Raw genomic sequence first — 72089 nt, forward strand, 5'->3', positions numbered from 1 at the left:
GAAGAATCTAAAATAGTTAACTTTTTAACACTCGAATTTCAATCATCAAAGAGTTATTGTCTTTCATTGTTAATTCTTTGGCAGCAAGATGCCTCCTCGCAGATCTGGCAGACGCGTCAACAATGCAACACCAACACCACCGCCACCGCCTCCACAATATGACCCCGTCATGGTATAGGCTGCTATCACTGCAGCAATAGCAGCTGCTCTTATGAAAATAAACTCTAACGGCGCTGGCAGAACTGGAAGCAGTATCAACCACATGAATCATGGCACTGACCATGGTCTTACCATGGAATGCACATACAAAGAATTTTTAAATTCGAAGCCAAAGACTTTGCAACGGAGTAGGAGGAGTCAATGCACTTATTCAATGGTTCGAGAAGACCGAAACAGTCTTCGAGATCTAGGCATACATGGAAACAAGCAAAGTCAAGTTCGCTACTTACACTTTCTCCGATCGAGCCCTCACCTGGTGGAAGGACAATGTGAAAGCCTTATCTCCCCCAGTTGCTAATTTTATGATCTGGGAGGATCTCAAAATCTTGATGCTGGAAGAATACTGCCCGAGGGGTGAAATCCAAAAGTTAGAACATGAGTTATGGAACCTAAGAATTACTGGATCAGACCTAGCCACTTACACGACCAGATTCAGTGATTTGTCAGCCTTATGCCCAAGTATGGTAAACCTGGAACCGAAGAATGTGGAGGGGTACATTTGGGGATTGTCAACCTAGATCCAAGGGCATTTCCTGGCTTCTAACCCAATCACATTTGATAGTGCGAAGCACTTGGCTCAACGATTGATGTATCATGGTGTTAAACAGGGTACTATTACCGCTGCTTTTGAGCCACTGAAGGAGATAGAGGACTGAAGGAAACCCTGGAACAAGAGAAAGGGGCAAACCATGCAAGAGAACCCTAAGAGGAAACAGTTAGTGACAGCTCACATTGTTACTGTCCCCACCACCCCAACACTAACAAAGTCGTACATCGGCAACCTGTCGAAGTGCAATAGATGTAACTTCCATCACCATGGACCCTGCCATGAAATGCAATGCACTAGGTGCAATAGGAAGGGACACACTGTCCGCTTTTGCAAGGAACCAACCCAACCGGCCGCTCCAGCCACCAATGTCGGAGTCGGCCGTACTTGTTATGAATGTAGAGCAACGGGACACTTCCGAAGGGACTGTCCGAAAGCAAACAACATAAATGCTGGTGGAGGAAGCCATTGCAGATCCGATGGTGGTTACAGGTACGTTTCTCCTCGATAACTCTTATGCATGAATTCTATTTGATAGTGGAACGAAGAGGAGTTTCATGAGCCATGATATTAAAAAAAACTACTCAAACAAACACCCCAGTCATTAAGCGAAACATTCATAGTAGAAATGGCTAACGGAAAGACAGAAGGCGCTAAAGAAATATACTTAAATTGTACCCTCGCACTAAATAACAATTCTTTTCCAATCAACCTCATGCCGGTTTCGATAAAAAGTTTCAACGTTATCATAGACATGGATTGGCTGAGTTCTCATCGTGCAGACATTTTATATTACAAAAAGGTCGTTCGCCTAATCTGCCAAATGGCAAAATCCTCGTTATTTATGGCGATAAACCTAGTACAAATATTTGTATCATCTCTTGCTTCAAAGCTGAAAAATATTTACACAAGGAATGCCACACATTCTTGGCACACATCATGGATGTAAAACGAGGAGTAGAAGACATCAAGGGTGTGCCTGACGTCTGTGACTTTCCCGATGTCTTTCTAGAAGATCTTCCATGGGTACCTCCTGCAAGAAAAGACGAATTCAGAATCGACTTAATTCCTGGAGCCACCCTATATCCAAAGCACCGTATCGTTTAGCCCCAGTAGAGATGCAAGAATTATCTAGTCAACTGAACAAACGGCTCAGCAAAGGATTCATCAGACCAAGCTTCTCACCTTGGGGAGCACCAGTGCTATTTGGAAAGAACAAAGATGGATCATTCAGAATGTGCATCGACCACCGAGAGATAAATAAACTCACCATTAAGAACCGGTATCCCCTTACACGAATAGACGATCTGTTCGATCAACTCCAAGGAGCAAATTACTTTTAAAAGATCGATCTGAGATCGGGATATCACTAGCTACGAGTCCTGGAAAGTGATATTCCTAAGACGGCTTTCCAAACAAGATACGATCACTACAAATTTGTAGTGATGCCTTACGGACTAACCAATGCACACGTCGTGTTCATGGACTTAATGAATCAGGTATGTCGTTCATTCCTGGAAAAATTTGTGATCGTATTCATAGATGGCATACTCATTTATTCAACGAGTAAAGAAGAACATGGTAAACACCTGAGACAAGTCTTGGAGAAACTATGAGCAGAGAAGCTTTCCGCAAAGTTCTCGAAGTGTGAGTTTTGGATTAGGAAAGTAGATTTCCTAGGTCACGTGGTTAGTGAATAAGGGATTCACATGGACCCTTCCAAAATCAAAGCAATCAAGAATTGGTCAGCACCAAAGACGCCAACCGAAATTCGCCAATTTCTAGGCCTTGCTGGCTATTATCGTAGATTCATACAGAACTTATCTAGTATCGCAAAACCACTCACCTTCTTGACTCAGAAGGGTGTAACCTTCAACTGGGGAGAAAAGCAAGATGTTGCATTTTAGACCTTAAAGCAAGTCTTGTGCAGTGCACCCATTTTTTCTCTTCCAGAAGGGACAGAAGACTTGGTAATATACTACGATGCATCCAATCAGGGACTGTGTTGTATGCTGATGAAACGAGGAAAGGTTATTGCTTACGCCTCACGCTTACTACAGAAACCCGAAATACCGAAATGGATGTGGGAGCAGATTGCCATGGATTTCATAACCAAACTACCAAAAATGCAAGGTGGTCACGATACCATCTAGGTGATCGTTGACAGGTTAAAAAAGTCTGCTCACTTCTTGCCAATCTAGGAGAGCGATAAGATGGAAAAACTGACAAGGACTTACATCTGGGAAATCATGCGACTTCATGGAGTGCTGATATCTATTATCTCGGATAGACACATCCGATTCACTTCACGATTCTGGCAATCACTACAGAAGTCCTTGGGAACAAGGCTACATATGAGTACAACCTATCACCCACAAACTGTCGGAAAGAGCGAGAGAACTATACAAACCCTAGAATACATGTTGTGGGCTTGTGTAATAGAATTTGGTAAATCATGGGACATCCACTTACCGTTAGTTGAGTTCTCATATAATAACGGTTATCACACTAGCATCAAGACTGCTCCATCTGAAGCCCTTTACGGCCGTAAGTGCAGATCACCTCTATGGTGGGCGGAAGTGGGTGACATGCAGTTGGCGAGAGGTCTAGTCCCTAATAGCACTCTCATTGGCCCGAAAATCATTAGAGAGATGACTGAAAAGATCGTTCAAATTCGTGAATGAATGAAAGCCTCACGAGACAGGAAAAAGAGTTACGCCGAAAAGAGACAAAAACCCAAGGTACATTAGACCCTTTGAAGTTATTGCAATGATTAGTCCGGTAGCTAATAGACTTCAACTAACACTCGAACTTAACAACGTACATCCTGTGTTTCACGTGCCTAATCTGAAAAAGTGTCTATCTGATGAAACTCTTGTAATTCCACACGAGGAGATCAAATTGAACGAAAATCTTAACTTTATGGAAGAAGCCGTCGAAATCATGGGTAGGGAAATCAAGCAAATAAAGCATAGTCGCATACCAATAGTGAAGGTTTGTTGGAATGCTAAACGGGGACCTGGATTCACTTGGGAGCGAGAAGATCAGATGCAACAAAAGTACCCATATCTCTTCCCTAGTCCATAAACACTTAACTTGTAAATAATTTCAGGACGAAATTCCCTCTAACGGGGGGATAACGTAACAACCCAATATTTCAAGTCAATGTAACTATCTGAAGTCAATCATTGTAACATATTTTTGGAGATAATAAAAATAGCATCAAAAATGAAATGTTCAAAAATCTCAATTTGGATGTATTAAGTGGTAGATATCGTAACAAGTTTTTCAAAAATATAAAGCACACAAAAATCCAAGTTATAACGAAGAAGTTATGACCAATCGAAGATCCGCAACAAAACCGGTAAAACACTATTAAGCATAAAACACGAAAATTCAATAAAATGCTTTTTAGCCTTCCTTAGGTATCTAAATGAAATCCGTAGATATCATTAGACCGTAAACGTACATAAAAAGAACTTTCAAATCTGACTTCGTATGAGGAAGTTACGATTTTTTTCTAAGTTTTAGATATAACATAGGCAGCTAAAATCTCAAAATAGAGATCGAGCGACTGTTAGCCGACGCAACGTAAACGAGAATCGAAGATCACGACAATAGTAGTACAATGGTAAAAAGACAGACAAAAACAGATGTTCGATGAAGAGATGTTATGAATTTTTAACGGACTTTTCCTTTCCCGGCATGTTAAAAATATAATATTAAAAATAAAGTAAAAATTAGCCGACTAAGTCTAAAGGAATGTTGTAGATCATAATCTCACGTACGCGTGGATATAAAGAACATCAAAATTGGAACTCGTATGCGAGAGATATGAATTTCTGAAGTTCGGAACACGAAACCCAACACTGTTAGGAAACTCAAGACGTAAGTCAGAAGCTCACGACGTGAGCTAGTGACTGATGTGTGCCAGAGTCGGGCTATCATACGTTGAGTCTACGGAAGGGATAAGATCGAACTCACGACGTGATCCATTCCATTCTCATGACGTGAGCACCAAAAATCCACCCTATAACTAGAAATCGAAGATCTCAGGTTTAGGTTGCTCAGTTCTACTCTCCTTTCTACTTTTACTCTGTGTTAAGCATCCTGAGACTATCCCGATGCCCCGGTTACGTGTCCAAGCCCTAACAGAAGCCCAAAGTCCCTAAGTTCCCGAGAAACTTGCTTCTTTCCAATCGGAGTGCTGCCCGAATTAAACATCGTCTTCATCAAACTGTCACTCTTACCAAGTGAGTTCATACCCCTATCACTACACTTTCAAATACTTTTAAATGCTTTTAAACACTTTTAAGGGGAGGAATATAGGTAAACACACGGTTAAACTCGTGTGAACACATCAATCTTTTGCCATACTTTTTATACTGTTGTTATAACTATCATACGAAAATGTTGGCATGCAAAACATCATACGACATCACCTTACCCTCTCGGGATGAAATGTTTTTACAAATAATAACATGCTTTATTTATCTATTTGCATCACATACCATGACAAGGGTAACCATTTCAACTATAACATTACGTATAGATAAGAAAATACATATCATTATTAAGCCTTTACCAACGTTGTAAAAAGGGTAATCATTTCGGACATAAACATATACATTTCAAAAATATGTGATTTAATTGAGAATATGTGACTCATTCGTCTTCATTGTACCTATCAAGGTATACACAAAAGCCCTATTTTATAACCAGAGTCTCTGTCTGGAGAACATGATAAGTGTGTATAGATCTATATGGGATTGCTGATGCTGCACCCTGGCTGTTAGCTACAACCGGACCGGCAGGTTAACGGTGACAAGTGTCATAACATTTCGACGCCGAAAGAACGTCGCTACAGGCAAATCCACCATAGTACGGTTATGAAAACTCGTAGGATAGACAATTATTATGGTATTATGTTTTTTAAGCAAAAAGTTATACTATAGTTATTTTTACATGAAAATACAAGCATCCTATAGTTTTGTTCACTAATAAAACTATACATCATCGTTTTAAGCATGACATATTTACATACAAGTTACAGTCTTGCACATTTAGGTCTGCTTCTCACTTTTAGGAAAATATAGGATTTTCCTGGTTCAGTACAGTCATTTCATACAAACAACGATTTATAACTCATTTTATAAGAAATATATCGGATTTTATGGAAAACAAACGTGAACTTTCGAATGGCATCCATTTACACAAATATCTACTTATGAACTCACCAACTTAATTGTTGACACTTTTTCTTTGAAGTAACTTTAATTCTCAAGGGAATCGCTAAACACCAGGTTAGCAACTACTTTTGGGGACTAATGCTCTGGTGTTAGTAACATCTTTTGGAACATGATATTGTATTTGACTTTTGAAACATCTAATACGACAATCATATAAAATTTTCAAATATATATTATGGTGGTGTGTACATTCTTTACTATTCAATTGTTATGATACTATATATGACGTCATTCGCCCCCGAATGTTTCCGCTGTTCAGATTTGGGGGTGTGACATGGGTGGTTTTGTTGCTAAAGCTACAATTGCGCACCCTAATTTGATAAAGTCATCAGTTAAGTTCTCACTTTATAAACTCTATACCAGTAAGTTTCTTGGACTTCCTGATTATCATTATATCCATAATTGTGATGTAATTTTCTTTACTCTTGCTTCAGGTCACCCCTCATTGCATTTCATCCTTCATTGATCCAAAAAGAGTTGAATGGTATAATTTCCATATCATAATGTACAACCTCTGCACATCCACGATTTTTTCTAGATTTGAACTAATATATTTTTCCTTCATCGATCTAATCGATGTGAATATAGTGCACAACATGTGGGCATTCACTCAGCTTTGATGGACCTTATAAGCTCGTTTGATGACACTGTTAGGGCTTAGGATACTTGTTGTTACCAACAGGTTTCTTCTTTCATGTGTCTCTAACAATTTGATTCTTGATTTTGATGTTTTGAAATACAATTTTACTGTTTGATATAATCTTTTTTTTCTATATGCTAGTAATATTGGTTCTTATTTGATTTTGAAGGTGATTTATTGTATATATCTAGGTTTGATTTGGATCTTTAGCCTTGATTTTGTCCTGTATTTGTTAAAGTTTCTTTTAGAACCATTTAATATTATTTGATTTGATACTAATCCTAGAAATCTGTTACAAATGACATTTCAGCATCTGAACTTTTATCAACAGTGGCAATATGTATATAGTAATATTTAATTTGTTTTTGATTATTTGTTTGAAAAATATTTTTTCAAAATAACATTGTTTTATGGTAGGCTCTAGAAATAGAAATCACCCCAGCTCTAAATGCAATACTATCTCCAGAACCAATAAACAACTTGGAATGTGTAGGCATATATGTACTAACTTGGTATTTATACATGTACATATTTTTTTCACATAGTTGTTTACTAACTTGGTATCACTACAAGTACATATTTGTTCACATACTAACTTGGTGATTCACTTGTGATTCACATATGAATTACATGTAATTCATATGTGAATTACATATGAATTACATGTAATTCACATGTAAATCACATATGAATCACATGTATCACACATGTAAATCACATATGAATTACATGTGATTCACATGTAAATCACATATAAATTACATGTGATCTACATGAAATTCACATATGAATTACATGTGATTCACATGTAAATCACATATGAATTACATGTGATTCACATGTGATGCACATGTAAATCACATGTAATTCACATATGAATTACATGTAATTCATATGTGAATTACATATGAATTACATGTAATTCACATGTAAATCACATATGAATCACATGTATCACACATGTAAATCACATATGAATTACATGTGATTCACATGTAAATCACATATAAATTACATGTGATCTACATGAAATTCACATATGAATTACATGTGATTCACATGTAAATCACATATGAATTACATGTGATTCACATGTGATGAACATGTAAATCACATGTAATTCACATATGAATTAATGTAAATCACATATAAATTACATGTGATTCACATGTAAATCACATATGAATTACATGTGATTCACATATGAATTATATGTGATTCACATGTAAATCACATATGTATTTTTGTGAGCGTTTTTGCATGAATGAGATTCTTTTTAATTTTCTCGTAGATTTTGAAGAAATTGTGGTTAATATTGAAGAAGTGGAAAATGATAAATTGAAGAAAATATAGAAATTTGGACATGAAGACATGAAAATGTTTTGAAAATATGTAGCATTTTTATGTTTTTTATATTTTATATTGTATTGAATAAAATACTTATTGTATTGTATTTATAAATTAGTAAGTAAATTGAGTTTTCTTATGATTTTCTTACAAGTATTATAGTATATGAAATATGCATATATGCATTTGTAAAAATATCCTTAAATGTTTGATTTTTTTGGTTAAAAAATATAGTATTTTCAGTTTACTTTTTGAAAAATTCATGTTTTCTATAAAAAAAAAAAAAAAAAAAAAAAAAAAAGAATATGCACTTTTTGATTAAAAAAACTGGAAAATACTATTTAAAAAAAAACAGAAAAATATTATTTTTTTTAGAATCTGCAAAAAACAGAATTTTTTTTTTCAAAAATTCATTTTTTCTTTATAAATTAAAAAAATGTACACTAAAAAAAAAACTTAAAAAAATATTTTTTTAAAAAATCTGAAAATTTGATTTATTATGTAATTTTTTAGACATTTCTATTAATATGTAGAATAACACAAAAAATTAAACATTAAATGAAATCGATAAGATTACGATCAGGCCCTTAATAAAAATTAGTTTTGATCTAACGTTACACTTTTAGTTTTCATGAAACTATAGCTTCTCAACCGATCTCAACAATATATATATATATATATATATATATATATATATATATATATATATATAAATATATATATATATATATATATATATATATATATATATTGTTGAGATCGGTATATATATATATATATATATATATATATATATATATATATATATATATATATATATATATATATAAGTTCAAATAGAAACAATAAATAGTGTGAGAATGTAAAAGCATTATGCTTATGTTATTATTCTCTAATGAATGTTGTATATGTGTATTGTTGAAGTGATTTTAATATGAATATTAGCGTTTGATTATTCATATGTTTATTAGAATATTATTATTATGTTATAAATTTATGTATGTGTATTTTTGTGGTAAATTCTAATATTAGTTTTAACATGTGAGTATTCATTTATTAATTGCTCAATAATAACATAAAACTATGAATACACAATTAATTGCAGAATAATAACATAAAAATAGTGTTTTTATGTTCTCACATTATTTACTGTTTTTATTTGAACTATATATATATATATATATATATATATATATATATATAGGTTCAGGTTCATTTGAGACCATTCTAATTTTGTGAGACCATGAGACCAAATCTAAAAATAATTTTAAAATGCAAAATAAATATAAAAATCCAAAAATTCTTTTTTTAAATATTATTTTCGGAAATTAACTAAAAAAATAAAAAGAAATAAAAAAATAAAAAAAAAATTCCGTTTTTTTTGAAAAATACGTGAAATATTCTAATAGAATATTACACTGGCATATTCTAAAAAATAATTTTCAAATGCAGAATAAATTGAAAAATCTAAAAATTCTTTTTTTTTGAATATTATTTTCGGAACATTAATTAACTAAAAAAAATAAAAATAAAATAAAAAATAAAATAAAAAAATTCCATTTTGTTTGAAAAATACGTGAAGTATTCTAATAGAATATTACAATGATGTATTCTAAAAAATAATTTTAAAATGCAGAATAAATGAAAAAATCTAAAAACTCTTTTTTAATTATTATTTTCGGAACATGAATTTTCTAAAAAAAATAAAAATAAATTCCATTTTTTTTAAAAACACGTGAAATATTCTAATAGAATATTACAGTGTACATATTCTAAAAAGTAATTTTAAAATGCAAAATAAATAGAAAAATCCAAAAATACTTTTTTTGAATATTACTTTCGGAACTTGAATTAACTAAAAAAAATTAAAAAAATTAAAAAAATGTGTCTCACGGTCTCACAAAATATAGATGGTCTCAAATGAACCTAACCCTATATATATATATATAGGTTCAGGTCCATTTGAGACCATTCTAATTTTGTGAGACCGTGAGAACAAATCTAAAAATAATTTTAAAATGCAAAATAAATGGAAAAATCCAAATATTCTTTTTGTAAATATTATTATCGGAAATTGAATTAACTAAAAAAATTAAAAAAATATAAAAAAGAAAATTAAAAAAAAATCCTTTTTTTTTTTGAAAAATACGTGAAATATTCTAATAGAATATTACACTGACATATTCCAAAAAATATTTTTAAAATGCAGAATAAATGGAAAAATCTAAGAACTCTTTTTTTAAATATTATTTTTTGAACTTGAATTAACTAAAAAAATAAAAATAAATAAAAATAAATTCCATTTTTATTGAAAAATACGTGAAATATTCTAAAAAAATATTAGACTGACATATTCTAAAAAATAATTTTAAAATGCAGAATAAATGGAAAAATCTAAAAAAAAAATTTTAATATTATTTTCGGAACTTGATTTAACTAAAAAAAATCAAAAAAAATTAAAAATAAATTCAATTTTTTTTAAAAATACATGAAATATTCTAATAGAATATTACACTGTACATATTCTAAAAAATAATTTTCAAATACAGATTAAATGGAAAAATCTAAAAATTCTGTTTTTAAATATTATTTTCGGAACATGAATTAACTAAAAAAAATAAAATAAATAAAAAATAAAATAAAAAAAATTCCATTTTTTTGAAAAATACGTGAAATATGCTAATACAATATTAGAATGACATATTCTAAAAAATAATTTTAAAATACAGAATAAATGGAAAAATCTAAAAACTCTTTTGTAATATTATTTTCGGAACATTAATTTTCTAAAAAAAATAAAAATAAATTCTATTTTTTTTTAAAAAAATACGTGAAATATTCTAATAGAATATTACGGTGTACATATTCTAAAAAATAGTTTTAAAATGCAAAATAAATAGAAAAATCCAAAAATACTGTTTTTAAATATTATTTTCGGAACTTGAATTAACTAAACAAAATTAAAAAAATGCGTCTCACGGTCTCACAAAATATAGATGGTCTCAAATTAAGCTAACCCTATATATATATATATATATATATATATATATATATATATATATATATATATATATATATATATATATATATATATATATATATATATATATATATATATATATATATATATATAGGTTCAGGTTTATTTGAGACCATTTTAATTTTGTGAGACCGTAACACCAAATCTAAAAATAATTTTAAAATGCAAAATAAATGGAAAAATCCAAAAATTCTTTTTTTAAATATTATTTTCGGAAATTAACTAAAAAAATAAAAAAAAATAAAAAAAAATAAAAAAGAATTCCGTTTTTTTTAAAAAATACGTGAAATATTCTAATACAATATTACACTGACATATTATAAAAAATAATTTATAAATGCAGAATAAATGGAAAAATGTAAAAACTATTTTTTTAAATATTATTTTCGGAACATGAATTAACTAAAAAAATAAAAAAATAAAAAATAAAATAAAAAAAATTCCATTTTGTTTTGAAAAATACGTGAAATATTCTAATAGAATATTACAATGACATATTCTAAAAAAAAAATTTAAAATGCAGAATAAATGGAAAAATCTAAAAACTCCTTTTTTTAATATTATTTTCGGAACATGAATTTTCTGAAAAAAAATAAAAATAAAAAAAATAAAAATAAATTCCATTTTTTTTAAAATACGTGAAATATTCTAATAGAATATTACAGTGTACATATTTTAAAAAATAATTTTAAAATGCAAAATAAATTGAAAAATCCAAAAATACTTTTTTTAAATATTATTTTCGAAACTTGAATTAACTAAAAAAATTAAAAAAATGCGTCTCACGGTCTTACAAAATATAGATGGTCTCAAATGAACCTAACCCTATATATATATATATATATATATATATATATATATATATATATATATATATATATATATATATATATATATATATATAGGTTCAGGTTCATTTGAGAACATTCTAATTTTGTGAGACCGTGAGAGCAAATCTAAAAATAATTTTAAAATGCAAAATAAATGGAAAAATCCAAATATTCTTTTTGTAAATATTATTATCGGAAATTGAATTAATTAAAAAAATTAAAAAAATATAAAAAAGAAAACTAAAAAAAAAATTCCATTTTTTTTTTAAATACGTGAAATTTTCTAATAGAATATTACACTGACATATTCTAAAAAATAATTTTAAAATGCAGAATAAATGGAAAAATCTAAGACTTCTTTTTTTAAATATTATTTTTTGAACTTGAATTAACTAAAAAAATAAAAATAAATAAAAATAAATTCCATATTTTCTGAAAAATACGTGAAATATTCTAAAAAAATATTAGACTGACATATTCTAAAAAATAATTTTAAAATGCAGAATAAATGGAAAAATCTAAAAAAAAAAATTAAATACTATTTTCGGAACTTGATTTAACTAAAAAAAATCAAAAAAAATTAAAAATAAATTCAATTTTTTTTAAAAATATATGAAATATTCTAATAGAATATTACACTGTACATATTCTAAAAAATAATTTTCAAATACAGATTAAATGGAAAAATCTAAAAATTCTTTTTTTAAATATTATTTTCGGAACATGAATTAACTAACAAAAATAAAATAAATAAAAAATAAAATAAAATAAATTCCATTTTTTTGAAAAATACGTGAAATATTCTAATACAATATTACAATGATATATTCTAAAAAATAATTTTAAAATGCAGAATAAATGGAAAATCTAAAAACTCATTTTTTTAATATTATTTTCGGAACATGAATTTTCTAAAAAAAATAAAAATCAAAAAATCAAAAATAAATTCCATTTTTTTTAAAAAATACGTGAAATATTCTAATAGAATATTACGGTGTACATATTCTAAAAAATAATTTTAAAATGCAAAATAAATAGAAAAATCCAAAAATATTGTTTTTAAATATTATTTTCAGAACTTGAATTAACTAAACAAAATTAAAAAAATACGTCTCACGGTCTCACAAAATACAGATTGTCTCAAATGAACCTAACCCTATATATATATATATATATATATATATATATATATATATATATATATATATATATATATATATATATATATATATATATATATATATATATATATATATATATATATATATATAGGTTCAGGTTCATTTGAGACCATTCTAATTTTGTGAGACCGTGACACCAAATCTAAAAATAATTTTAAAATGCAAAATAAATGGAAAAATCCAAAAATCCTTTTTTTAAATATTATTTTCGGAAATTAACTAAAAAATAAAAAAAAATAAAAAAAATTCCGTTTTTTTTTTAAAAATACGTGAAATATTCTAATAGAATATTACACTGACATATTTTAAAAAATAATTTATAAATGCAGAATAAATGGAAAAATGTAAAAACTTTTTTTTTAAATATTATTTTCGGAACATGAATTAACTAAAAAAAATAAAAAAATAAAAAATAAAATAAAAAAAATTCCATTTTTTTTGAAAAATACGTGAAATATTCTAATAGAATATTACAATGACATGTTCTAAAAATAATTTCAAAATGCAGAATAAATGGAAAAATCTAAAAACTCCTTTTTTTAATATTATTTTCGGAACATGAATTTTCTGAAAAAAATTAAAAAAAAATAAAAATAAATTCCATTTTTTTAAAAATACGTGAAATATTCTAATAGAATATTACAGTGTACATATTTTAAAAAATAATTTTAAAATGCAAAATAAATTGAAAAATCCAAAAATACTTTTGTTAAATAGATGGTCTCAAATGAACCTAACCCTATATATATATATATATATATATATATATATATATATATATATATATATATATATATATATATATATATATATATATATATATATATAGGTTTAGGTTCATTTGAGAACATTCTAATTTTGTGAGACCGTGAGACCAAATCTAAAAATAATTTTAAAATGCAAAATAAATGGAAAAATCCAAAAATTCTTTTTTTAAATATTATTATCGGAACTTGAATTAACTTTAAAAAAATAAAAAAAATATAAAAAAGAAAATAAAAAAAATTTCCGTTTTTTTTTGAAAAATACGTGAAATATTCTAATAGAATATTACACTGACGTATTCTAAAAAATAATTTTAAAATGTAGAATAAATGGAAAAAATCTACGAATTCTTTTTTTAAATATTATTTTTTGAACTTGAATTAACTAAAAAAAATAAATAAATAAATTCCATTTTTTTTGAAAAAATACGTGAAATATTCTAATAGAATATTACACTGACATATTCTAAAAAATAATTTTAAAATGCAGAATTAATGGAAAAATCTAAAAAAAAAATTTAATATTATTTTCGGAACTTGATTTAACTAAAAAAACATAAAAAATAAATTAAAAATAAATTCAATTATTTTTTAAAAATACATGAAATATTCTAATAGAATATTACACTGTACATATTCTAAAAAATAATTTTAAAATGCAAAATAAATGGGAAAATCCAAAAATTCTTTTTTTAAATATTATTTTCGGAACTTGAATTAACTAAAAAAATTAAAAAAAATATAAAATAAAAAAATGCGTCTCACTACAAGGAAAAAGGTCATTACCGGCGACAAAAGTCGCCGGTAAAAGCCCAAAAGTCGCCAGTAATACTAATAGCAGCGACGCGTCACCGGTACTGAGTCGCCGCTACTGCCTCGTCGCTATTGATCAGTTTGTCGCTGCTAATGATAAAAGTCGCCGCTATTGCTATGTTGTCGCTAATGGGTATTGTCGCCGCTAATAAGCTAGTCGCCGGTAATGACATCTGTCGCCGGTAAAAGTGTCATCGGCAAAAGTGTCGCTGGTAATAAGTTTTGTCGCCGGTAAAAGTGTCGCCGGTAATTTTTTTTCAATTTTTTTTTAAAATAATGATTTTGGTTGCCGGTGATAATATCGCAGGTAAAAGTGTCGCCGATAATAACAATATTCGATTAAATATCATAACCAATAGTGTCGATGCTAATTACAAAACAAACATCCTATTAAATATCAAACATAATAGTGTCAATGCAAATTACAAACAAACATCCAAAATATAATTAAATATCAAATGTCATAATATCCGAGTAGCAAAACAGCAAAATTTTTACAATCTACCAAGTAGCAAAACGAGACAACATATGCAAATAAAACCCATCCTTACATACCCTCATCGTCGTTCCCATCATTTCCTTGATTATTTTGGGATTGAAAAAACGAATAAAGCTCATCCCTACATGCCGGGTCGGCAAGTATTGCACGAAGATTTTCCAACTACATAATTAATAAAAATATATATAAACTTATAAGTTAGATCGTCAAACATAAACAAAAACTATCAAAATACATTGTTATTTTTAAACTAAGATAGAAAACCAAAGTACATTGCTATTTCTTGCACTTGGGACAATAACCAAATTACCAAACTTTTTAGCAAATAATCACCACAAAACCAAAACTACCAAATCAACATGCATTTTACGATGCTAAAGTAGATTGCTATTCTTAAACAAAGATAGAAAACCAAAGTACATTGCTATATTTTGCACTTGGGACAAAAACCAAATTACCAAACTTTTTAGCAAATAACCACCACAAAACCAAAACTACGAAATCAACATGCATTTTACGATGCTAAAGTAGATTTCTATTTTACCTGTGATGGTTGTGATGGTTGCGAAGGCTGTGGAATTGTTGGGAGACCAGAAGGTTTGCGGCCAATGCCTCTAATGTGGCCACGTCGCTCTCCTAATACTTTCTCGAACGTAGTTCTTTCTTGAGCAGGCGTTAACTCACTTTCACCTTGAGTTTGTTCTAACAGCTCTTCAACTAACTGATTCTGTAACTCCCAAAAGTGAGTAACAACTAAGTATAAATAAACATTTAAATATATGATAAATTTATAATTAAATAATTACATATTGTTGTTCCGATTCAGCAGTAACAAATACACCATTCTTATCGGTATGAGCTTTGCAAAATGTTTCCACTCTCTTAAGGTTCTGTTTAAGTTTAAAAATTAGATTATATTTTAAATAAATAATTACATGTATCGTACGGTACCTTCTTATAGCAAGTACTACTATACGAGCTCGAACCCCCACGATTCACATTTGTTTGCTTTTCACGGATTTTTTTGTTCCTTTCTGAAGCAATTATGTGTTCGTCAGTTTCAAAATACTCAACTGTCTTCGCCCAGTTATCAACAAGCATACCATCCGGAGGATTTGCCAATGCTCTCGGGATATCTTCGTACCCTTCGAACATCTTGAAATATTCTTTTGCATCGGCTTTACGCTCTCGAAAACCTTTTAACAAGGCTGCTTGAAAACTCTCTGTCAATAGAGTAGCTTGTGCATCCTAGTACATTTGATTGAGATCAAACTTTGTCTACAAAAAAAAAGTTAACCAAGTAAAAAACAATTATAGTTAAACCTATAACATATATTTAAATAAATAATTACCGCTAGATGTTGTAATACAGTGTCCTTTATATCAGGGGAAACTCATTTCCAACTCCATTTGTCAAAAGGGACCATCTGCCACATTGTTTTCCCAACTTTTCGGGAAAACATGTCTCCCGCCTCTCCTACGGGATTCAATGTGATATCCCTATCATATTGCATGCCTATTGGTTTCCCCTGGTTCTGCAAGATTGCTTTTTCAAGCTTTATATTTTTTGCTTTTCCTCAAACTTTCCTTTGGGCACGTCCCTCAACTACAAATGTAATTAAAAATTATTAGAAACTACATTTAATTTACGATAATTGAACAAAAATAGTAAATAAAAATCCATGATAAGACTTACCGTCCTACTCGTGCTGGCCAGGACCTCTACCACCTGGGAAAGGTGGGTCCTCAGCTCCGTCTCCCTCATGTCCACGACCCATGACAGCAACCATGGTAAACATAAACAAAAGCCACACTCTCATCATTTCCTGAAAAATTATAAGATATACAAATACAATTTTTATTATAGATACACATTACATAGAAATAAACATTTAGATAGGAATAAACATTTCTATTTAAACTAGAAATCCAAATAAAGTTCATATTACAAATACACATTACATAAGAATTATTCTAATCAGAATCTTCCTCATATCCTTCAGTGTCTTCTTCGGTATCATAGTCAGAATCGGTGTCATCGTAATCAGTCTCGCAATCAGAAACATCATTGACTTTACCAGTTGGTGGGGGAACTTCAGATGCACTTTCTACATCAACAATGACTCTAGGAATGTTTTGAAAGTACATGCTGAAATCGATAAAAAGTGGAGCATCGGATGAAGAGATATTTTGAAGTACATCGACATCGTCTACATTTTCGTGTGAGACATTGTCAACATTTTGAACAAGGTCATCGTTCGATGGTAGATCCCAAATACTTCGATGATTAACATGCTCGACAACACACCAGTGGTTATTGTTTGGCTCTATGATGTAGAACACTTGTTTGGCTTGTGACGCATATATGAGTTGATCATCTTTGTATGCTTCGCGTCGTGTGTCGATATTGGTGAAACTATCACTAGAAATAACTCCTGTTCAAGTATCAAACCACTTGCAACGAAATAGTACAGTTGAATAATCATGTGTATACCTCAACTCTATAATCTTTTCTAACTGGCCATAATATTTCTTGCCTTTCTCACCCACTGCTAAAACCCCAGAGTTTTGTGTCGTATGTTGTGTGTCACGACTAAGTACCATAAACCTAACACCATTGACTATGCATGCGGTGTAAGAATAGGCATTCATTTGCAAGCCCATTGCAAGAACCGACAACTCTTTGTGAAATTCTGGAGATTTTTCTATTTTCATTTGATGAACCTAACAATTATAAATTAATATGTATTATGTATTCGTTAGATCAAAGATCTACAATAGGTGTATAAGTATCTTAGTTTAACAACCCTCTTACTCCAATCGGTATCAAACGTTGCATAAGAATGTAGTGGTCATGCGATTTTAACCCAATAATGTTAGTATTGGTATCATTCACTTTCTTACTAATGTTAGAACCAAACCCATCCGGCAGTTTAACCTCTTTTATAAATTGACAAAAGAGTTGTCGACTAGATTTTGTGAAAGAGTATCTTGCCTGGGGTCTATGAAACTTGTCACCATTTTTTTGCAACCATTCATTTCTCCGAATGTTTAGAATTCTCAAGTCCTCTCGTGCATTTGATGTGTCTTTGCTTTTATCTTTCATTAGGAGAGTACCTAACAAACTCTCGTCCACATTTTTCTAGACATGCATGACATCTATGTTGTGTTTCAGCTGTAGAGAAGACCAATACTCGAGTTCGAAGAAAATGCTTCGTTTCGACCAGTTCAACTCATAATCTTTCCGCTTTGGCTCCCCGCCTCCATGCTCAGGATGTTTACTCGGTTTACGAGTTAGTAGACGACCTAGTTGCTCTTGTATGTCATCATTACTAAAGTGTCTCGGAGCGGGTCTTGTCTCTTCCATCCCGTTAAAGTCCAACCTCTTTCTTAACGGATCATTAGCATCTAGGAAACAACGATGACCGATATATACGACTTTGTTTGTTGCATGGTACGAAGGAGTGTCTTCATTGTAAGTAGCACATGGTCTATACCCTTGCCCACTCCAACCTGATAAACTACTACGAGCTGGCCAATTGTTTATTGTCCACAACAACATAGCTCTCATCGTGAAGAATGTGTTTGTCGCCGCATCTTTAATATGTACGTCTGAGTTCCACAAATGTTTAAGCTCTTCCAACAACGGTCTAAGGAAAACATCCATATCCTTACCTGGAGCTTTTGGTCCTGGAATCAACAAAGTCAACATGAATGATGACTCTTTCATACAAACCCAGGGTGGCAGATTGTATGTGGTGAGTATGACCGGCCATGTGCTATGTGGATTACACATGTTTCCAAATGGATTGAAACCGTCAGCTGAAAGACCTAGGCGTACGTTATGGGGTTCACTCGAGAAGTTGGGGTATTTTTTATCAAAATCTTGCCAATGTTCCCCATCAACAGGATGAATCATCACACCATCTTCTGAACGTCTGGTACTATGCCAAATCATATTTTTAGCAGTGTGCCTCGAACAATATAAACATCGTAGTCTAGGGGTCACACGAAAGTACCGTAACACCTTATGAGGTACTTTCTTACCGTTGGTGTTTTTATCGATCCATCGGCTCTCTTTACAAACGGGACAAACTTGCCATGAATCATGTTCTTTCTAAAAGAGACAACAATCGTTTTTGCACACATGTATCGACTCATACCCTAGGCCAATAGACTTTAGTTTCTTTTTGGCTAGATAATGTGAAAGGGGAACCTTGTTGCCTTTGGGAAATGCTAATTGCAAGAGCTCAAGGAGTTGATCAAATGAACTATCAGTCCATTTGTTGTTCACCTTGATATGCATTAACTTTGCTAGAAAATCAAGGGAAGAAAAGATGCAACCAGTATACAATTCAGTTTCCATTTCTTCCAACAACTGTGCAAAATCATCATCCACACCACTACCCCTTGTATTCGAGGTTCCTTGATCGAGGTTGGTATCATTTTCTCTCGACTCCCACATCACATCGTCGATTAAATCGGCCATTTCGTTACTTGGCAAGACGACTAGAGGAATAAAGGATTCACCATGATAGATCCAAATTTTGTACGCCTTACTGAAACCATTTATAAATATATGGCGTTCAACTGCAGTCGGGTACTTGAAGTAACGGCTATCACATGTTTCAGACGCACATCTGATTTTACCATTACTATCAAGGTGCGACTTGGACTTCTCGATAAAAGCTTTGAGTCCTGCTTGGAACTCGGGATGGTTTCGATATGGATTAGTAGTCCAGCTTTTATCAATAGACATGATGTTGCTGAAACATAATTTTGGGTTTAGAGTTTAGTATACAGAATTAGCATTGTTTTTTTTCCAATCCACATTTTTTTTACATCTAAAATAATACAAAAATTAAGTAATAAAAAATGAAAAAAATAAATTAAAATTTTTTATTTATGCATTTTTTTATTTAATTTTAATTAAAATTAGTTGTAAGTTTTTAAACCATTTTATAATAGACATTATGTTGTAGTGTTGTTCTTTTTTACCGTCGAGATTAAAATCTATATAAGTTTTTAAACAATTTTATAATTTTTTTTGTGTTTTTTTTCCAATTATAACAATAATTTATTTATTTATTTATTTTTTTCAATTATAGCATCCTTTAACATATTTTTATGGTAACCGATTATTATTGGTTATAGAAATATAATCTTATGAATTAAGTTGAAGATTAAAAATTAACTATATAACTTATTGGTTATTTAATTTGGAGTTAGCTTGGGTAAAAACTAGAAGCTTTCTAGTTTTTGTATATAAGCTTTTAAACAATTATATATATATATATATATATATATATATATATATATATATATATATATATATATATATATATTGTGCTTTTTTCCAATTATAAAAATAATTAATTTTTATTTTTTTTTCAATTATAGCATTCTACTTATAAGAAAACCATATAATTTTACATAATACATAAGAACATGAAATTCACATACTTTTACATACATATTATGTTGTTGTGTTGTTCTTTTTTACCGTCGAGATTAAAATATATATAAGTTTTTAAACAATTTTATAATTTTTTTTTGTGTTTTTTTTCCAATTATAACAATAATTTATTTATTTATTTTTTTCAATTATAGCATCCTTTAACATATTTTTATGGTAACCGATTATTATTGGTTATAGAAATATAATCTTATGAATTAATTTGAAGATTATAAATTAACTATATAACTTATTGGTTATTTAATTTGGAGTTAGCTTGGGTAAAAACTAGAAGCTTTCTAGTTTTTGTATATAAGCTTTTAAACAATTATATATATATATATATATATATATATATATTATATATATATATATATATATATATATATATATATATATATATATATATTGTGCTTTTTTCCAATTATAAAAATAATTAATTTTTATTTTTTTTTTCAATTATAGCATTCTACTTATAAGAAAACCATATAATTTTACATAATACATAAGAACATGAAATTCACATACTTTTACATACATATTATGTTGTTGTGTTGTTCTTTTTTACCGTCGAGATTAAAATATATATAAGTTTTTAAACAATTTTATAATTTTTTTTGTGTTTTTTTTCCAATTATAACAATAATTTATTTATTTATTTTTTTCAATTATAGCATCCTTTAACCTATTTTTATGGTAACCGATTATTATTGGTTATAGAAATATAATCTTTTGAATTAATTTGAAGATTATAAATTAACTATATAACTTATTGGTTAATTAATTTGAAGTTAGCTTGGGTAAAACTAGAAGCTTTCTAGTTTTGTATATAAGTTTTTAAATAATTTTATAATTTTTTTTGAGTTTTTTTTTTCAAATTATAACAATAATTTATTATTTTTTTTTTCAATTATAGCATCCTACTTATACCAAAACCACATAGTTTTACATAATACATAAGAAGATGAAATTCACATACTTTTACATACATATACCACATATACACCAAATACAAATACACACAAAATAGCATCCTACTTAAACCAAATACACATAATTTCACATATATACATAATAACATCCTATTTATACCAAATACAAAAGTTTCACAATCATATATCACATTTACAACAAACATACATACATTCACATACACACAATAACATTTTACTTATAACAAATACATATAATTTCTACCAAATACTAATATACCACATATGACAATTTTCACATATATTCAAACAAACATACATACATATAATTTCTACCAATAACATTCTACTTATAACACACATACATTGGAATGTATATACCAAATTCACATATATTCAAACAAATAAGAAATATACAATCTAATTTTCACATATGACAATTTTCACATAATTTCACATATAAATACAAAATTCACAAAAAAAAAATGAAATAATAGAACATGTAGTGGCGGAACTAGTCTTCACCCGAAATTAGCCTCACCGGAAAAACTGAACAACACCACCAAAATCACTGAAATTGAACAATGTATTGTAATTTAGTCATCAAAATCAGCTTTTATTAATCATCAAATGTCCCTAAAGGCTAAACTACAACTTGAAGCTATACAACTAATTGCAATTCAATAACCACAAACAAAAAATTAAATAACTTGGTTCTAATCCAAAACAACACCACCAAAAACAAGAATATGAACAATTTATTATCATTCAATCACTAGATAAAGCTACAAATCAAAATTAACATACAAAATAAAAATGAAATCACCAAATAAACTTACCTTTCTTCAAGAAATGGAGGTAGAAATTGGTCCTAAAGCTTTAACCACACCTAGAGACACTTGATTGGAACAATGTGGGGAGAAATTTGCTTGGAAGAAGCAAATTGAAGAGGAAATCGGCGAAATGGTGAAGGAAATTGGAAACAAACAGAAAGGAAAATGAAGAAGGGAGGGTTTCTGCGTGCGTTTTTTTTTATCTGCGACAGGAAATAGCGGCGACACCAGACCCTTTACCGGCGACAATTAGTAATAGCGGCGACAAACTGGAGGGAAGGCTACCGCGTCATTTTTAGTGAACTATTAGCGGCGACTTTTTTAAACCTTTAGCGGCGACATCTGTGTCGCCGATATTAGATTAGACAGGATAAGACACCCCATCCATTGGATTGGATATCTCATCGAACGGTTGAGATGCAACAGAGGGGGAAAGTGCGGATTCGGGTGACAACCCTTTAGCGGTGACACTATTACCGGCGACACGGGGCTTTACCGGCGACTTTATCTAAAGTCGCCGGTAAAGCCTCTTGTCGCCGGTAATAGTGTCGCCGCTAAAGATTATATGTCTTGTAGTGTCTCACGGTCTCACAAAATATAGGTGGTCTCAAATAAACCTAACCCTATATATATATATATATATATATATATATATATATATATATATATATATATATATATATATCTTTACTATCTTATAAAAGAAATCTCACTATTTCTAAAAATAGATTCAATATAATAATATTATTTTTTTAAGACGTTGAAATCATTAAGCTAATAGTACAAGTAGTCATCAATAAAATAATATTAAATTTTAACCTGTGTTTTGAATCCTTATATTTCTCAACAAATTCTATCTCCTTCCCTGAATTTCGGATAATTCAAAATTTGAAACCATCAGAAAATACATGTTGATTCAAATAACCCTCCTACAGATGGCTCTTTCTTAACAGGTTTTTATTTTAATCCTTACTTGTAATTGATTTCATCATATTTAACTTTTTGTATTTTTATCTTATAAATATATTGGGTGAAGGCTTTATTATATCAGGTTTGTTCCTAAAAAGATTTTTACTATGTTTTTTTAATGTGTTGGCTTTGCAGGTTCAAAGAACTCAACCAAGAGGCCAGTTAGAGCATTGTATTATCATTAGTTTGTATATTTTGGCATCTTACTTTTGCAATAAAGAACAGTTAAACACAAGATTTGACATGATTAAGGTAGTTTGTATATTTTTCATCTTGTTTAGTCTAAAAATGAAACCTTTTTCATCATTGGTCCTTATACTATCAAGTTTCATCATATGGACTTCCTGATTACGGTGATTATTGTCCTTATTATAAGGTTGTATATAGATTTTGTTCAATATTTTAAGGTTTCGAGAACCTAAATCAATATGAATCCCTGAATTACATATCATCGTTGAAAATGTATTAATTTGTGACCAAACTTAGTTTAAAATCACAATGAACAAGTTGACACCTGAGTATTTTGGCCTTCTCAAAGGCCTATTTATCGACTTTTGAATCATAACACCTGATATTCTAAAGGTTTATTTTTATAAACTATTATTTATATATTTTAGCATTTTACTTAGTAGGACATTAAATTAATAAATGAATTAAGGAAAACGAAAAAAAAGAGGACGATAAACAGTATAAGTGGTTTGTGCATGTATAAATGGAAGTAATAACCATTTAGGGGGTGTTTGGCAAAAAAGCTTATTGCTTATTAGTTTATTAGCTTATAAGTTAATAAGTAAGTGTAGCGTAACTTATGAAAAAATGACGTATTAGAGGTTCCCCACCGGAATAAGTTATTTTAATCCAAACACTTTTTTAACTTATAGTGATGTGGAACCTAATAAGTTGTTTTAAAACAGCTTAGCCAAACACCCCTTAATATGGTATGATAATGCTCTTGAAAAATAGATGTCATTTAATATTCATTTCTCGAAGTGAACGCAAAATGGTTTAACTCTAAAGAGATCAAATTATTCGTCGTCCGCCGCTTTCCGCTGGTAGACGGCTAGTATATATATATATATATATATATATATATATATATATATATATATATATATATATATATATATATATATATATATATAATTTTTGTATCTATTGAACTCAAAAAGGTATAAACAAAAGCCATATATATATATATATATATATATATATATATATATATATATATATATATATATATATATATATATATATATATATATATATATATATATATATATATATATATATATATATATATATATGGCTTTTGTTTATACCTTTTTGAGTTCAATAGATACAAAAATTAAATTAATTTCCTTCCCCATCCATCACGGAGCATCTATATTCTATTGTCGATACAATTCCTTTCGTCTTATTATAAGATCCTGACACATAATTTAGATACAGTTTATATATGATTATAATTTTTTAAATCTTATATATGTACACATCAAATTAGGAATAATTTATCAATGTGAATTAACTATTAACCATATCATTTCAGGTAGAGTAGTCCCTCGAGAATCTTTAGGCGTTGCGTCTTAATTTGTATTTTGGTCTTTGTGCCATCTCTTTCGTACAGATGTGTTAAATAACTATTGAAAAACTGTGAAGTATAGAAAATGTATTTTCATACATGTGGACGCAAATATTGGTGATAAACCAAAACTGATATATGATAGTATGTAATCGGAAATCTTAAACTGTTAAACAAAAAATATGATACTTTTTGTATGGATTGCCTAAAATTTATACAATATCTCTTTCAACAGCAAATAAACACAATTATTAGCAGTTATATCTAAAATTGTTTTACTATCTATTATTAATTGTTGTTGATTTCATTCTATTGTTATTAAAATATATTCAAGACGCATGCAGTTTAATCATATTTGTGGAGTTTCTATATAACGTTTTGTCTATTTTCATACGTGCAAATAATTTTGTAATCATCCGGCTATCACCCAGCATATACGTGTATATATAGCCTTCTCTTCACTTGTATGTTCCATGATTGGAGTACTAAAAGATCTCTTTCTTCTTAAGGTTTGAACTTCTTCTTCCCAACAAATATTCAAATCCTTAATTCTACCATATCCATGGACCTTTGAAGCATAACAATTATCTGATTTGAAATATATATGTATTGTTCTCAATCTGTTTCCAAAATCGTCATGAAAGCTGAACTTCGATCAAACCCCAATTCAATTTCCTTATCGAATCCAACCCTTTTTAACTCGCACCAAAACCCACTCTCAGGTGCTCTAAAAGGCTGCCTAGGCAATCTAGATGGAGCCTGTATCGAAAAGCTTCTCTTACACTGTGCAAACGCTCTTGAAAACAGCGACATCAATTCTGCTCAACAAGTCATGTGGGTCCTCAACAACGTTGTTTCATCCTCTGGAGACCCTAACCAAAGGCTTGCATCATGGTTCTTAAGGGCACTCATCTCTAGGGCTTCTAGGGTTTGCCCTACACCGATGAATTTCAATGGTGGAAGGAGTGCCTTTCAGAGGAGGCTAATGAGTGTGACTGAGTTGGCAGGGTATGTTGATCTCATCCCTTGGCACAGGTTTGGATTTTGTGCATCAAATAGTGCCATTTTTAAGGCTATCCAAGGTTGTCCTAAAGTTCATATTTTGGACTTTAGTATTACTCATTGTATGCAATGGCCAACCCTAATCGATGCGTTAGCTAAGAGGCCTGAAGGGCCTCCTAGCTTACGCATATCAGTCCCTTCATGGAGGCCACTAGTGCCCCCATTTCTTAATGTACTAACCGAAGAAGTAGGGATACGTTTAACAAATTTTGCCAACTTTAGAAACGTTCCATTTGAATTCAACGTGATCGATGTTTCACCTTCCATAGAAGAATCTTCTTTGAACTTTAACTATGAATTTCTTTTAACCCAAGAAAATCTTGTACAAAATGATGAGGCGTTAGTGATTAATTGCCAAAATTGGCTACGCTATATGCCCGATATAGCTTCTTCAAAAGATTCATTCCTTGAGATAGTGAAAACATTGAACCCTCGTATCATAACAATCGTAGATGAAGACTCCGATCTAGGATCATCAAGTTTAGCATCAAGAATTACCACATGCTTTAATTTCTTGTGGATCCCATTTGATGCATTGGAAACTTTCTTGCCAAAAGATAGTTTCCAAAGAATGGAGTATGAAGCCGATATTGGCCATAAAATTGAAAATATTATTGGCTTTGAAGGTAGACAAAGGATAGAAAGACTTGAATCAGGAGCCAAATTTTCACAAAGAATGCGGAATTTAGGGTTTTTCAGTGTACCATTTGGTGAAGATTCGATTAATGAAGTGAAATTCTTGCTAGATGAACATGCTAGTGGTTGGGGAATGAAGACCGAAGAAGACATGATTGTGCTCACATGGAAGGGTCATAACTCAGTCTATGCCACTGCATGGTTCCCTTATAAGTTTGATAATTAATTAAGGGATCATGCAGATGCAAAAATCAACATTAGATCCCATAAAAACCCCGCATTAATTTAAGCATCGAATGGTGTTCTTGAATTAAGAAGTCAACAGTGGAACTCGAGGGGTGATGGTGAAATGTACAGAGGTAGCTTCGTTAATCCTATAGGGAGATAGGGTGGAGAAGAAAGTGACAAAGCTGGTGTCTTTTTTTAATAAAAAGAAAGCTTCAAGGCTTAAAAATGAGTAGAAGCACATCGAAATTATTCGTTGTTTTCTCATGTTTGTAATTTTTTGCTTAAAGAAGTTTGGAGTCAAGTATATTTTGACATGCTTTACGACTTGTTTCTCTTAATTAATATACTCCTTTATTTTAATATTTTTGTCTTTAATTCGAAATAATTTGTACACAACAATTTTTATCCGTACACAACATTTTATTGTTTAATATCCTTCTACAATACAACATTTTAAAAAACAAATTTATATGGATAGATTTTCTTGTGTATACATCAGCTCTATTGCTGTCTTAATATTCTTAACGACTAAGATTCAGTTTTCATAGTTGCTTTCATAGCATTGGCAGATATAGGGTCGGGCGGTGTGGGTAGCTTGAGCCTTTCATGGAAGTTTTACATGATGCCTAAAGCTGCATACAATAAAAATTACAGAGGTAAAAAGGAACAATTGTAGAGAGTAAGAAATAGGAAAAGCCTAAAAATGAAATTAGTAAAAAGAGACATTAGCTGCGAAAAAAAAAGCGCCGCTAAAGATTGCATTAGTCGCTAGTAAAATTAATAGTGGGGACATGTCGCCTGCCATTTTGCTATCGTTCAAGACGTCGTCGTAAAAAATATTTTTCGCCGCTAATACTCTTGTCCCGAGTAAAATCCTCTGTCGCCGGTAATACTCCTGTCATCACCGGTAATAGTATATATTATCGGTAATATTTCTTTTCATTCTTTTTAACTTTTTTTCAATTCAACACTTTTCGGGTGCAAAAAAATAAAAATAAACTAATAGTAACGACATGAAATGCAGAAAAAAAAATTACATAACGGCATCCAATTAGGTACCAACGTGTTGTAATTAAATACAAATATCAATATAATTAAACAAAAGTGTTTATGTCACAACAAGTCTTATGTTCAAAACACAAACTAATTATCTGAACAATCAACTTCGTTCCCCTCGTTTCCTCCTTGATCATAACTTTCAAGTTTCCACAATTGAAGAAAATGCATAAAGTTCCTCCCTACACGTTGGGTCATTGAATATTGCATGGAGATTTTCGAACAACATAATAAATAACAACATACATAAACTTATAAGTTAAGCCATCAACATAAACAAAAACTACCAAAATAAATTGATATTTATTGCAATTAAATACAAAAAAAAAAAAATACCAAAAGTACATTGTTATTTCTTGTACTTGGGACATAACACAATTACCAAACCAACATGCATTTATTGATGCCAAAGTAAATTGTTATTTTTAAACTATGGACAAAAACACAAACTACATTGCTATTTCTTGCACTTGGAACATAAACAAAATTGCAAACATAGTTACCAAATCAACATGTATTTAATGATCATTATATAGATATATGAACCTTAAATACAAGAAATACCAAGGTACATTGCTATTTCTTGCACTTGGAACAAAACAAAATTACTAAATCAACATGCATTTATTGATACTAATGTACATTGCTATTTTCTTCCCTTGGGATAAAAAAACCAAAGTAAATTGTTATTTCTTGCACTTGGAACATAAACACAATTACGAAATCAACATGTATTTATTGATCATTATATAGATATATGAGACATTGAAATTAAGTACTCTTGTTTTACCTGGGATGGTCGTGACTGTGGTGGTCGTTGTGAAGGCTACGCAATTGTTGGGATGGCAGAAGGTTTTTGGCAGATACCTAAGATATAGCCACACCGAGAACCTAGTACTTTCCTGAAACATACCCTTTCTTCAGCGGGTGTTAAATCTCTTCATTTATTTAACCCTTGTGTTTGTTCTAAGATCTCTTGCACTAACCGATTTTATTTTTTCCAAAAATGATTAACATTTAAGTATAAATAAACACTTAATTATATGATTAAATTATAATTAAATACTTACATATTGCTGCTCCGCCATATCACTAACAAATACACCATTTTTATCGGTATGAGCAGTGTAGAATGTTTCAACTCTCTTTGGGTTCTGTTTAATCAAAATTAGATTATATTTTAAATAAATAATTACATAAATTGTACGTTACCTTTTTATAGCAATTACTGCTATACGCGCTCGACCGCCCACAGTTCAAGGACGTTTATATGGATTTTAGGTAAAACAAATAAACTAGAAAAATAATTCCTAAGTTCACATGCAACCTACTTTGGATCTATGTTTTAACTATTGAACATATAACTTTTAATTGCAAACAAGAACCCTAGAGGAGAGAGGCTAATTTCGAAATTAACAAACTAGGGTTTAGGAATTACATACATTTCGATTGTTATAGCAAATAGTTGATAATCCTCTTGAACTTGATCTTGATCTTCTTGGAAGCTTAGCACCACAAATGTAATGCCTCTAATGGAATCACACCCAAGAACTAGCAAGAAGGAAACTAGAAGGAAAGAGAGGGAGGGAATATGCAATTCTCGGCCTAGGGTTTCTTCAAAAGAAGGAGTGCCCAAAATGTGAGCCAGGAGACTCCTTATATAGCTGAGGGATCTAGGGTTTAGGGAAAAACCCTAATGCTCCTTGCTTAGGGCCTAAGCAAACCCAAGGACCTTATCACAGCCCCCATGGACGAAATCATTAGGGTTTCCCCTATTTATTTCGTCCACCCTCTCCCAAGGGGGTTCTAGAGCCTTCCACTCAACTATTAGATAATTGCAAACTAGTCACTGCACTTTATAATTAATACTTTTAATTTCTGGCTAACTATTAATTAAACATAATGATTCCTAATTAATATAATAATATTTTAACATATTAATAAATCATTTATATTAATTTATTAATCTTATAAATTAATATCTCTCCTTTCAGAATTTCCTTGTCCGGTTGCTAGGTTTGAGGGCAACGCAAAAGGACTGTGCTGCTATCAATTCAAGTATATACCTATTATAGTTATGGGCTTACACACCTAATCCAACAGTCTGACCCAGTCAGTTGTAGCTTCTAAATTTGACCAGCAAGTTGTAGCTTCCAAAAGCTGTTGCCGAACTCTGACCCAGTCAGTTACGTGTCCTAAGATAAGTGATCATATGACCCTTCGTTCTACTAGATATCCCTAGAAATAAGACATTGAATACAATCAATCTCTTTGTCCAGAATCTATGTTTCCCGATTTCTGATTTGTGATGATATAGGACTTCTAATCGAACACATCAATTTAATCCTGGCTGGGCCCAGCACATAAGTCAACACCAAGTCATCAAGGGGCCCACGGATATCACTTTTCCCATTAGGGCAAAAGGAACGAATAAAAATTGACTCATATGCTTGTATATTTTTCTCATCAAACCATACATGACAATACGTTTTATAACACCAAGTCACTGATGCGTTTTCGTATCACCAATGTATAGCCGACATTCAAATTACAACTCATATATCTTTGTTTCAAGATCATAGATATTATCGTCTCAGCATTACTCGTGATGAATTCCATGAAGTAATACTCTGAGCGTGGGTTTATCCAATACTCAAATCTCACTCTCTGAGTACTCATGAACATTGTAGCAATTCTATTGCAATGTCTATCCTTAGACAATCTGCAATCCAATTCATGACGATCTTAATTCACTACTTACTTCCAAAAGTACGAGCGACTGTGGAGTTTGAACAATCATATTATTCGGGAAGTAAAACATGCAAAATATGAAACATAATAATAATTGAATCCAATATGGCCACAAACTTTTGAGTATAAATTAAAACTCCTTTTATTTAGTCACCATATTAATTACACATTATTCATTGTATAATTTTTCAAGTAATCAACCTATCACTTGAATTATAACAATTATCTCATGCTCTAAGTATGCACACTTTGTTTCCTATGGTCCTGACTTTGTGAAATAGATCAATTGAAAAACTTTTCCAATGATGCTCATTTCACAATTCCCAATCCCTATTATTAGTGTTAGAACACAAGGTTCTTGCTACTACTAGAATATGCTAGATTCTAACATTTTATGCAACGATCCTTTCGCGAAGTCATAGCACAAAAGTCACCAAGACTTGGCCAATGAAATTACAAAGTACTCTATCGGAATTGTTACAAGATAATTCCATAGACTTGAAGTCTCACATTCAAAATAGATTCCTTTGAACATCCTTCTTGCATAAAAGTTTCTAATCTAGACACAGACTCTCAACATCCAACTCCCAATATGGAGACATTTCCATATTTTCCATATGACAACTTATTCTTAGTAGAATCTTATCTATTCATAATAATGTTGATATGGTCCATCCAATACCATACTTCCAACTACTCACAAGCGACCAATCCTCAGCGAACTTTGGATTGTCCTTTGATAGTTTAATTATTTTAGTCAAAACCGATTCTAGTCCTTTTTCCCTCTTAATGCGCTAGACATTTGGAAAAATTTAGAATGGTCAAATATTATATCATTTGCAATCGATCCTATACCCGAAGCATATGGGACACGATGCATAATGTCTTACATAAAGATATGATACTTTATCAATTTTCTGCCATAGTATTTTATGTGTCACGTTCTCACAATTCGAACTATGAAGATGGATGCCGTAATCATAATCAAAATTTGAGAACACACTATGTATCCTTTGACTAAATTTATTAAAATTTCTCAATCTAAGCTTTAGATTTTGAAACGAAGTATAATATTCTCTCCCTTAATTACTGAAAAAATAACTTATTAACTCATGCAACTTTGCAAATTGAAACTTTTGTTTTTCTATAATTAATATTGCCAACTTGAAATACTTAAAATAATAATAATCATGCTGCCACTAACATGATGATTATATCTATCCTAGGATAACATTTATGCTCCCACTAGCTTTGACACGTATTCATAAATTAGCTGGACTTCTAGAAACCAATTACTTATTGACTTTCTTTTCCAAAGTTCAGATTTCTGAAACCAAGACGCTTTGATAAGCCTTTATTTAAGCTTCTCGAACTCATACACCTTTCCTTAGATAGCCCATATGTGTGTTTAAACATTTCTAGAAAAAGTCTAATATGTTCAGACCCATTTGCCATTTCCCACAATTTGAACTATGAAGAGGGATGCCGTAATCATAATCGAATTTGAGAAATACAAATTACATAATGCTATCTTCAAAATCTTTCTTAGTGAAAGTGTTTCCTCACAATCATTTTCATGAAGGAGAGAAACCTTATAACACTCAGATTTTGTAGTGTATGTGTTCCTATCCATGTGAATTTGTCATGACCATAATCATAAGACAACAATTGTGACAAATCCAAACTCTTATGGATCGAACATGTCCATTCTTAATTTCTTGCCATCAAGGGTCCCACCTTTGCTTCCAAATTATTTAGCAACTCACCCCTACCTTTCAATGTACTTTCCATTGATCAAGGTGCCTTGCCCCTATGCAACCCATTGAGATCTCATAGAACTCACATGCATAGTTGACTAACCTGGAATGACACAGAAACAACAATATGTGAACACGATAGGTTAGAAACCTCAAGTCGTGTGCTAGTGATTAACTATCGGTTTATTCTTGATTTGTTCTTGAAACTTTTCAAGACAATTGAGACTCCCACTGACCTCTTGACATATATGATTCTTTCGTCAGGAACCTTTCCTAGACAAAACAAATATTCAAGAGTTAGTGTAGTTCTTATCAAGACAAAACACTTCACATAATTGGTCCTAGTTGGTCTATGTCTTATCCAAGACAACACAACTTACCAATTTCAAATGTGCAAGAATAAGAAAGCTTTTTCCAAACTCCACATTTGATGAGTGTTATAAACCTACTTAAGACTTGTCACTCAATTCACAATCTTGGAATATAAGTATGATTGACTTCTTGATTTTAACCATTTCTACAATTCTCGATTCCTCTACTTGGTCATACAAACGCACTAAGACTCACTTGGAGGATCAATTGAGATGTGGTTTTTAATCATTAAGACTAATCATAAAATACAATAAAAGGTACTCTCCCTTTTTCTTAGAATAGAGAAACTTTTATCGTTCTGCCTTCTTTATTCTTGTTATTCGTTCTGCTATTGATTGAAACTCTTTCAATCAACTCAAAATTATATTTAATCTTATAAGCATAACCATATTAACTAAACTTTAGTAAATCATGACGAATATCTTTATCACTCTCGTGGTGGACATGATCAATGTACAACCTAGTGTACTCAATCTCCTAGTCCTTTTCTTGACACTTTGTCAAAGAATTAGTCTAATTTCCAAATATGAAGTTTCTCATTCATCACGCAACCATGTTGCATGACTCCAAGTTTCTATCCAACTGAAACTTGGGCGATGAGAATCTTCCTTTATTTGGCAAAGTCTCGACATTTCCACAAATGACATAATTAAGAATCAAATCCATTATTGATAACAATACACAAACATCAATTTTTCATAACGATTTCATTGCAAGGATATATAAAATTATTCAAACCAAAAATTTTATTTTATTCATAAAAGCAGCGGAAAACATGTCCTTACAATGCAAAATCAATTGAAAAACTATGTTATTAGCAATCTATTCTAACTCCAAGTAGTAGCTCAAGAACCCAATCTTCAAGCAATGCGATCGAAATCCATTTCTTCAAGATTAGATTCAGCTTACTTCTTCCCTTAAGCATCCTCTATTTTCCTCGATCCTACAAAACATCAAAATGTAATCTTATCACATCATGAATTAAGAATCTGGAATAGGAACTTAAAAGAGTTAGATAGTGGATTTCATACCTGAAGAGTAGTCATAACACTAGACTCTCCCATCTCTTAGACCTCTCAGGTAGATAGGGCAACTTCGTCTCCAATGCCCCTTCTCTTGACAATAAAAAAATGGACTCTTTTGGAATGACACAAGGAACTATCTCAAAGTTTAACTTTTCTAGATCTCCAATGTCATCATTTTCAATGTCCATTGAAGTTTAGGAGTTATATTCACCAGACAAATTTGCTTGACCAGCATGCCAAATCATTGCTGATTCAGCAGCTATAAGCAAATAGGTGAGATCAATGAGGGTTACGTCGTGATACATCATATAGTACTCTCTAACGAACTCACTATATGATTCAGGAAGTAACTGAAGAACCCAGTTAACAGCCAGCTCACTTGAAATCTCGACACCAAACATGCTTAACCTATCAATGTGTGACTTCATCTCTAAGACGTGTGCACACACAGGTTTCCCATCTTCGTGTTTACTTTCCATAAAGGCTTGAGTGATATTGAACTTTTCAATCCTTCGGTCTTGTGGTTTTGGGAGAACAACGGGAAGGGGTGGAGGAAGTGAAATTAAGCTAGTCCACATGACAGGGATTGATCTTTCACCTTCATTGTGGAACAGACTTTCACTTTGAGCATGAATATATTTTCCTTTGGATTCGGGAATACCATGGTTAGATTCAGACATCTACACAACGAGAGAAATCAAGTTAGTTGATTGAATCCTTAATAAAACACCCAAAAGAGATATTAAGGCTAGGATCCAATACAACATTCCACAAATTGGAAGAGGGATGCCGTAATCCAATTTGCAGAATATTTGAATGTAGGTAAATGACGATTTACCAATTTCCACCATGAAAAAGGAAAAGGAAGGTTAAGTTTTAAATGTGTTGGAAACTCCTAAATCTTTTGAGATACCTTGAAACTATTCAATGACATGTTTTAATCTCGGATTATGCTCTTCTATTTGTGACTGGGATGCCGAGGATCACAAACAAGATGTGAATAACCATGCAAATGTGCTTGGTAACCTCATTGTCTTTATCATTAACTATTGATGTGCCGGTAAACCACACACGCTCCATCAAAATGACAATCATGAGATACCCATTACTACTCTTTATTGGTGCCTTTTAGTGTGCCGGTTAACCACACACGCTCCACTAACGACCAATAAAGCATAATGTGTAATTTCATGGATTAGCATACTTTTTCACATTTTTTTTCTAAAGTAACTAGAGTTGGGATTTTGTAAAATAATGTTCTAGTACTTTCTTTAATAACATTATACTTTTAATGAGATGTAGTTGTCCTATCAAATCCGTTCTGCTAACGACCCTCCACTAATCAAGGAAGTGGTGGGTGAGAGTGGACACCCATTCAACTACCATTTTATAGGCAGTTTCCTTATAACCCCCCTTATAGATTAGCTTCGTGAATGAGGCATACTAGCGATTTGACCGACCATAGTCTTATACATATATAATATTGAACTTTTAATTATAATATATATATATATATATATATATATATATATATATATATATATATATATATATATATATATATATATATATATAAGGTGTGTTTTAAACGTTTAAACCTTTAGGGTTTATATGTAAATTTCGAAAGTTAAGCCATTAATTTAAATTTAAAATAAACCAAATAACAAGATTTAATATTTTCTATTAATTAATATTGAATTAATTTATTAAATCTTGTAAGGATTATCAAATCAAATTAAACAATTAATTTAATCCTAATCCTTATCCCTCTAAATTTTGAAAATATGGGGATAGGATAACTTCCTTATTTTTCTCAATCAAATAACTAGATTTAATATTTATCTATTAATTAACTATTAATTAATTAATTAAATCTTGTAAGTATTATCTAATTAAATTAAAAAATTAATTTAAACCTAATCCTTATCCTTCTAAATTTCGAAAATTCAGGTAAAGGATAATTTCCTTATTCTTCTCAATTATCCAATTAGGCAATAATTATCCAATCAAGTAATAATTATCCAAAATAAGATAAAACCCTAAAATAAATAGCAAATTTCGAAATTAAGGGGAGGAGGCTAGGGTTATCCAAAACCCTAACCCTAATTTCGATTAGGGTTCATGGAGGCTAGGGTTTTTCGAAAACCCTTTGAACCAGTAACCCTAGAAATCGAAAATTTGGCCTTTTAGGGTTTAATAGCTATAAACCCTAATTTGCAATTCAACTATTATAGAAATTCAATTGAAAACAACAATGGCTTCGATACCACTGATGGAATTTTAGGTAAAACAAATAAACTAGAAAAACAATTCCTAAGTTCACATGCAACCTACTTTGGATCTATGTTTTAACTATTGAACATATCACTTTGAATTGCAATCAAGAACCCTAGAGGAGAGAGGCTAATTTCGAAATTAACAAACTAGGGTTTAGGAATTACATACCTTTCAATTGTTATAGCAAACAATTGATAATCCTCTTGAACTTGATCTTGATTTTCTTGGAAGCTTAGCACCACAAATGTAATGCCTCTAATGGAATCACACCCAAGAACTAGCAAGAAGGAAAATAGAAGGAGAAAGAGGGACGGAATACGCAATTCTCGGTCTAGGGTTTCTTCAAAAGAAGGAGTGCCCAAAATGTGAGCCAGGAGGCTCCTTATATAGCTGAGGGATCTAGGGTTTAAGGAAAAACCCTAATCCTCCTTGCTTAGGGCCTAAGCAAACCCAAGGGCCTTATCCAAGCCACCATGGACGAAATCATTAGGGTTTCCCCTATAGATTTTGTCCACCCTCTTCCAGGGGGTTCTGGAGCCTTCCACTCAACTATTAGATAATTGCAAAGTAGTCCATACACTTTATAATTAATACTTTTAACCCCAAAACTGATTCTGATTAATTTATGGCTAACTATTAATTAAACATAGTGATTCCTAATTAATATATTAATCTTTTAACATATTAATAAATCATTTATATTAATTTATTATTCTTATGAATTAATATCTCTCCTTTCATAATTTCTTTGTCCGGTTGCTAGGTTTGAGGGCAACCCAAAAGGACTGTGCTGCTATCAATTCAAGTACATACCAATTATAGTTATGTGCTTAGACACCCAATCCAACAGTTTACAGTTCACATACTTTTTTCTTTCTTTCCGAAGCGATCAAGTGTTCATCCGTTTGGAAATACTCAACTTCTTTCCTACAATTATCAACATCTATATTATCTTGGGGTAGATAATGCTCTCGGGATATCCTCATAGCCTCCGATTATCAAAAAAATATAATTTTACGTCAGCTTTACGCTCTCCAAAAACCTTTTATTAGAGTCGCATCAAAACTCTCTAACAGTCTAGCAGCCTTTGGATCCCGGAAACCTGATCAAAATCAAATTGTCTACAAATCAAAACAAAAAAAATTGTTGAGTAAAAGCGAGTCATAGTTAAACATATAAAACATTCTTATATAAATAAGTTACTCTTATATGTTGTTTTATTGTATCCTTTATCGCGGGGGACCGTTTCTTTATAACTTCTTGTATCAAAAGGGAGTATCTGCCACATTATTTTCCCAATTTTGTGTGAAAGCATGTATTTTGGTTATGCTATGGGATCACATGTCATATACCTATCACAGTCCAAGTCAATTAGTGTGCCCTTTTTATTTAAGAGGGCCTTTTCAAGCTTAATGTTTTTCACTTTCCATTTGACTCTCCTCAGTGAAACAACTACAAATTTAATTACAAATTATTAGAAATGTAATTTTATAATAACTAATAAAAATAATAAATAAAATTTATAATAAGACATACCATCACGCACATGCTGACTAGGACCTCTACCACCTGGGGGATGTGGGTCTCCGACTCCATCGTCAGCATGCCCATAGCCCATAATAGCAGCAATAGTGTACAGAAACAAGATCCACATCGATGCCAATACCTGAAAATTTAGAAGATACACATATACAATTTCTATTACAAATACACATTAGATAGGAATAAGCATTTCAAGTTAAACTAGAAATCCTAATAAACTTTCTATCATAAATACACATTACATAAGAACTATTCTAATCAGAATATCCCTCATATCCTTCGGTGTCTTTTTTCAGTATCATAATAAGAATCATTCTCATCATAATCAGTCTCACAATCAGAAACATCATTGGCTCTACCGGTTGGTGGAGGAACTTCAGTTGCACTCTTTAGATTATGTTGTTTTCTATTGTAGAGGTTTAATTTCTACTTTCATTGCTAATAATATAATCCTACTTTATTTGTCTTTTTTTCTTTTTTTTTTTTTTTTTTTTTTTTTTTTTTTTTTACAAAAATAGCATTCTCAATAATACCATCATTCTTTAAATATTACATTGTTTTTTTATTTGAGCACTGTACTTTTTATATATTTTTTTTTGTTATTTATAACATTTTTTTTCCCTTTTTTTTACAATTATAGAATTGTATTTTAAACAACTATATTATGTTGTTTTCTATTGTAGTGGTTTTCTTTCTATTTTCATTGCCAATAATAGCATCCAACTTTTCTTTTACAAAAAATAACACTCAATAATAGCACGCTACTTTATTTGTTTTTTTCTATAATAGCATCCTACAATAATAGCATTTCAAACTTAATTTATACACACATACAATCCTAGAATAATAGCATTTTTCAGTAATATCATCCTACAATAATAGCATTTTTCAATAATGGCATCCTACAATAATATATTTCTCAAATATACAAAATTTGTACACACATACAATCCATATTTCATACATAGAAATACACATTATACACATATATACATACAGATGCAGATATACACACATATACATACACTATATACACAGACAATCCACATTCATGTTTTCATACACACAACTACACATAATACCAAATATATGTACATATGGAAAATTTCACAAAATAGACATAAATACACAAAATTTTCAAATCTTCGAAATTAACATAGGAACGAACATGTGTTGGCTAGAAATCAACAATGGTGGCCGAAAACCAACAAGGTGGTTCAGTGGTGGTGGTAATCGATCTGGTGACAGCAAGAACTGAAATCTAAAATCAATGAGTTTTTTTTTTTTTCAATTAATTAACTCAACTATAAGCTGGATATCGGCATTACAAGAGAAAGAGAAAGAGAAATTAGGAAGGAATTGCACCTTAGTTGTCCGAATTGAACCTTAGTAATTGGAGAAGAAAACCAGTCGTCGGTAGTGGGAATGGAAACGGTGCACAAATTACTTAGTCGAAATCGTCGCAGTTGCCGAAAGTGGAAGAGGGAAGAAAGAAAGTTGGATAGGTGTTTATCTGTGATGGATTTTGTCAATGACTATTATTACTAGTGACGCCAACCCAATAGGGGTGACATATGATTATTAGCAGTGACGACTTGGAGGTAACTTATTGGCGGTTCTTATTTTGAGCATTAGGAGAGACATGTGTCATTGCTATAAATATCATCGGTACTGCTATTTAACGAAACACATTTTTAGCCGATGGATGTAAGGACAAATCAACGGTTGGGATTACGAGATCAGAACTCACATGGATCACTACCAAATACCTTTAGCGGTGACAACGACTATTATCTTCGACTTAAACTCATGACGTCATTAGTAGTGGTTGTTGCCGCTTAATATCATTTTTCTTGTAGTAACTATAACAAAAAGTGGCATTAGTAGCGACAAAATTGCCACTAAAGGTTTGATTGGTCACCGTTAAATGTAATAGCGGATACTATAACACCTGTTTTGCTTTGCAGGATGGATCCATGGTTACCTGAAGGAGTAAAAGGTTCGGTTTTTAAGGAAAACTATTTGTCACGACGTGGTGTATTCATACCCATGATACAAAATGGCCTTTTATGATCGCGTTTTTCTTGTGAGTACCACGACATGGCAAGTATTGTGCCACGATGTGGTGGTTGTGGTTGCCAAAGCCCATGATCTTTTAGGGTTTCTTATGCATTTAAAGCCTCTAACTTAGAGTTTAGGGCATCCTCTTCAGCCTCTAACCTCCTAAAGTAAAGCCCTACCCTCCTTGAAACTGTTGGAGCTCGTTATGTAAGTTTTGGTGATTTTAAAGGAATAAAGAGGAGGTTTGTTGCATAGATTCAACATGCAATCCATCTCCATCCTTGTTTGCATAATATGGACTCCTTGTAAGTCCTCAAGTTCCAATCTTTTTGTGTTATGCTTCTAGATGTAGGCTTGTATGCTTTGTTCTTCATGTTTGGGGTAGTTGAGTAATAGGATTCCATAAAGTTGGTAGTCTCAAAATCTCATACATAGAACCAAAACTAGTTCAATATATGCATTGAACATACATTTCTATCAATAAAGGGTTTTTATGAAGCATATGGACATTTGGAAGTATTATGGAAGAGATGAGTGTGTGGATTAATTGTAACACCCGTGTTTTAGGGCTAAGCATTAATATGATGATATAACTGTTAGGGTCAACAAATGTAATTTATTTTGAAGTAATAAAGTGGAATTACTTGAATATTATGTGGATTAAACTTATTTATTAGATATAATAAATTAAGAATGAAAATACTCATCAAAAACAAAAATATAGATAAAACTGATATCTATGAAGAAAATTGTAGTGGTCGTGACAAAGATTCTGAAGATATAAAGAACACCAAAATTCGAGTTATAACGAATAAGTTATGATATGTCGAAGTTTCTTGACAAAACTGGCATGACGCTTTGTGACGTAAAAAATGAATTTTTGACAAATCACTTTTTAGCCATAGCAATCTAAACGAAAGTCTTAGTGTATGTTAAACTGAGTGCATGCATAAAAAGAATGTCAAAATCTGACTTCATATGAGGAAGTTATGAATTTTCTAAGATTTGGCATACCAGTATGCAGCCCGGAGTTCGGATTTTAGATCAAGTAATTTTTAGCCAACACAACCTAAACGAGAATCGAATATCTTGTTAATAGGAGCTCAACGATAAAAAAGACAGATGAAATCGGACGTCGGATGACAAAGTTATGAATTTTTAACGGGCTTTTCATGTTCCGGCCTGTTAAAAATATAAATTTAAATGTAAATTGAAAATTAGCCGATAGAGTCTATAGGAAAGTTGTAGAGTATGTTCCCACCTACGCATGGATATAAAGAACATCAAAAACAAAGCTCGTATGCGAAAGTTACAAAATTTAGAAGTTGGAAGGGTGTTGCTGTGAAGGGGGTGACGTGGCACAATATAGGCAACTACTTGCCCTCCACCAGAATGGTGACAAGTAGCACCAACTTGACGAGTTGGACCTTTTTCGATCCTATAAATACCAACCGAGACTGCCCTCATTTTGTCACACCAAAACCTATTCTTCTTCTCTCTACTCTTTCTCTCTCTCTCTCTAAATCTCCCAAACACCCCCAAGCATAGGAAACTTCCCTAGCACTAGAAGAAAGCCCCGGAGAGCCCAAACACTCTGAGAAAAAGAGTTTTTCGGCTCGGAACTCTACCCCCGCAGAGACAGGTTTTCAAGCAAACCTCTCGGTTTCGTTGAAGCGAAGCGCTATCCAAGTTGGAATCACCGTCTTATTAGGTGAGTGCATAGTTACTTTCATCTTACACATAGATATGAAGTATTTTACATAAATTACGTGCTATGTGGACATATTATTTGTTTATCCTGAGATCTATTGTGGATTAAAGATTTAAACTTTTTTTTCTCAGATCTAAACTATATATGTATTTTATATCTTGAGATCTATGTTGGATGAAAGATTTAAACATTTTTTTCAGATCTAAAATGTATATGTATTTTATATCTTGAAACTTATTTTGGATGAAATATTTAATGTTTTTTTTCTTTCAGATCTAAACTGTATATGTATTTGATATCTTGAGATCTATACTGGATGAAAGATTTAACTCTTTTTTTTTTTTCAGATCTAAGCTATATATGTATTTTATATCTATAAATATATTGGGTAAAATATGGGTAGATGATGAAATAGTTGATGTGTGATAAAATGATAAGAGGCCTCGATGTTGACGATGATCCAGTCATCTAGCGGTGTATGGATGACGACCATGGACTTTTCTAGATAGTCTAGTGGAATGTTAGGAGACTCGCAACCTGTAGGTGTTTATTTGAACAACGTGTTCACCAGGTGTACTCCATCCCCCTCATGGCTGCCTTATTTGACATGTATTAATGAGGAATCCCCTAAGTAGTGTTGTCACCCTAATGAAGAAAAATCCTTAGGCTAGCTCCCTTATAATAGATGCTTTAGGTGAGGATAACGAGAACGGGTAATCGGGTTGAAAGATTTTTGAAAATAATAAACTTATTTATTGTGGGTTGAAAACACTATGTGCTCACCAGGCTCCCAAGCCTGACCACGTAGTTTATTGTATTACAGGTAGTGACACAAGAGTATAGATGCGAGGATCTGATGAGAGATTATGGATTGTAACCCAGTAGACATAAATGGAATATTTGTGAGGCCTATGTTGTTTTTGTTTATGCTTTTGATCTGTATTGGCAATGACATTCCGAGATTCGTAATTTAATGAAAATACATTTCTTCGGAAATGCTTTGATAAATTCTTTATCATATTTTTGGGAACAAATTCTGCAACATATTTCTTTAAAAATATACTCTGATTTTCGAATAAAGCATAAACAGATCGATCTCTTCTGGCCGTGAAATTTGGGGATGTCCCATTGATGGATTAAGGACTTAATCTTTTACTTGGTTTCTGGACAGTTCCTAAGATGTGGCAACTTGCTTAACACATTGTGGCGAGTAGATTCTTCATGATTGTTTTGTCGAGGGATTTCCACGTCGTGGCAAGTGCGTGGCCACGACATGGTGGTCAACTATATTGACTTTTGGCTGTTGACTTTGATTTTGACCGTTAAATTTTTTACCAGCTCGACATTGTTCACACTTTGAAAGGTATTAAGCTATAGTCTGAGATTTAGCTTATGGTTGGTTTAGAATGTTCGTGTAGCTGATTATTTGGGACTTTGAGTAGATTTCAGCTCTTCGTTCAGGTAAGTCTTCTCACTATATTACCTATGTCATATTGGTCTGCATGCTAGACTACCTGAGTTTTATTTAATGATTGTTTTCATGCGTATTATTGGATTGGTGATAACCCATAGGGCTATTGTAAGTTCATATGGCTATTGTAAGTCCATAGGACTGCTAATAGTCCTCAAGACTACTGATAGTCTCATGGTTTCTAATAACCCATAGTTGCTTATATAGTTGTGTTGTATGTGATATTTAGGACTGCTGATAGTCATGGGATTGCTTATAACCCATAGTTGGCTATTATGATGTGATTTATATGATACTTTCGGGAACTCACTAAGTTTTATACGTACAGTTGTGGATTAAAATATTTTTGGGTACTTATCAAATTACAAAGGTGGGACTATACACACACATCAACAGTTTTATGATTCGAGATTCCGCATTGTCTTCCTTATAAATCTAATTTTCAATTATAGTTTCTGAACATTTGGTTTGACTTAAATGTAACTTTATAAAAGTTGGTGTTTATTCTATTTTGAAAATAATAAAATTTAATATAGAATGTGGGACGTTACAGACACGTCACCGCTAAAAAGTCGCTGGTATTGCCCTATCACTATTGCTCAAAATGCTCTTACTAAAGATATTTGTCGCCACTAATAACCTTGTCACCGTAATACCCTCTGTCACCAATAATACTTTTGTCACCGGTAATATTATTTTTAATTTTTTTTAATTTTTAATTTTTTTTAAATCAACACTTTTCGGCTGGAAAAAAAACTGGTAGATAACAATATTAAATGTAGTAAAAAATTACATAACCAAATTCAATTAGGCACCAAAGTGTTATAATTCCATACAAATACCAAAATAATCAAACAACAAACGTGTTACAAATTTATGTCACAACAAGTCTGACATACAGAACACAAACAAATTTCCCGACAAACCATCATTTGTGCTCCTCTCATTTCCTCCTTGGTCATCATGTTGTGGTTTCCTCGATTGAGAAAACACATAAGGTTCCTCCCTAAACACCAGGTTGTTCAATGTTGTATGAAGAATTTCCAACTACATAATAAATAACTACATACATAAACCTATAAGTTAAACTATCAACATAAACACAAACTACCAATGTACATTGCTATTTGTTGCACTTAAATACAAGAAAAACCAAAAGTACATTGTTATTTCTTGCACTTAGGAGATAAACACAATTACCAAGTCAACATGCATTTATAGATGCCAAAGTACATTGTTAGTTTTAAACTAGGGATAAAAAACCAAGGTGCATCGCTATTTCTAGCACTTGGAACATAAGCACAATTACAAACACAATTACCAAATCAACATGAACTTATTGATCATTATATAGATATATGAGACTTTGAAATTAAATAGTCATATTTTATAGGAAATTGTAGGCTACTTTCTACATATTTTGTACTAAAGAACCTTAAATACAAGAAATACCCAAGTACATTGTTATTTCTTTTACTTGGGACAAAATTACAATTATCAAATCAACATGCATTAATTTATACCAATGTAAATTACTATTTCTTGCACTTCACAAAAAAAAAAAAAAATACACTACTATTTCTTGCACTTGGAACATAAATACAATTATAGACACAATTACCAAATCAACATGAATTTATTCATCATTATATTGATATATGGGACTTTGAAATTAAATAGTCTTGTTTTGACAAGAAATGGAAGCTTACTTTCTACTTATTGTGTGACAAAGAACCTTAAATACAAGAAATACAAATGTACAATGCTATTTCTTGCACTTGGAAGAAAAACACAATTAACAACTCAACGTGCATTTATTGATACCAAAGTACATTGCTATTTATTGTGCCTGGAACATAAAACCAAAGTACATTGATATTTCTTGCACATGGAACATAAACATAATTACAAACATAATTACCAAATCAACATGCATTTATTTATCCTTATATAGACATATGAGACTTCGAAATTAAATAGTCTTCTTTTACAAGAAATGGAAGCTTACTTTCTACTTATTTTGTGCTAAAGTATCTTAAATACAAGAAATATAAAAGTACATTGCTATTTCTTGCACTTGTTACAAAAACACAATTACCAAAATCAACGTGTATTTATTGATACCAAAGTACATTGTGATTTCTTAAACTTAGGATAAATAAACCAAAGTACATTGCTATTTATTACACTTAAAACATAACCACAATTACAAAACATAATTACCGAATCAACATGCATTTATTGATCGTTATATAGATATATGAGACTTTGATATTAAATAGTCTTGTTTTACTTGGGATTGTTGTGACTATGGTGGTGGCTGCATTGGTTGCGCAATCAGCGGGATGCCAGATAGTTTTCGGCCGATGCCTCTGATATGGTCTCGCCAAGAACCTAATATTTCTTGAAACATGCTCTTTATTCAGAGGGTGTTAAATTTATTTCATCATTTAACTCTTGCATTTTTGCTAAGACCTCTCGCACTAACTGATTAGGTTTTTTCCAAAAATGATGAACAATTAAATATAAATAAACAATTAATTATATGATAATATTGTAATTAAACACTTACATATTATTGTTCATCTAAATCACTGGAAAATACATCCTTCTTATCGGTATGAGTAGTGTGGAACTTTTCAACTCTCTTCACGTTTTTCTTAACATTAACAATTAGATTATATTTTAAATAAATTATTACATATATTGTACGTTAACTTTTTATAGCAAGTAGTTATATACGAGATCGACCACCCATGGTTTGCATACTTTTGTAGTTGACAGACGTATTTTTACCAAATCAATTATGTGTTCATCCGTTTGGAAATACTCAACTACATTCCTCCAATTATAAACATCCATATCATATGCTGGTGGCTAATGCTCTTGGGGTATCCTCATTCCCTACAATTCTCAAAAAATATGATTTTGTGTCAACTTTACGCTCTCTAAAACTCTTAGACAACCTAGTAGCCTCTGGATCCTGGGAAACCCGATCAAAATGAAATTTTATCTACAAAATCCACAAATTAACAAAAAGTTAGCAAAGAAAAAACCAGTCATAATTAAACATATAAAATATTTTTATATAAATAATTTACCTTTATATGTTGTTTTACTATATCATTTATCGCGAGGGAAACATTTTTGCAACTTCTTGTATCAAAAGGGACTATCCGCCACATTATTCCCCCAATTTTCCATTGAAACAAGTCTTTTGGTTATTCTACGGAATCACATGTCATATTCTTATCATAGTTCAAATCAAATGGTTTGCCCTTATTATTTAAGAGCGCCTTTTCAAGCTTAATATTTTTCTCTTTTCCTCTGACTCTCCTTGTTGGCACAACTATCAATATAATTAAAAGTTATTAGAGACAATATTTTATAATTACTAAATAAAAACAATAAATAAAAATTCATAATAATACTTACCATACCCCTCGTGCTGACTGACCTTTACCGCCGCCTAGGGGTGGTGGGTCCTCGACTTCATCATCCCTTGTCCACAGCCCATAACAACAACCACAGTGTACATAAACAAGATCCATATCGACGCAATTACCTAAATAATTATAAGATATGCAGATAGAGTTTCTATTATAAATACACATTAAATAAGAATAAACATATCTATTTAAACTAGGAATCCAAATAAAGTTTCTATTACAAATACACATTACATAAGAACTACTCAAGTCAGAATCTCCCTCATATCCTTTAGTGTTTTCTATAGTATCGTAATCTGAATCATTCTCATCATATCATTCTCACAATCATAAACATCATTGGCTCTATCAGTTGGTGGAGGAACTTCAGTTGCACTCTCTACTTCATCATCGACTCTTGGAATGTTTTGAAAGTGCATGCTGAAATCGATAAAAAGTGAATCATTGGATGAAGAGATATTTTGAACAACCTTGACATTATCAAGATTTTGTATGAGCTGTTGTCATCACTTTGGACAGAGTCATTGTAAATAGGGTGGACACGATCATCGTTTGATGGTAGATCCCAAATACTTTGATGATTAGCATGCTCGACGACACACAAATGGTTATTTTTTTGGTTTGTTTGAGAAGGCTCTCAAATATAGAACATTGGTTTGGATTGTGAATCGTATATGAGTTGATCATCTTTGTATGCTTCATGATGTGTTTCAATACTGGTGAAGTTATTACCAAAAATAACTCTCGTTTGATTATCAAACCACTTGCACCAAATGAGTAAAGTTGAATAGTCATGTATATACTGCAACTCTATAATCTCGTCTAGCTAGCCATAATATTTCTCTCCTTTCTCATCCACTACTAGAACCCCCAAAGTTTTGTATTGTGTGTCACCACTACGTATCATAAACCAAACATCATTGACTATGCATGTGGTGTAAGTATAGGCATTCATTTGCAAACCCATCGCAAGAGTCGAAAACTCTTTGTGGAATTTTGGAGGGCTTTGTATTTTCATTTCATAAACCTAGCAAATATAAAGTAATAAGTATCATGTATTTTTTAGATCGATGAAACAATATATATATATATATATATATATATATATATATATATATATATATATATATATGTTAATTTGTGTTTTCTTTTCACGATAACCAATTTGGAAATCCGGTCTTTTCAACATTTTCGGGATGTTCGAATTTGAATTTCCTACGTTGATGAAAAAAAGATATATAATTCATAAATGTAAAAAGAAAAAAATAGATAATGAAAGTTAGATATAAGAACAGTTACTTGATATATTGTCTGACTTCATCACAACTATTCCATACAAACCATTCCATGTTGCGCATTTCCGTTATATGAAGAGTTTTGATGAGTTGCACTCGTCAGACGACATTTAGACTCAAACATCCAAAAAAAAATTTCAAGGACGACATCTTCATTTCTGTTAGAGAGATTGAAGTGAGTATTCACATATCAAAGGTACATCAAACAAAACTATAAAGCTTCTTCAACAACATAACCTTCAGCTATAGAACCCCTCGACCTCGCCATATTTTTGACACAATTTTTTCAATTTTTTTCTTATACCTTTAGAATGGATACATCCACCTCATACATACTAGGCCCCTGACAATCACTTTATCAAGTAAATGCAAAAACTAAATGAACCATAATGTCAAAAAAATTGTAGGATAAATCAGTTCTAACTTGCACAAGATTGCAATAATGTGTACTTTTGCTTTTCTCATATCCTCCAGCTTTAGTGTTATGGAGCAAAGGTTCTTGAAAAAGATAAAAAGTTCTACAATAGGTGGATAAGTGTCTTTGTATAATAACCCTCTAACTCCAATCGGTATCAAACATTGCATAAGCATGTGATGTTCATGAGCTTTCAACCGAATATCGTTGTGTTGGTATCATGCACCTTCTTACTGATGTTGGACCCAAATCCATCGGGCAGTTTAACATCATTTATAAATTGAAAAAATAGTGTTCGATTAGATTTCAAGAAAGAGTATCTTGCATGGGGTTTATGAAACTTGTCACCCCTTTTTGACAACCATTCACTTCTCTGAATATTTAGAATCCTCAAGTCCTCTCGTGCATTTGATGTGTGTTTACTTTTATCTTTCATAAGAAGAGTACCTACCAAACTCTCATCCACATTTTTCGGGACATGCATGAAATATATCTTTTGATTCAGCTGCAAAGAACATGAATACTCGTGTTCAATGAAAATGCTTATTTTTGACGGGTTCAACTTAATTTCTTGCCTCCCTATGTCCCCATCTCCATACTTAGGATGTTTATTCGGTTGACGAGTTAGTAGACGACCTACTTGCTCTTTTATGTCGTCATTACGAAAGTGTCATGGAGCAGGCCTTGTATCCTCTAGCGCATTAAAGTCCAATCTCTTTCTTAAGGGATCATTAGCATCTAGGAAACCACGATGAACAAAATATACGACTTTATTTGTTACACGGTATGAAGGAGTGTCTTCATTGCAAGTAGAATATGCTTTGTACCCTTGCCTGCTCCAACCCGATAGACTACTACAAGATGGAAAGTCGTTTATTTTTCATAAGAACATAGCTTTTAATCGTGAAGAATGTGTTTGCCATTGCATCTTTAGTACGTACGCATGAGTTCCACAAAAGTTTAAGCTCTTCCACTAACGGCCTAAGAAAAACATCCATATCCTTACCTGGTCCTTTAGGATCAGGAATCAACAAAGTCAACATGAATGATGACTCTTTCATACAAAGCCATGGTGGCAGATTGTATGTGGTGAGTATGAACAAGCATGTTCTCTATGGATTGCACATGTTACCAAATGGATTAAAACCGCCAACTGAAATACGTAGGCATACGTTACGGGGTTCACTCAAGAAATCGGGGTTTTTTTTATCAAACTCTTGCCAATGTTCCCCATTAACGGGATGATGCATCACACCCTCTTTTGATCGTATGGTACTATGCCAAATCATACTTTTGGGAATGTCCCTTGAACGATATAAATATTGTAATCTAGGGGTCACAGGAAAGTAAGCACCTTATAAGATACTTTCTTATCATTGGCGCTTTTATCAATCCATCGACTCTCTTGACAAACCAAGTACCTTATAAGACTTGCACACATGTATTGACTTGTACCCCATACCCATCTTCTACAATTTATTTTTGTCTATATAATGTGAAAGGGGAAACTAGTTTTCTTTAGGAAATATTGATTGCAAAAACTCATGGAGTTGATCAAATGAACAATCAGTCCATTTGTTGTTCACCTTGATATGCATTAACTTTGCTAAAAAGTCAAGGGAAGAAAAAGTGTAACCAGGATACAATTTAGTTTCCACTTCTTCTAACAATTCGACAATATCATCATCCATAATGCTACCCCATGTATTCAAGGTTCCTTCATTGAGGTTGGTATAATTTTCTATCAACTCCCACATCAGATCGTTGATAACATCGACCATTTCATTACTTGGCGCTACCACATCTAAAACCGGAGGAATTAAAGGTTCTCCATGATAGATCCAAGTTGTGTATGTCTTACTGCAACCATTTACAAATATATGATGTTTCACTGTTGTTTGACCCTTGAAGAACGGTTATCACATTTTTGACACGCATATATGATTTTACCTTTACTATCATCATGTGACTTGGACATCTCAATAAAAGAGTTGAGTCCTAGTTGGAACTGATCGGTTTTATAGATGAGAAAAATCAGGTTTTCGACGGAAAACATAAAACCCTAAGTCCGCATACACCCAAAAGAATCTATGTTCTCACTATGATTTGCAAAGAACAATTTGAATTTAAGAACCCTAAAGTACATTGTTATTTTTGATTTAGGAGAAGGGATAACATAAAACATACCTTTTAGTTTATTATTGTAAATAAAAATAGAAATCCTTCTTTTTAGAACTTCAGAAAGCATGCACCAAAAATCTCGTGCCTCTGATGGCTCACACCTAAACCCTAGCAACTGGAGGCCATTGACGAGAGAGGGGAGAGGGAGAAATTTTCACAATTCCTTTAAGATGTATGATCTCCGGAAATATGAGACCCAAGGAGGGTTTATATAAGTGATTAGAGGGGCTTGGATAAGGCATGCTTCCTTGGATAAGCCTTATCCCTCTTGCTTCCCCCCCCCCCCCCCCCCCCAAGTTTCCTTAGAGCCCAAGAAAATCTCTAGAAATTATCTGGAAGCAGTCTAGAATTTGTCCAACCATAATGGAGGTTTTATAATTGGTCAATGCTCAATCTTTTGAAGATTATCATCTTTAGTCCTTCCACTTTTAATTATTCCAACTAATCCCAAAATTAATTCAAATTAATTTCTGACTAATTTATAATTAAACAATATAATTTAGAATTAATATGTTTTTCTCAAAACATATTAATAATTTTTTTTATTTCTAATTAATTTATTAATGATATAATAAACTAATAAATCCATATATATACATATATATATATATATATATATATATATATATATATATATATATATATATATATATTCAGTATCTTACGGGGTTTAAGGGCAACCCAAAAGGAATTTGCTAATAATTAAAGTTTATAATAGCTTATTTAATGTCTTAGACACATAATCCAACAGTCTCCTACTTGGATAATCTATTACTAAATTACAACTTCCTAATTAAACAGCAAAGTGTGCTTTCCGAAGTAGTTGTCGAACTTTGATCTAAACAGACATTGGTATGTAGATATGTAATCATATATTCCTCTGTTGTACTAAATATCATACAAAAATGAGATATGGATTAGAACCAATCTCATTGTCCAAATTTTGTTTCCCGATTTCCTGATTTGCGATGAGAACATAAAACTTCAAATTGAACACATCAACTGAGTCCTGGTTGGGCCCAGCGCTAAAATCAACGCCAAATCTGATGGGTTTTAGCCATAAGAACTTTCCTATGTGCGCATGCAAAACCCTAATGCTTGGATCTAGGCTTTCTAATTAAACATGCTTTGAATCCAAGACTTCTAATGGCTAATTAGGTTAAATAACAACATTGAAATAGATCTAGAACCATACCTTTGAATTCCTTGTTGATCTTGTAGTCTTGGAGCTTCTAGATTCACAAATGTCACTCCTCTAATGGCTTACAAACACCAATAGCAAGGAAGATGATTTAGGAGAGAGGAGAGGGGAGGAAATCGGCCAGGGTTCTCTTCCTTTAGGTGAGATGCCGATTTCCCTTAGCCATGGGGTCTATTTATACTTGTAGACTCCTTAAGGGTTATAGTCTAAACCCTAATTGGATAATCTTCTCTTAAAGTTATCCAAATCCTTTCCTTAGATAAGTCATGGACGATTTTAGCTATCCTTTAGCTTCTAGAATTCGTCCACTATATATCTATAAAGATTTATAGTCTAAATCTTAACTATCAAACAATTGAAAGTTTATACCCCTTTATTTAATTAACCTCTTTAAGTCACCAAATTAATTCTAATTAATTCTATGAATTATATTAATCAAATAAAAATGTATTATTCTTTATATTATTCTCATAATATATTAATAAAATTTACTCTCTCTTAATAAATCATCCTATCAAGTTGCTATGGTGAAGGCAACCCAAAAGGACCATGCACAACCGGGTCAAATACTTTCCTAATATAGTTGTAGCCTTAGACACTATTCCAACAGTCTCCCACTTGGATAAGTCTAGTAACTATATGCACAAGTACAATAAGGTTTGCATTCGTAGCTCTCAAAGACGCTGTGAACTCTGATCTAATCAATCTTGTCCTTTAGATAAGGGATCGTACAGTCCTCTGTTAGATATCATGCTGACAGTCCTATGTAATGGTTAGTAAAGCATTTAGGTTTCTCGATCTCCGATTTATTCGACATAGAACTTAATCGAACACATCAATTCAGTTCTGACCGGGCCCGACACATAAGTCAAATCAAATCATCGAGCGGCCGAGATATCGCTTTTACCTTCTTAGATAAAAGTTACAGATAAACTTCGACTTATATGCATTTACTTATTCATTAACCAACTATACACAACAATGCGTTTTATAACACCGAGTTACTGATGCATTTTCGCATTATCAATGTACAATCAATTAACAAATGACAAACCATATATCTAGGTTTTAAGACTATATGATATTATCGTCTTGCGATCACCCTTTTATATCATATTCCATAAAGTGATTCCAGCAAGCATGGGTTTGTTCCAATACTCAAAACTAGTTCATAAGCACTCATGAACGCTGCAGCAACCCTTTTCTATGTCTAACACCATTTAGACAATCTACACACCAATTCATGACAATCTTCATTCATATCTACTTCCAACATATGAACGATTGTGGACAATTTGAACAATTCGATTATTCCTAATAAACTCAATTATTCTGGAAGTCAAAACATGCAAAGTGAAACCATAGTTAAACAATTAACATAAGACGGTAACATTACTCATAAATAAAACTCCTTTATTTAATCATCAAATGTTAATTACATTTATCTATTACACGTTTCTAATACTATCTAATCTATGCTAATATTATCCTTCAGCCCAATACTCCTAGCATGCTGCAAGTGCTTAACCCTACTCAGTCCCTTCGTAAGCGGATCTGCTAGGTTATCTTCTGAGGATATCCACTTCGCTACAAGTTGTCCTTCTTCTACACGATGTCTAATGAAGTGATATTTTCTGTCGATATGTCTTGATCTACCATGATCCCTCGGTTCCTTGGTCAAGGAAACTGCTCCTTCGTTTTCACAGAAAATCTCCATGGGCTCCTTTATGGCAGGTACAACTCCAAGATCACCGATGAAGTTCTTTAACCATATTGCCTCCTTCGACGCTTCGCTTGCTGCAATGTACTCTGATTCGCACGTTGAGTCAGCTACGATCTCCTGCTTGGAACTCTTCCATGTCACTGCTCCTCCATTTAGGGTAAAGACCCAGCCCGACTGTGAACGGTAGTTGTCCCTGTCAGTCTGAAAACTGGCATCACTATACCCTCGCACCTTCAAGTCATCACTCCCTCCGAGGACTAAGAACCATTCCTTCGTCCTCCAAAGGTACTTAAGGATATTCTTCACCGCAATCCAATGTGCTCTGCCAGGATTTCCTTGATATCTGCTAACCATGCTCAAAGCGAAGGCTACATCAGGGCGAGTACAGGTCATAGCGTACATGATTGAGCCAACTGTGGAAGGTTATGGTACTCGACTCATTTCTGCTATCTCAGCTTCGGTACTCGGACTTTGACTCTTACTCAACTTGGCATTACTTTGTATTGGTAATTCTCCCTTCTTTGAGTTTTCCATACTAAAACGTTTTAGTACCTTCTCTATGTAAGTATTCTGACTAAGTCCAATTAGTCTCTTACTTCTTTCTCTTACTATCCTTATTCCCAAAATGTAAGAAGCCTCTCCGAGGTCCTTCATAGCGAAGCACTTCCCGAGCCAGGACTTAACCTCCTACAGAGTCAGGATGTCATTTCCTATGAGTAATATGTCATCGACATATAGAATGAGGAAGCTAACTATACTCCCACTGGCTTTGACAGATACACAAGATTCGTCTTCGCTTCGTACAAATCCAAACTCTTTGACTTTCTCATCGAAGCAAAGATTCCATCTGCGAGATGCTTGCTTAAGTCCATAAATGGACTTCTCAAGCTTACACACTCTATTCGGATGCTTCGGATCCACAAACCCCTCTGGCTGAGCCATGTAAACATCCTCAGCCAACTTTCCGTTAAGGAAAGCGGTCTTGACATCCATTTGCCAAATCTCATAATCATGAAATGCGGCAATTGCTAGCATCACTCTAATAGATTTAATCTTCGCAACTGGTGAGAAGGTCTCATCATAGTCAACTCCGGGAGTTTGAGTAAAGCCCTTTGCAACCAATCGCGCTTTATATGTGTGCACGTTTCCATCCACGTCGATCTTCTTCTTGAAGATCCATTTGCAGCCAACGGTCTTACGTCCGGGTACATAATCAACCAAATTCCAAACTTGGTTATCATACATGGATTGGATCTCGCTATCCATTGCCTCTTTCCACTTTGCAGACTCCGGGCCTGCCATGGCTTCCTTATAGCTATTAGGTTCATCAAGATTTACTAGTGTACCATCACTAATATACGTGTCCCCTTCGGTAGTAATATGAAAACCATAAAACTGGGGATGAACTCTAACTCTATCGGAACGTCTAAGAGGTAAGGACTCGTCAATCGGTTCAACCGGAGTTTCCTCCTCGGGTTGAGTGCCAGCGATAGAGGTTCCTTCGTCTATCGACTCTTGAATCTCTTCAAGTTCGATTTGCCTCCCACTATCTCCTTGGCTTATGAGTTCTCGCTCTCGGAAAACTCCTCTCCTTGCAACAAAGACAACGTTGTCCTTCGGTCTATAGAAGAGATATCCAAAGGATGTCTACGGGTAGCCGATGAAAATACATTGCTCACTTTGAGGTTCGAGCTTGTCATGAGTATCTCGTCTTACGAAAGCCTCGCAACCCAAAACCTTGATGTGTGCCAACGAGGGAGCTTTCCCTGTCCACATCTCGTGAGGTGTTTTGGCAACCTTGTTAGTAGGGACTTGGTTAAGGATATGGGCGGCAGTCTCTAAGGCATACCCCCAAAAAGAGATAGGTAGTGAAGCACGACTCATCATTGAGCGAACCATATCCAGTAAGGTTGGATTACGCCTTTCTGGCACACCATTCAACTACGGTGTCCTAGGAGGCGTCAATTGCGAAACTATTCCACACTCCTTGAGATAATCGTGGAATTCAAGACTTAGGTACTCTCCTCCTCAATCGGATCGAAGCATCTTGATTTTCCTGCCCAATTGATTCTCCACTTCATTCTTGAACTCTTTGAACTTTTCAAAGGTTTCTGACTTTTGCTTGATTAAGTAGATATACCCATATCTACTATAATCATCGGTAAAAGTCACGTAGAAGCGGTTCCCATCCTTCGTGGTTGAGCTAAACGGTCCACATACATCGGTATGTATTAGGTCCAATAGACCCTCACCCCTTTCACACGTACTCGAGAAGGGTGATTTAGTCATCTTTCCAAGTAAACAAGACTCACATGTGTCATCTTCCCTAAGGTCGAATGACTTCAACACTCCATCCTTTTGGAGTTGGGCTATGTGTTTCTTGTTGACATGTCCAAGATGACAATGCCACAAGGATGCTTTATCCATACTAGTGGAAGAATCTATATTCAAAACATCATTTCCTAAGTTATCAACAATCATAACAGTTTCATATATTCCATTGCATGGTATAGCTTCAAAGTAAAAGACACCATTTAGATAAGCCAAAATAGAACCATTCTCATTATTAAAAGAAAATCTAAATCCTTGTCTATATAAACCATGAAATGAAATGATGTTCCGAGCCATTTCTGGCGAATAGCAACAATTGTTCAAATCTAAAACCAAATTATTCCTAAGCACTAAAGAATACACTCCAATCTTGGTCACATACGACGATCTTCTGTTCCCCATGATTAGATTGATCCTTCTTTGCTCCACATCCGTACTTCTTCTTAGTCCCTGCACATTAGAACAAATGTGGTAACCACAACCGGTATCAAGAACCCAAGAAATAGCATGATTAGAATCGTTAGATTTAATTGTGTATATACCTACGAAAGATGGCTTGATCTTTCCTTCTTTGATTGCTTGTAGGTACTCTGGCCAGCTTCTCTTCCAATGTCCTATCTTGTGGCAGTGGTGGCACTCTGCCTCCTTCGGGTTAGGACATGGCTTAGCGGGATCAACTTTGGTCCCACTAGAAGAGGCACCATCTCGGGCTTTGACCTTCCGATAGTTCTTCGATGAAGCCTTCCTCTTCTTTCCCTTTCCTTGACCAATAGCCAAGACAGGAGCAGCAGGCGGATTGGGAGTTGGTGCAACAGACTTGTCTTTGAAGTTGCTCTCAGCGACTCTCAAAAGACCTTGGAGTTTGCTTAGGGTGACCTCTTCTTTGTTCATGTGGTAGGCCATCCTAAATTGGTTGTACATCGGAGGCAAAGAGTAAAGCACCATGTCGATCGCCAAGTCTTCCGCAAAGTCAACATTTAACTTGCGAAGGCGGTCGACATACCTTTGCATCTTTTGCAGGTGCACGGTAAGAGATTCTCCATGACCCATCTTTGTGGAAATCATGTTGGTGAAAATCTCATAACGCTCTTGTCTCGCGTTTTGGTGGTATCTCTCTAATAAGTCTTTGTGCATCTCGTACGGGTACATGTCCTCGTAGGACTTTTGGAATTCGGAGTTCATGGTGGCAATCATGATGCAATGTACCTTCGTTGCATCTCGCTCATGAGTCTCAAAGGCGGTGATTTCGGCCGGAGTAGCGATTTTAGGGTTTATTTTCTCGAGCTTCTCATCAAGGACATACTCCTTATCCTCATAGAGAGCAATGGTGCGAATGTATCTTATCCATTCGCTAAAGTTCGTTCCATCGAAGGTGACCTTTTGGCAAAGGCTCATCAACGTGAAAGAACTAGCAGCAACGTTGTTTGCGTTCGACATCTACAAAAGAAAAAGGACAAAGATAGATTAGAACAAGAATCCCTAATTATCACCCAATAAGAAAAATTAGGGCTAGGATCCAACAATAACATTTACATACTAGAAAAGGGATGCCGTAATCTAACATGCAAATAAATTGAAGGTAAGTGAATGACGATTCACTAATTCTCCATCACAAAAAACTTAAACTATTAGTCCTAAGTGTATTGAGAGTTCCTAGGTTCGGATGAGATTCATTGAAACTATTCAATGGCATGTTTAAATCTCGATATGCCCCTCTTGTTTGTGACTGGGATACCGAGGATCACAAAGCGGGTGTGAATTACCATGCAAATTCACGTGGTGCCTTCATTGTAACGATCACCTATTCGATGTGCCGGTAAACCACACACGCTCCATCGAACTATGATAAACAATGAATCACCCTTTGCCACCTTTGCTTAGAACCATTAGTGTGCCGGTAAACCACACACGCTCCGCTAACTTCTTAGCAAGGGTGCAAAGTGTAATTTCATGGGATTGCATCTATTCACTTTTCCTAAAGTAACTAAGATTGGGAAATTTTAAAAATGTGTAGTTACTTTGTATTACTTATTATACTTTTAATGAGAGGATGAGGTTGCCCTATCCTACCCGTTCGGCTAACGACCCTCCACCAATCAAGCAAGCGGTGGGTGTGAGTGTACACCCATTAAGCGCCATTTTATAGGCTGCAACCTTATACCCACCTTATAGATCGGCTTCGTGAATGAGGCCTACTAACGGTAAGACTAGCATTTAGTTATACATATATATATATATATATATATATATATATATATATATATATATATATATTATTCTAGTAATATCATATTAGTATAGGGTTGTATTTTAAACCTTTTAAAATCTAGGGTTTGAAATTTAAGTTGTCTAAATTAAAACTTTTAATCACAAATATAAATTTCAAAACTTGAGGGCATGTTTTAAACATTTAAAACATGGAGGATCAAATAACAAATAATTCCAATTAACAATTAATATCCTAATTATCTATATTTGATTTTATTCAAGATTTCTTTGAAAGATAATTACCAAAATAATTAAAATAATTAATTAATTATCATATAAGGAAATTAAATATTTTATTAGTTGATAAATACCTTTAACTAGATCAAGATAATAGTCATATATATTAAAAAATCGGATTTAGGTTGATCTATTATGATTAAGGTAAGTTTCCATAAGATAATTATGAAAAAATCCCGAATCTGGCCATTCTTGACGCCTGGACTCGTCGAGTGCACAAATGGACTCGTCGAGTCAGGCCTACTCGCCGAGTCCACTTTGGAACTCGCCGAGTCCATGACTCAGAAACCAACAAATCGAATTTTGCAGGTTTGTTTCAGTTAATCAAGCAACAATTTAATGAAAACCAAGCTAGGCACTGATACCACTGATGGGTTTTAGCCATAAGAACTTTCCTATGTGCTGCAAAACCCTAATGCTTGGATCTAGGCTTTCTAATTAAACGTGCTTTGAATCCAAGACTTCTAATGGCTAATTAGGTTAAATAACAACATTGAAACAGATCTAGAACCATACCTTTGAATTCCTTGTTGATCTTGTAGTCTTGGAGATTCTAGAGTCACAAATGTCACTCCTCTAATGGCTTACAAACACCAATAGCAAGGAAGATGATTTAGGAGAGAGGAGAGGGGAGGAAATCGGCCAGGGTTCTCTTACTTTAGGTGGGATGCCGATTTCCCTTAGCCATGGGGTCTATTTATACTTGTAGACTCCTTAAGGGTTACAATCTAAAGGGTTACAATCTAAACCCTAATTGGATAATCTTCTCTTAAAGCTATCCAAATCCTTTCCTTAGATAAGTCATGGACGATTTTAGCTATCCTTTAGCTTCTAGAATTCGTCCACTATATATCTATAAAGATTTATAGTCTAAAGCTTAACTATCAAACAATTGAAAGTTTATACCCCTTTATTTAATTAGCCTCTTTAAGTCACCAAATTAATTCTAATTAATTCTATGACTTATATTAATCAAATAACAATATATTATTCTTTATATTATTCTCATAATATATTAATAATATTTACTCTCTCTTAATAAATCATCCTATGAAGTTGCTATGGTGAAGGCAACCCAAAAGGACCATGCACAACCGGGTCAAATACTTGCCTAATATAGTTGTAGCCTTAGACACTATTCCAGCAAAATCATCAAGGGGCCCAAAGATATCACATTTCCCGTTAGGGTAAAAAGAATGAATAAACTTTTACTTATATGCTTGTATCATTTACTCACCAAATCATACACTTTTCCCGTTAGGGAAAAAGGAACGAATTGATGCGTTTTCACACTAACAACGCACAACCTAGTTGTAAATTACAACTCATATATCTCAGTCTCAATAATAGAATATATTATCATTTAGAATTACTTGTTTTATAATCCATGAAGTAATTCTCTATGGGTCGGTTTATCCAATACTTAAATCTCCATTTCTAAGTATTCATGAATGTTGTAACAATACAATTGCTTTGTCTAATTCCCTTAGATAATCTACAATCCAATTCATGACGATCTTAATTCACTACTTACTTCCCAAAGTATGAGCGACTGTGGAAAATGTGAAAAAATTATTCTGGAAGTAAAACATGCAAAACGAAACACAACAATAAATAATTGACAAAGGCAGTAAACAAACTCATAATAATCTCTATTATTTAATCACCAAAAGTGAATTACATTTATTTTTTTACAATTTTCAAACTAATCATCTGACTACCAAACTAATATCATCTCTTAATCCAATGCTCTTAGCATGCTGATTGGGCTTAACCAAACTCAGATCCTTTGCCAAATTATCCCCAAAATTCTCTTCTGATGATGCCCTCTTCACAATGAGGTGACCTTCTTCTACTCTGTGCTAATATAATGTTACTTTCGGTCGATATGTCTTGATTTTCCATGATTTTTCAGTTCTTTAGTCAAAGGAACCGCACCTTCATTATCACATAAAAGTTCCATTGGTTCCTGAATGGTTGGGACTACTCCAAGATCTCCGATGAAGTCCTTCAATCAAAATGCTTCCTTTGATTCTTCACTTGCTCTATGTACTCTAATTCGCAAGTACAATTAGCCACTGTTTCTAACTTGGAACTTTTCTAAGTAACTGCTCCGCCATTTAATGTAAACACCTAGCCAGATTGAGAATGAAAGTTGTCTATATCTCTTTTATAGTTGGCGTAACTATAACCTGTCACTCTCAATGTATTACTACCACCAAGAACTAGAACCATGTCCTTTGTCATTCGCAAATACTTGAGAATGTTCTTAACTATTGTCCAATGAGCTCTTCCAGGATTTCCCTGATAGCGACTGACCATGATTAAAGCAAAGGATACATAAGCGCGAGTACATGTCATAGCGTACATGATCGATCTTACAACCGAAGCATAAGGGACTCGACTCATATCAACTATCTCTTCATTTGTACTGGGGCTTTGAGACTTACTCAATGTAGCATTGCTTTCAATATTTCTTGGAATTTTCATACTAAACCATTTAAGCACTTTGTCCGAGTATGTACTTTAATTAAGTCCAATTAGTCTGTTCTTTCTATCACTCAAAATTCTTATCCCGAGAATACATGCAACCTCTCCTAGATCCTTCATAGCGAAACACTTTCCAAGCCAAGATTTTACTTCTTGCAAAGTTGGAATGTCGTTTCCTATCAGTGGTATGTCATCGACATACAATACTAGAAAGAGTTACTATACTCACACTAGCTTTGACATACACAAAGGACTCATCCTCACTTCTAGAAAAACCAAAACCTTTGAGGTTTTCATGAAAGCAAAGATTACAACTGTGAAATGCTTGTTTCAATCCATATATTGATTTCTCAAGCTTACACACTTTATTGGGAAACTTTGCATCAACAAAACCCTCTAGCTGACTCTTGTAAACATCTTCTTCCAACTTCTCGTTAAGGAAAGCGTTTTGATATCCATCTGCCCAATTTCATAATCATGAAAAGCAGCTATGAAGAGCATTATCCTAATAGATCTTATATTAGCCAATGGTGAGATGGTTTCATCATAGTCAACCCCTTGGGTTTGAATGAAGGCGTTCGCAACTAGTCATTCCTTGAATGTGTGCATATTTACATCCATGTCGGTCTTCTTGAATATCCATTTGAAACCAACTGTCCTTCGACCATGTTGTTGATCAACAAAATTCCAAACTTGGTTGCCATACATGGACTTGATCTCATTATCCATTTCTTCCTTCCATTTGGCTACCTCAGGGCATGTCATTGCTTCGTTATAGTTAGTTGGCTCATCCAAATTTACCAGTGTTTGATCACTAATAAATGTATCACTATATGACGTTATATGGAAACTATAGAGCATAGGTCGCATGCTACCTCTACTAGAACGTCTATGATGTAACGAACAGTCAACGGGTTCAATGGGGATCTCATCCTCTAGTTTACCACTAGTATCATATAAGGTTCCTTCATTGGTGGACTCTTGAATCTCTTCAAGGTCAATTTTACTACTACTTTCCTCCTTGCATATGAGCTCTCTCTCACGAAAGACTCATCTTCCTGCTTAATTGATTCTCGACTTCATTTTTCAACTCTTTGAACATTTGAAAGGTTTCTGATTTATGTTTGATCAAGTAGATATAACCATATTTACTATAAACTTTTCAAAGGTTTCTAATGTACGTTTGATCAAGTAGATATAATCATATCTACTATAACCATCTATAACGTTACGAAAAACTGATTAGCATATCTTGTGGTTGATCTGAAAGGCCCACACACTTCTATTTGTATAAGGTCCAAGAAACCCTTACCTTTTTCACAAGATCTAGTAAAAGGTGATTTTGTCATCTTGCCCAAAAGACAAGATCCGCATTCATCGTCTTACCTTAGGGAAATGATTCCAACACTCCATCCTTTTGGAGTTGGGTGATGCATTTCTTGTTAATGTTCCCAAGAGGACAATGCCAGAAGCATTCCTTGTCTAAACCATTATACGAATCAATGTGAAATACATTATTGCCTAAGCTATCAACACAAGTCACTGTTTCATACACACCATTACAAGGTAACTCTTCAAATATAAAAATGCCATTTTTATAAAGCAAAATTGTACCGGTTAAATCATTAAACGAGTAACAAAAAGCTTGTCAGAACAATGCATGAAATGAAATAATATTCTGTGTCATTTTTGAAGAATAGCATCAATTAATCAAATGTAAAATATCATCACTACTAAGCACTAGATGATAAGTTCCAATCTTGGTAATAGGAGAAGATCTCCTATTTCCCATGACCAGATTCATCCTCCTGTGCTCCACCTCTTCACTTTCTTTTAGCCCCTATAATTTAGAAAAAATGTGAAAACCACATCCTATATCAAGGACCCAAGAATGAGTAGATCGTGAGTTATTAGTTTGAATAGTGTATATATTTGCTGACGATGGCTTCACCTTTCTATCCTTCCTGTCTTGCAAGTACTTAGGGAAGCTCCTCTTCCAATGGCCCTTGTCATTGCAATAGTAACTAGTGGCCTCTTTGGGGCCACTAACAGCTGGAGTTGTTGAGTTAGACTTTGCCTTTGGGCCATTTCTAGATGACCTAACATGGGCCTTGTTATTTTAGTTATCTTTAGGAGCAACCTTCCTATTCTTCCCTTTTCCTTGTCCAATGGCGATGAAGGGGGCAAGTTCTTTCCATTCATTCCCGACTCAGTAGTATGTAGCAAGTTGTGGAGTTGGAACAATGTGTTTTTTTGTGTTTTTCAAAATGATAAGCGAATATGAACTTATCATAACAACTTGGCAAATAGTTCAAGACCATGTCAATAGCGAACTCCTCATCAAAATGCACATTGATCCTAAAAATGCATTCAATGTATCTCTGCATTCTCTACATGTGGTTGCACACATAACCTCCCTATTTCAATTTTCAAGCCATGAGGGACTTGACTACATCATATTTCTCTTAACGAGCTCTCTTGTGGTACTTTTCCACAAGGTCATTTTTCATCTCAAATAGATAATAGTCCTCATAGAACCTTTTCAATTCAGGAGACATTGTAGTGACCATGATACAAGCAACTATTGTTGCATCATCGTAGTGTTTCTTGTAAGAGGCTAGTTGTTTAGCAGTGGCAGCAGCTTCATCGGTTTCAATGATTTTTTTTAAGGACATACTCTTTGTCCTCAAATCGAAGAGCCATTTTTATGTTACACATCCAATCATTGTAGTTGCTGCCATCAAAGGTTACCTTGGAGACGATAGAGAGTCGGGAGAAACCCAAGTGGTGGGTAGATGACGATGGATTAGAAGCATCACCAGGAGTAGACGTCTATGGAGAATAATTTTAGTTAGATGGCAATTATTGTTAAAATTTAACCCATAATAAACGATTAAGGCTAGGATCTAAAATAACAATTTACAACTAAAAAGAGGGATTTCGTAATCTTATTGCGAATTTATGAAGGTCGGTAAAAGCAATTTACTTATTTCAGACTATGAAATTCCTAGATCTTTTGAGATTTGTTGAATCTATCAATGGCATGTTTAATCTCAGATTCTGCTCTTCTATTTGTGACAGGGATACCGAGGATCACAAACAATATGTTAATAACCATACAAATGTATTTGGCACTCTCAGTGTCATTTATCATCTCATTTTAATGTGCCAATTATCCACATGCAGTCCAATAATCAATAATAACTTTTGAGATAGCCATTATTACTCTTTATAGGCACCATTAGTGTGTCGGTTAACCACGCGCGCTCCACTAACCACTATAAAGTATAATGTGTAATTTTATGGATTAGCATTGTTTTCACATTTTTCTTAAAATAACTAAGAGTAGGATTTAATAAAAGGTGTTTTAGTTACTTTAATAGCATTATACTTTTAATGAAGTTAATGTCCTATCAGATCCATTGTGCTAACGACCCTCTACAAAACAAGGAAGCTGTGGGTAAGAGTGGACATCCATTCAACTACCATTTTATAGGAAGTTTCCAAATACGCCCTTATAGTCCATCTTCGTGAATGAGGCATACTAGAGATCTGAATGACTTAGTCTTACACATATAGTAACTAACTTTAATACTATATATATATATATATATATATATATATATATATATATATATATATATATATATATATATAAGGTGTATTTTAAAACCTTTTTAAAAGTAATTGGTTTAATTACAAAATTCGAAATTAATTAATTCAATTTAAATTAAACGAATAAGGATTAAACAATTTATTCACCGTTAGCCAATTAATCAAATAAATAGTAATTTGAATCCAATAACTCTAATTTTGAAATTAGGGTTTGGGATTTACCAAATAAGAATTATCCAATTTCAAGGAAATTAAAACTAATAATTATCAAAACAAGGAAACCCTAGCAATTTCGAAAAATGAAGAATGAGCCTAAGGTTTTTAAAAACCTTGTTGAAAATGAAAACCATCAAAAGGGTTTTTGATCTTATTTAGCTTTGTGCAAGATCATAGTCAACAACCACTCTGATACCAAAAGGGCTTTGCTAATAATTTAAGTTTATAATAATTTAGTTAATGGATTAGACACCTAATCCAACAAGAAATCAGAATAGTTTTGATGTGGATTAGCACTACAACTCATATGAATAGATATGATGTCGCTGAAACATAATTTCGAGTTACTTTACAGAAAATGAAAATCAAATAGAGTATTCATAAAGTAGATGATTCCAAAAGTATCCCCTGAAATAGGGAGAATAATTTGGAAATAGATAGAGTATTCAGAAGGGTAGGCTTCTAAACACACTTTTTGATTACCCAATCTCATACGTGAACGTACATTACATGATTGTATGTTTAAGAAATATTCGGTACCATTTCCCCTTAGCTCTTAAGTATATATATATATTTATACATATATGTATATATATATGTATATATGTATATATATATATATACACACACACACACACCAGAATAGCAAAGAGAAAATGACAATCGAATCTATCTTAAAAAAACAATCATGTAATACATGTTCACATCCTAGATGAGGTAAAGTACTCAAAAAGCTGTCCCAAAATGGGGACAACCTGAAATTAATTTCTAAAACAATTTTAGGCGACTATTTCTAGAGTCATGATGATTACAAATAAGATACACAAACGAATAGATTTTGGAATATTTTTCTTTTTGTTATTTATATCATCTTACTTTTGTATATTTTTATTTTTTATGGTATTTGATTTTGTTTTAAGTTTTCTATAACCACATTGTACTTTAAATATTAAATTTTTTTTTCTATTTGAGCATCGTATTTTTCATATTTTTGTTATTCATAACATTTTTTGTTATTTTTCTCAATTATAGCATTGTATTTTAAACATTTATATTATGTTGTTGTTTCTAGTGTCGTGGTTTACTTTCTATTTTCATTGCCAATAATAACATCCTAATTTATTTGTTTTTTTAATCCACATTTTTTTTACAAAAAATAGAATTCTCAATAATAACATTCTACTTTATTTGTTATTTTTTTAGAAATATTATCCTAGAATAATAGCATTCTCAAGAATAGCATCCTACAAAAAACTATTGGATTAGTGTCTAAGCGCATAACAATAATTGGTATGTACATGACCCGATTTGGCATTGTCCATTTGGGTTGCACTTCACTGGAACAATTTATATGGATAGTCTTTTGAGAATAGTATGTTTATGATTTATATTAATATATTATAATTTTTAATATATTAATATCGAATCATATTATTTAATTAGCAGTGATCAAGAATTAATTTAGTGATCAAAAGGAACTACTTAAATAGAGACTCTTAATATATAGTATGGCCCAAGTTCAGTTAGGTTGGGCTAAGCTTGCGTGAAGAGTCCATGGAGTTTTTAACCCATGGATCCTATGGAAATGAAAGGGCATGGGTATTAGCGTTTAGATGGATGAAAACCTAATCCTCTATACTATATAAAGAGGTCTTTGGCACAAGAAATGGCACTAGTGTGTAAGGATACAAGAGTGGGCCAATTTCTAGTGTGCTTACTATTCTCTCAAGTTTTCCAAGGTGGTTTTGGTGATTTGTGATTCCACTTGAGGCTTCCATACTATTGGGGCTAAGATCTAAAAGATGAAGACTTCAAGCTTCATCAAAAGGTATGTCTTATAACTTGTTTATATTACCTAAGTATCAAAGATTGGATGCTAATTAGGGTAATACCTTGGAAAGTTCAAGTTTGCATGTGTAATAGAGAAAACATAGATCCAAGGTATTTAGGGTTGCATGTACACCTTAGGAGTATTAGCTTGCTAAAAACCCTTCGGTGGTATCAGAGCCTAGGCTTGTTTTCAATTATACTTGATGCAAATTGCTGAAAAATACTGAAAATTTTGATTTTCTACTATTCTGGACAGTGGACTCGCCGAGTCCACTGATCGACTCGCCGAGTCCATGCATAAAATCATCCAACTCGTCGAGTTGGTTCATGTACTCTAAGAGTTGGACCCCAGACAACATATTTTCGATGTTTTTGGCTGGAATTGGACTAGGGACATTACCCTAAGCTGTTTTTTAACTTGTAAACCTGTTTTTGATGTGGTAATGTTCATGCTAATCCAATTTCATCGATAATTGTCAATTGATTCGTGTTTTTTTTAGTTTAATGGTTAGGCTAACTACATGAAAAGTGTTTGATTTGAATTATCTTGTTCTTATGAGTTGATTTAGATTAATAGAAAAGTTATGTGAGAATATGTTTTCAATCCAAATTAATCTAAAAGTTGTTCATAATATGTGGTGTTGTAACTTGTCCTCAAGTTAAATGAAAAGTCACATTTATGATTATTAAAACAAATAAGATTTCCATAAGTTATGAAAAATGGAGAGTCTCATTTTTAAATGTTTTAATGTCTTCCAAAACTTGTCCTCAAGTTATGGAACTTGAAGGGTTTTTTCATTTAGACTGCTTTAAACACATAAGTTATGGAATTGAAAAGTTTTTGAATAGTTCAAAACTTGCCCTCAAGTTTTGGAATTCGTAAAGTATCACACACACTTTAATTCCAAGCCCTAGAGTTTTAAAAGTTAAAACTCAACCCTTATACTTTTGAGTATTGTAAGATTAAGTCAGTCTTACCGTTAGTAGGCCTCATTCACGAAGCCAGTCTATAAAGGGTGTATAAGGTTACTACCTATAAAATGACATTTTAATGGGTGTACACTCTCACCCACCGCTTCCTTGACTGGTGGAGGGTCGTTAACCGAACGGGTAGGACAAGGACTATAATTCTCCTTCATTATAAGTATAATGATAAAGTAACTAAACCTTTTATAATTTCCCAATCTTACTCACTTTAGGAAAATGTGAGTTTGGTGCTAACCCATGAAATTATACTTTACACTTTGCATAATTTGGTTATTGGAGCGCGTGTGGTTAACCGAAACACTAGCTTGATTTAACAAGGTAGGCAAAGGGTAAGTTAATGCTTATCATAGTATGGGTAGAGCACGTGTGGTTAACTGACACATCGATTGAGTGGTAAATATTAAGGGTACCAAGTATTTTTGCATGGTTATTCACACCTTGTTTTGTGATCCTCGACATTCCAGTCACAAAACTTGAGAGGACACAATCGAGATTGAAACATGCCATTGAAAAGTTCAATGAATCTCAAAAGATCTACGAGTTTCAAATCCAATTAAAACTGATAAGTTATAAAATTCTAACTTGAAGATCGTTTGGATCTTTATAACAGGTAAAATGATGAATACGAAAACTGTAAATAACACAAGTATGGATCAAAGTATGTTGAATGATTAGATCAACAATCCTCAGCAGAGCTCGATAAAGAACTTCCGCTGTAGAGGATTTAGGGTTACAAGAACGATAAAGAAATAATGCTCTGATCTATCGTAATGATCGTTTTCTCTCGTTAACCTAATATGCATGCAAGCATATATATTTATATTAAACCCTATCAAGCTCTCGGTTGGACAGGCCCAAACCGGAGTTACAAAACTGGACTAATAAGCGAGCCCAATAGACGAAATACATAACAAAACACTACCCAACAATCTCCCCCTTTGCGTCAAATTGGAGCGAGATTACTTCTTCTTCTTGCTTGGGCCAGCAGCGGGAACTTTCTTCTTTACAGTTTCAAACAGACGTGAGATAAGCGCAAGGATCGTCTGTCTGAACTGAATGTACCATTGTATCATGTCGTCAAAATACTTGATATCATCTGATGTATTTTCCTTGCATCTGTGGATGATCCCCAACACATGCTCTAGGCAAGCAGTGGTGTACAGATGTTTATCAGCTAAGGCAAAAAGACATTTCTGTCCTTCATTCCTAGTGAACATGACTGAGTTTCACCTCGAGTCAATTTTGCCCATCTTAATTTGGTTCAGATCACTGGCCGAGCCAACAGGAGATATTGTTGGTTTCTTCTTGAAGATGCTTGCTATCTCCTGATCCATCAGTGCAACTTCCATGATGTAGCACACCAACATCCTCTTGAGATGGTCGATGATCGGACCATATTCAGCTTCGTTGGTCAGAAGGATGTTGTGCAGAATAATCCAATCATGGGGATTGAGGTTCAGAAGATCTGCTAAAGAAATGGCATGTTCGGTTTTGGCAGATCCCCTAAGCACCTTGAACCGAACGTTAATGAACTTCCCTTCAGTGTATGGTTTCAAAACCCGAACATTGAGAATCTTCTGAGCGCTCCAAGTTTGATATTGAGGTTGAGCAGCCTTCAGATAGAAATTAATCAAGTCCCGATCAACCTGCGGATGAGGATGAGGGAACTCTGCAACGTTGGAGAAGGGGTGAAAGATGAACGCCTTTTGGGTCAGTGGCATGTCGAACTGAGAGTCGACAATATTGGAACAGTCAAAAGAAATAACTGGTTCCAGCCACAAGATGCTTGGAGTGTCGATTGATTCCTTTATCATCCTCTCGAGAGTCCAAGCAGGAAAGAGAGTTTTCCTACTCTCGAGAAGGTCGTGGGCTTCCTTCTGTTTTCGTTCAGCTTCTTTTTCCACACGAGCACTATCATCAGCATCATTGCATCGACTTTTGTGCTTCAACAAGTCGGCAATGGTTTCTTGGTCATCTTCCTCTTCATCCCCAGTAATCTTCTTGCCTTTGTCTTTCACACCCAAACCGGAGGCTTGGCCTATCGGAGGAGGTTTAGTTGTGTGAGTTGCCTTTGAGGAATGAGGTGGTTGAGATACAGACTCCTTTTCTCCCCCTTGTTTCGGAATGGACACGAAATCGGGTAGCCCTTCAATTTTTCTTAACAGGTCTAGGGCAGAAGCGAGCTTCTCTGCAAGGGTACGCCTCACAGAATGGTTAAGAATAGGATCATGTGCTTCGAGGATGTTGGAGATGGCTGAGTGGACATCCGAAACACACGTCTTAATGACCTCCCGTTCGGACTGAAGAGTGTCAATCTGCTGTTGAGAATGGGAGAGTTGAGCACTCTTGACCTTCAGGGTAGTGGTCTTCTTTGCCAAAACATCCATCAACGAGTTCTCAGCAGCCAAATCTTCTTGGAGCTTTGAGAGACGCTCGTCAATAGTAGCATGGAAGGCTGAGTTGTCGTCGGTGAGCGATTGACGAAGTGAAGCAAAGGACTTCAACTCAGTAGAGACAGACGTGGCCAACTATTGAACAATTGGTTCCAACGTAGTCTTGGTGGCATTAGCACTCTCCTGTAAAGACTTTAACAGGGCAGATGCATCAGAAAATAGTTTATCGACTTTTTCGATCGCTGCCTGACAGGCTTTCGTTGAGGCATCGATGGCGGAGGTTGCAGAAGCGATAGAATCTTGCTGAGCCCTTGAGAAAGCATCAACAATCTTCTGAATAGCAGCTTCAGAGAGTGATGATTGAGACGTGGAAGAAGAGGCAATGAGCAAGTCGACCTTGTCATGGAGCTCCTTAAGATGTTTCTTTGTGACCGGAGCGTCATCATCATCATCGCTCTGCACCTGAAACGGACTGTAGTAGACCGAATCAAACGTCATGTTTTCCCCGCCAAGGAAAGTGTCGTCTCCGTCAGAGGCGTGACTGGGAGATGGTGGTGGTGGTGAAGCTGGTGGTACAGTGGTATGGGTAGGTTCGGGTTGGGTTGTTTCGGGTGTAGGTGTAAGGGTAGGTTCGGGTGCTTTTTGGGTTTCGGTTGTGTTTATGGTTTTGGGTGCTGGTGGAGGTTCGGTTGCATCAGTATGAACCCCCGTATCAGATACGTTGGCTCTAACATCAGTAGTGGATGTTGTGCTTGCGTCGGTGAAAATTGGTGGTGGCATTGGGATTGAAGTGTTTGGAATGTGGGTAAAGGGGTTTATGGTGGGAATGGAAGTAGGAATAGTTTTAGGAGGAGAGGGAATTGGAGAAGGAGGGATTTGAATCTTAGGGGTAGGCGATCTGGGTGGTGTGTTGCCTCGAGGAGAGTCGTCAGAATCCGAACTCTCACCCTCTGACTCGCTGGAAGAGGAAGCGATAATCAGCTTTCTCCTGGGTTGTGTTTTTCGCCTCTTATGCTGCGGAGACTGAGCAGCTTTTGAGGGTTTCCTCTTTTTAGGAGAAGGGTCTTTAGCCCCTTTCGCCACCTGTTTCCCTTTGTCATCCTTCTTGCCTCTTGGAGTAGGCTTGTCGGCGTCATGGATCGACTTCAACATCTCCGGTGTGAGATCCCTTGGACCAGAACGCTTGAATTCTTTGTAGGTTCTGATAATCCGGCTGTCAGCTGGAATGTCAGCATACATAGATTCCAGAATGGAACCATTGAAGGGAAATCTGGAAGCATTTGAGATGATGATATTCGTGGTATGAAATGTACCAATCGAAGACATCGGTGCACCGGTGACAATGGGGACGTTGTACTTGTCCATCACCCACTTCGTATTCAAGGTCCAAAACCTAGCATAAGACACCTCTGAATGCCATGAAGAAGAGGAGAGACTCTGGATGAGTTGTTGCCAAAGAACAAACCCATAATCGACATTGATGCCATTGTAGACACCATACAAGATGGACAGAAACAGTCGACTGGAACCATCAGAGCTAGAACTCCTTTCAGAAAGGCCTTTGAATAACACAGTGAACATCTCGTTCCACTGTGGCGGCAAGCACGACTTCTTGAATTTGGCGACGGAAGTAAGCACCTCCGTATAATCCATGTTGTAAAACATATTGAACAGGTGCCCCATTAGAATTGTCTCTGGATTAACCCTCGTAGGGTCAGCTTCAAACCCTAACAGGGAGCAAAATCGTTGCTTGGAGATGGACGCTTTGTGATGAGAAACGTCAAAGAAGATCCTGTCAACCACTTTGTCGTAATGAGCAGTTGCATAGATTTGCGACATGAACTCCATTGGAACTGGTTCCTCCCTGGAAAGTGCAGGAGCAATCGACGAAAACTTCAAACACTCAATAATGGGGAACATGTAGGAATCATAAGCATGAGGGGTTAGATCGATGATGAGGCATTGTTGTGGGCGAATAGGCAGTATGTGAGAAGTGGCGTGAACAGAGGATGAATCTGCCATTGCTTGAAGAAAGGGAAGAAGATGATGAACAGTTAAGGTTCAGGGATTTCTTACGCTCTAGGAATTTTACTTGCAGTAAAGAGGTAAATGGTAGAGGATGTTGCCTTTTATACTGGGGTTTAAGGAGAGAGAAAGATCTTCCCAAATCTTCGATTGAGAATGTAAGGGTTTTTCGGAGTTGACTGATGCGTGACAGTTGGGGTTGCCGATGATCACGCTTGAGAGAGAATGTCAGACCCCTAAGAACACGCCTCCCATCAAGCGCCGTTTAGATATGAAGCGTTTCAGATTCACACGCGCCTCTTCTGCGCCATTTGGAGAAGAACCGTTTCAAATTCACATACGCGTCTGCGACGTCATTTGGAGATTAGACGTTTCAAATCCGCACGTGTTCCCTTTTACGCCGTTTGAAATCAAATCGATTGGACTCCTGCCTGAGTCAGCAACTCTTCATCTTATCCCTTTAAGGTGTAACGGTATCTTTTGAACAATGCTCCCACGTGGATGAAAATTGACCACAACTTATATTTAACCACCAATCCAATGAAAAAGCCTGTAATTATTAGAACCAGAATTTTGGAAAATCAAAG

The 72089-nt window shown here is 33.3% G+C and overlaps 1 protein-coding gene across 1 annotated transcript; it reads left to right on the forward strand.

The window, feature by feature from the left end:
* The first annotated feature begins 25333 nt into the window (after positions 1–25333).
* LOC111898450 (scarecrow-like protein 32) lies at positions 25334–27217 on the forward strand. The gene has a single exon (XM_023894356.3). The coding sequence runs from the start codon at positions 25502–25504 to the stop codon at positions 26819–26821; it is 1320 nt and encodes a 439-aa protein (XP_023750124.1). The 5' UTR covers positions 25334–25501; the 3' UTR covers positions 26822–27217.
* The last annotated feature ends 44872 nt before the right edge of the window (positions 27218–72089 follow it).

Source organism: Lactuca sativa, chromosome 7 (genome assembly GCF_002870075.4).
Source record: "Lactuca sativa cultivar Salinas chromosome 7, Lsat_Salinas_v11, whole genome shotgun sequence".
NCBI classification, from domain to species: Eukaryota; Viridiplantae; Streptophyta; class Magnoliopsida; order Asterales; family Asteraceae; genus Lactuca; species Lactuca sativa.

Excerpts from the sequence above, each read along its gene's own strand:
- LOC111898450 (XM_023894356.3), top strand. The coding sequence starts at position 25,502 with ATGTATTGTTCTCAATCTGTTTCCAAAATCGTCATGAAAGCTGAACTT.